At 42.4% G+C, this 72089-nt stretch overlaps 1 protein-coding gene and 1 long non-coding RNA gene across 4 annotated transcripts; one reads left to right on the top strand and one right to left on the bottom strand.

Annotated features, from left to right (window-relative positions):
* Nucleotides 1-13913: 13913 nt before the first annotated feature.
* E2F7 (E2F transcription factor 7) lies at nucleotides 13914-38891 on the bottom strand. Of its 3 annotated transcripts, none has more exons than XM_081878575.1 (13): nucleotides 38818-38891; nucleotides 38088-38180; nucleotides 33856-34134; nucleotides 31134-31302; nucleotides 27709-27996; nucleotides 26593-26751; nucleotides 25470-25607; nucleotides 24928-25122; nucleotides 23409-23475; nucleotides 21701-22181; nucleotides 20253-20499; nucleotides 19150-19577; nucleotides 13914-17965 (listed from the first exon to the last, which is right to left on the bottom strand). In XM_081878575.1, the coding sequence occupies exons 2-13, from the start codon at nucleotides 38178-38180 to the stop codon at nucleotides 17789-17791; spliced, it is 2721 nt and encodes a 906-aa protein (XP_081734701.1). In that variant the 5' UTR covers nucleotides 38818-38891; the 3' UTR covers nucleotides 13914-17788. The 3 variants fall into 3 exon arrangements, with proteins under 3 accessions (XP_081734701.1, XP_081734703.1, XP_081734702.1); XM_081878577.1 differs by having other exon boundaries at nucleotides 20253-20496; XM_081878576.1 differs by lacking the exon at nucleotides 38818-38891 and adding an exon at nucleotides 38400-38418.
* On the top strand, nucleotides 38102-43623 carry LOC309351204. Its single transcript, XR_014160751.1, has 3 exons — nucleotides 38102-38168; nucleotides 38804-40068; nucleotides 43582-43623. It is a non-coding gene; the product is annotated as an uncharacterized lncRNA (long non-coding RNA).
* Nucleotides 43624-72089: the final 28466 nt, after the last annotated feature.

Genomic DNA, 72089 nt, shown 5'->3' with positions numbered 1-72089 from the left:
AATGTAATCTGTTCCAGAAGCCCATTTGGCAACCGAGGTACGGCTTCTGATTGGCTGCAGGAGCCTCCTGCACTCAAGTGAAAGCTGCGTCGGACATTCGTTTTCCAAATTTTTTTTGAAAACCGGAGCATTTACTTCTGAATTTTCGTCATTCAGGAGCTGAAACGGAGCCATTCAGGAGCCGAGGTTTGACTGTAATGACAATAGCGCCCACTTGAGAGGAACTGAGTTCTGGTGAGTTTCTGCTGGAAAAAAAGCCCTTGACGAATGCTGGATTTGGATCACAGAGACCCAGCCTTCAACTCCCATGACCTTGCAGCACTCACTGCTACTCAGTCCAATGTGCCTCATAGAGTTGTGGTGAGGATAAAATGGAGGTGGGAAGGTGTTTGTCACCTTGAGCATCCAAAAATATGTGCTATAAGAAGTGCAAAATAACAAACTTTACTTTGTCTTCTCACCATGCCGAAGCCATTTTAAAGGATCAGGTTTGCAAGGCTGCTCCCCTCACTGTAATACACATTTCCTCTGAATGATAAAGAAAAGACATTTAACTTCTCTGCTAGCGCAGAAGCAAAGCTACACAGCAAGTGAGTGCCACGTTCAGCCCCCTGGTGGTGCTATAAGGACTCAGAGGACAATGCCACCAAGGGGGAAAAATGCGTTTGTAGGATCATGTTGATAACTTGCCTGTAGCTCTGGCGGCGAAAAGGTGGTTGTGCTCAACATCCATGAATTAAGGATGGATTATTATGTCAGAAGCCTGTCGGGGAAGCAGAGCTAAGCAGTGTAACTCTTTGTTGTAACTATCCATGCCAGTGGCTCCCAATGACACCAGAGGCTTGTTTTACCAGCCTTTCTCTCTCTATGTGTGTGGTTCATTATTTTTTTTAGCCCCTGTTTGTTTTGCCTGACAGCAGGGGGAAGAACACCAGAGTTAACAGCCACATAAATGCAGCCAGATCAGTCTTCACCACTGCCTGAGGCACTTTACATAACAAAGTAATGCTGATGAATATCCTCCTGGTGACAAAAGAGCTTGTTTTGATTTTATACGCTTTGTGATTAGAGTTCCAGGAACAGTCTGCATTTAGGAGGCTGCAACACCAGGGGAAAAAAAGCAAAAGCCTGATTCCAGTTGGTGACTTCTTTTGTCTTTTCTGTCGCTCAGCTCATCAGCAGACTTAGGTTTTCATAACTGGTTTGGTGTGGAAGGTTTTGGCCACACCCTGCAAGAGATGAATACAGGGTACCATCATTTACCAGGGGTCTCTCTGCCTTTTTACCCAGAGTGTGAGCAACTACTGAGGATCTCTCTGTCTGCTAAGCCCAGCAATATGAGACTGAAAATTATTTGGGTGATGCAAGTTGGTTCAAAAGTGGCTTTTCTGCAGTGGCTCACCCAGAGAGGTTCGGATGGCACCTTCATTATACACCTTTAGGTGCAAAGCAAAGACATGCGTCTTTAACAGGCACTGTGGGTTAAACTACAGAGCCTAGGACTTGCTGATCAGAAGGTTGGCGGTTCAAATCCCCGCAATGGGGTGAGCTCCCGTTGCTCGGTCCCTGCTCCTGCCCACCTAGCAGTTTGAAAGCATGTCAAAGTGCAAGTAGATAAATAGGTACTGCTCCGGCGGGAAGGTAAATGGCATTTCCGTGTGCTGCTCTGGTTCGCCAGAAGCGGCTTAGTCATGCTGGCCACATGACCTGGAAGCTGTATACCGGCTCCTTCAGCCAATAAAGCAAGATGAGTGCTGCAACCCCAGAGTCGGCCACGACTGGACCTAATGGTCAGGGGTCCCTTTACTTTTACCTTTGGCTAATTGAGATCCAATGCCCTTTTAAATGGGTTGTGGCGTTTTTTCAGCTGGAGTTCACCAGAACTCAGTTCTGGCTCCTCGCAGGGGGTGCCATTATCATTATAAGAAAACAAGGGATGCATTCATGGTGACACCTCTTTTTCTAGAAGAATAGCACTGGTTGTAGAAGGAGGGATTACAGCAGTACCTTGGTTCTCAAATGCCTTGGTACTCAAATGCCTTGGTTCCCAAACGCTGAAAACCCGGAAGTAAGTGTTCTGTTTTTTGAACGTTTTTTGGAAGCTGAATGTCTGATGCAGCTGTCGGCTATTGTTTCCGGGGTGCCTGCACCAATCAGAAGCTGTGCCTTGGTTTCCGAACATTTTGGAAGTCAAACGGACTTCTGGAATGGATTAAGTTTGGTGCTTTTGTTTTTGCCATTTGTGTGTTTGTTTTTGAGGCTTTTTCGGTTAATTTGTTTTTGTGACTGTGTGGAACCCAGTTCAGCTACTGATTGATTGTGTGATAAAAGCCCCGTCCAAACAATGACTATCATCAGTGCAGGTAAGAATTTTTTTTTTTTTTTAACTTTTATCATCTACAATACTGTCTTATTTATTTTATAGTACAGTACATTGATTATTGTTTTCATTTTATGGATCAGTGGTCTTGTTAGATAGTAAAATTCATGTTAAATTGCTGTTTTAGGGGTTGTTTTTTAAAAGTCTGGAATGGATTAATCCATTTTCATTACTTTCTATGGGAAAGCGTGCCTTGGTTTTGGAACACTTTGGTTTTAGAACGGAGTTCCGGAACAGATTAAGTTTGAGAACCAAGGTACCACTGTGTTGGTTTGTTTTTGTTCATATTTCTATTATGTATTTTGTGGTTTTTAAATTGAAATTTTATGTTGTGAACCGCCCTGATATCAATGGGTATAGGGTGGTATAGAAATCGCCGTCATCGTCATCATCACCATCATCATCATAACAGGTAAGAAGGCAGTGATAACATATCCAGCCTGCTGCCACCTTTGTTCTGACTTTGCTTTTGTGGTTACAGTAGCCTGATCCAAAGGCATGAAGAATTCTTTCCCTTCCCCCTTGCCCCCCAGGAAGAAAAAGCAATTGGAAATGTTTCAGCTGCTTTATGTCTTTAGGTCAGGGCTGCTGTGAAAGGCCACCTTTGTGGCAACTGCAGTGGTTACTGATTATCTGCTCGGCACGATTTGTGGTGCTAGTTTTGATTTATAAAGCCCTTTATGGCCTGGCTCCAGGATATTTTAGCTAGCACTTCTCTCCATATGAACTTTCACAAGCTATATAAAATATATATTGGAAAGTTCCCACCTGCCCCTTATCTGCAGAGAAATGCGGGTGTCAGCTTTTAGGTACAATTCAAGGTGTGGGTGATAACCTTAAAAATGTCCAGGCAAAGTTATGGTGGTCAGCCAGTCATGCTTTTTCTTAGCAAGGGAAATGTGCTGATTAGGTGTGAGTAGATATCTCCATATCCCTCCTATGGCCAGGAGGCTAGTTACAGTGCAATTCCTAGCCTCCAGGCCATAGGAGGGGGATAGGATAAGCTGAGAATGACTCTATATTGGCAGGGAAGGCTGAGACCCCAAAATTTGGGATCCCACTCCAAACCTGTGCCAAAGTTTTTGGAGTGAATTGGACAATGCTGGGTTTTTGGCTGATACCTATGATCCATAACTTGAGTATCAATTACTCAGTTTGGGGGCACTGCAAAATGCCGGGGGTTAGTTTTGCTGCAAAACGACTAAAACTTTGATACAGGTTTGGAGGGGATCCCATGATTTGGGGTTCGTAGTTAATGAAGGTCACGCAGGCTGCACCAAGCAGAAAACCCTCAGAATGCAGAAGGGCACCATTGGCTCTGGGCCGTTTGCATCTCTGCGCTTTATGCTACTTGCTCCACCAATCTGTTGCATGTTCCCATATTTTATCCTAATTCTGTTAGTAATTGCAGCCATTAATTAAAACAATCAATTACCTGGATCTTTTAAAAGAAAAATACAGGACACAAGGGAAAAGTCATCCTCTCCAAGCCTCAACATGATTTGCTAGAAATCATTTCTATAAGGAATGATTCATGCATCCTGCAGCATTTAATTTCCCTTGCTAGCAGCAAAATCCCATTTAGAACCAGGAACAACCATTAAAACAAAATAAGTTTAAAATGTGTGCCTTTATCTAGTGCTGAATCTGTGAGAATATTGGCAAGAATTGTTTTAAAAGTCAGCTGTTGGACTTTGGCCTTGACGTTTCAGCATGATTTAGTTTAATATGCTGCTAGTAGACTGTTTCAGCACAAGGAAGCAATAGGAAATATCGTTGAGAGCTATTGAAATCTTGTTGAGAGCTATTGTTTCATACTCCCTAAGCTCAACGAGCAAGACTATGATTGCATTTACTCCACATTTGTGCTAAAGGAAGTGAGCAGAAGACACTCACATGCTTGTGGTGCTCAAAGCTAGCTCTGCTCTCAACAAACTGAAGGCCCTTCGACACTGAAGAATTTCCGGAATAAGTAAGATTCCTAGTGGGCTAGGTGACCAGAGATAGGAGGTGATGAATACCTTGCAATTATGCTAAGAAGTGTTAGCGTGGTACAGTGGTTGGAGAGTTGAATTAGGACTGAGGCGACCCAAGCTCCAGTCCATGTTAAGGTCAGAAAAGTCACTGAGTGATCTTAAGCCAGTCATCATCTTTTAACCTAGCCTACCTCTCACGAGTTGTTGTGAAGGTAAAAGCGGTAGGAGAGAAACAGCCTGAAAGAAGGGTGGGGAAAAGATGTGATTAATGCCAGCTGAAAATTGTTTGATCCAACAGGCATTCTCTGTGGACACCCAGGGTTATGAGAAAGGTGGGTTAGAGCTGGCAATGTCTCATTTCTAAACCTTCAAATGGATTTTTTAATGTTCATGTTAAGAAATTGCAGAGTGCACCATTGTACATCTCTGGAACTACCATTTCCAATCAGCTTTCATTTTTAGAGGTATTATGGGTGGGCCATAATCCATACAATATGCAGGAAAGATTTTTTTAATAGGAATGCTGAGGTCATCTGACATTCTTTACTTAATATGTTTTATATTCAGAGCAAACAGTTGAAAGAAACCAGCTCCCACTCCTCTACGTTTGCAGAGCCGACATACCTCAAGGCAGTATGAAAACATTTGATGTACAAGATCCATTGAAATGAATGGGCTGAGTATAAACAGAGGAGTTCTCCTCCACAGATCTGGTCCTCTTCAAACCTGCCCACTGAGGATATGTTCTCAGTGGGTGATGTCCCCCAATGAGTAGAACCCCTTCATTGATTTGAATTGAATATAAGTTTGGTGCCAAAGTAGTCAGGGGGAACCACATCCGTGTGCTGGCAGAAGACCATCATAACCCAAATCTGAGCATAGCACATGATTTCGTTTGCCCATAGCTGACTTATTATGATAAATAATGTGCTCTGGCTCTGATACTCAACTATAGGTGTTGAAGACCTGTGGGGCTCCATTTATTGCTAGACTACAACTAGCTACAACTAGTTGGGTGAAACTCTTGACTATTCCCAAACACTCTATAAGTCAGAACTGCCAGGGAAGCAGAATTTTATTCTTCTGTGATCTTTTCATACAGTAAGCAGCACCAACTGATCATTGTTTAACTTGGTCTGTTGTAGCTGCCCTGTTTGTTTGATGGTCCATTTTATACATAGTGTTACATTTTATGAATCAGTGGGTTATTTTTCTGTTATGTTTTGTACCCTGCCCTGGTCTTCATATAGATGAAGAGTGGGTCATAAACATTTGCTACAAACCAACCAACCAACCAACCAACCAACCAACCAACCAACCATAGGGTGGTGCTGTGGGTTAAACCACAGAGCCTAGGCTTGCTGATCAGAAGGTAATTTCTGTGTGCTGGTCTGGTTCGCCAAAAGGGGCTTAGTTATGCCGGCCACATGACCCGGAAGCTGTACGCCGGCTTCCTCAGCCAATAAAGCGAGATGAGCGCCGCAACCCCAGAGTCGGTCACGATTGGACCTAATGGTCAGGGTTCCCTTTACCTTTACCTTAACCAACCAACCAACCAACCAACCAACCTCTGAGGCATTCAACTTTTCACTCAGAGGAAAAGCTTATGGCTGTAACTGCTTGATTATGGCGCATCACATTATTAAACAACTAAAATTGGATCAGTGGACCTGATAAATAATTGCAGCTTTAAGCAGAGAGGACAGAAACTTGGCCCACGCTTGTAGCACAAATACATTCCAAACCTTCTCTATATTCTCCTTGTAACCCAACCCCCAAAGTGCTCTGGGGAAACTATGATAAATCTTTACACATTTGGAAGCCTGAATGCATTATCTTATGGCTGCTCCAAATTCTAAACGCAAATCGGCTGCTCCATGCTGAGCCTATTTATTTCAGTTCTTTGGAGACTGATAGTCTCATAGAATATATGTCAGGAGAAAGTTTTTTATTTTTTATTTTAAGCATATTGAATTTTGAATTGTTCACAAAACATGAAAAATTGCAAGTTTCTTACAGAGTGGAACAATGAGAAGTAATCATTTGTGGCCTGTTCTTGCTGCTGGTATGTTCGCAATCAGAGAAACTGAAGCTTGTTGGAATATTTTAGCATGGCGGAGACAGAATTTATGCTGCAAGGGTTTAGAGATATGGTAACACTGTGACATTCACATTAGTTCACCTATTTGTTCAGAATCTGGAAAAATGCCTGAGCAGAATTTGCTCAATTTCTCCGTTTACACTGCTTGGAGATGTGCATTCCTATCTGTATTCCACTGCCTCTGAAAATGTGTGTCCCCCTCTCCTTGTATTTTATTGTACAAATGGGGACTGCATTGATGACTCAACTCCAAACGCACCTTGCAATGCAGATGAGCATCTGGACATGCATATGCATCCCACAACAAAGGAATCAGCATACAAAAGCTATTTTTGTAGCTTTAGCTAACTGGGAGAGGAACCAGAGATCAGTGCCCTGTGTAGCCAATGCTAAGTGAGATGGTCTGACTCAGTATAAGGCAGGTGTTTTATTCATTCCTCCTTTGCTGGATTAGAGCATTGGAATGCATCTTCCACATTAGTTATGACAGCCAAGTGATCCTTTAGTACAGCAGAATTTGAGACATCTGGATGTATGTATGTGATTCAAACCAGCACTGGGCTCAGAATATTTAGAAAAATGATCCTCAAGAAATCATAACCCTCCATAATTGCAAACACAAGAAAGCCCAACATTGCAGAGGGCAAGCTTACTGCGATTCTGGAGAGACATAATATGCATGTAATAAATTGTATGTAGGATCCCCACAGTGGAGGAAGGAAATACAGGGCCTTCTTTGTGGTAGCCTCTTCCCTGTTGTTGTTTTAGAGATAGCCGAGCAGTGTTTCATAAGGGCTTATTGATTGATTGATTGATTGACTGGTTGCCTTTGTTCTGTTGGTTGTGCTGATTCTACTGCAGTTTACTGTGGCTGGTTTATTGATTTGATTTGTCAGATTTATTGGATGCTGTTTTATTGTTGTATTTTGTAAACCCCAACATATATATTTGACTATCAGCATATAATACTTAAATTAATTAATATATTTACTGCAGCATAGAACTTTAGCAAGCAATCTCAAGTTCTTCTAGATATGTAAAGACTTAGAAATCCTTTCTTACAGTTTATTCTTCTTGGGTGCTTTAATCATGTTTAAAGGAAGGACATGTCGGTAAAGAAGGGACTCTAAAAGTCAGGCATATTTACAATCAAAGTTCTTATGTGAAATGTGCTTTCTAACATTTTCCAACATTTTGCAATTTATACAAAAGGAGACAGTTGACTATTAAGTTGGTGCTTAATTATAGCCATTCAAGTTTTGATTTCTGTGTGAGCAGCTGCACTGCTTTATTATAAATTTGATGACCCTGTCATAATGTGTGGGACTTTAGAGGTTTCCAGTGTCTTCATCAGTTCTCAGATTGATTTATGGGTTATTGCTGATGCAGCCCATGGCTTCACCTACAGCACCAAGGAATGTTGTTATATAGAATCAATGGGCCAATAAAATGGGGAATGAAAATAAGAGATGCAGAAGCATTCTGCTACATTCAGTTCGTTTGAATGAAATTAGCTGAAACGTTTCCAAGCACAGGCAAGCACGAATATGCTACTTTCTGTACAGATTGCACAAATGTTCTCCTGGAAATTGCATTAGGAGAAGCAATTTGGTGCTGCTAAAGTCCAGACTAGACTATTAAGTAGTTCCCCCATCCCCACGTCACAAAAATCTCTTGGTTTCAGATTTCTTTGTGGGAGCAGTTTCAAGCAAACTATGTTTTGGTGGGTTAGAGAAATGATAATCTCGCACTGGCTTTTACTACAGCGGAATTCAAACCATTGCAAGCACTCTAGGTCACATAGCCTGTGGAAAACTGGAGGGGGTATACCCCCAGCTGTAGGAATGCCAAACCCATAGGAACTACTCCCCAAAAAGTTGATGGGCATTGTGATTCAAATAGCATATATGCAGTGTCATGTGATTTGATTATGCAAGGCGGGGCTTACATTCCCCCCCCCCCCATATTGTATTCAAGTTGGCACCCCTAGCAAAAACAGTACAGAAGTTCTATTGATGTTACCTGGCACGTTGTCATTGCAACAAAAACTCAGCCCATAAAGTAGACAGGACATTTTGAGAGAATTTAAGAAAACAAACGGACAGCATGTTCCACACAACATTGGCTGCGTGATAATGCTAATGTTAATACAGTGGTACCTCAGGTTACAAACACCTCGGGTTACAAACGCTTCAGGTTACAAACTCCGCTAACCTGGAAGTAGTACCTCAGGTTACGAACTTTGCCCTGGGATGAGAATGGAAATTGTGAGCCAGGCCCCATTAGCGAAAGCGCACCTCAGGTGAAGAACAGTTTCGGGTTAAGAACAAACCTCTGGAACGAATTAAGTTCATAACCCAAGGTACCACTGTACCCATATCTGCTACTGTTGTTAACCTGTATCTTACTAGTCACCGTATCTGTTTGTTTTAAAAGAGAGCTCAAAAGCTTGTCCCAATTTTGTGACATTTTGGTTGGTATTTATTTATTTGCTGTTCAATGCCAAGATTGGCTTCTAAGTGGTTTTCAAAGTCCCATACAAAGTCCCATACATTGGCTCTTCCCCCAAATGTGGATTTTAGAGGCTTTTCCCCCTTATGGACAAGCATGCGCTACTTTTGCTTTTCATTTTATTATTAATAAAAATATTTTTATTATTATCAGGAAATAAAGCATGCACAAAGAAGCAATTGCAATTGGTCTGAGGCTTAGAGCTGCAGGATAGCCAAAGGAGCTATTGCTAAAAATTATAGAGGGTCACCCAGAAATACCCTAACTAGGATGTTTCTCTGCCCTTTTAAAAATATGCATGGTTAGTTTTCTAGTTTGTCACATAAGCACTACTGCCATCGTGTGGTGAACCAAGACAAATTATTTGAATCGGGAGTGGTACAGCAAAAAGAGAACAGAACTCTTGGAAACCTCATGTCTCATTTGATCAAAAGACTCATGCCCAATATCTAGAACATACACACACAATTAACACAGGCCTCAAAACAATGGCGATGTTGCAGTTTCACACTTCAGGGACCTTTTCTTGTCAGGTATTAGATCTGCCAACATACATGTAGGGTGACTGTAGGCCAAACTAAAGCAAATGTTTACAGCACATGACTTCTCCCAAGGAATCCTGGGGGTTGTAGTTTGTTAAGGGTGCTGAGACTTGTAACTCTGTGAGAATAAAACTACAGTACCCAAGATTCTTTGGAGGAAGTAACGTGCTTTAAATATATTGTGAGTATGCAGCCTATGGGTTAAGAAACATTGTTCAAAGAAAATGGGCTGCACTTCTTTGACAAGTCTTATGTGTTCTTTGCCTAGGTTTCTTTTAGGATCATTATGTAACTCAGCCTATGGTGCTGGCAAAGACTTGACTGTCCATAGATATATATTGTTATAGGACTTGTAGATGCTAGAATTTAATTAAGGCTTGTGTGTTAAAGCTGTGTATCAGACCCCCAAGTCTTAGAATGTAATCAAAGATAGTGTGTACTAGACACTTCTAATCCTTAAATTAGCATTCATTTACTAGAATTGATAATTTTTATATCATTTTAGTTCTATTATAATTACTTTTTCGCTGTTCTCTTTTGTTTTTAGGTTTCTGTGTATTATAATAGCTAATAACCCAACTTGGAATTTGCCCTCTTAAGTTTTCTGCAAGCATTCCATCCGTGGCTACATGACAGAATCTAGATAATCTTCTTTTTTTTAAAAAAAGATATTTATTAAGAGTTTTTAATTACAATACAAATAAATAAAACACAATAATATATATCATAACACATTTTCTTATCATCTTTGGACTTCCTCGCATCTCCCGTTCCTGCGTTCCTAGTTATAAAAAATTTAATCCAGCAATTTATCACCTTGTTTACATTCTTACTAACTAATTTTCCAATATTACATCACACATTTTAAATAAATTTGTTTGATATCTTGAAAAATTTGGTTTAGCCTAATCATTATCTAATTGAATTTAACTTATCTTCATAATTCACCTCATCTGTTTTAATGGTGCCGAATTCTTTATAATCTAGCATCCTGCTTAACATTCATACAATTTACAATATTTTTGCAAATAAATCTTAAATTTCTTCCAGTCTTCTTCTACCGTCTCCTTTCCCAGGTCTCGGATTCTGCCAGTCATCTCGGCCAGTTCCATATAGTCTATCAGTTTCGTCTGCCATTCTTCCAGTGTGGGTAAATCTTGGGTTTTCCATTGCTTAGCGACGAGTGTCCTTGCTGCTGTTGTTGCATACATAAAAAATGTTCGGTCCTTCTTTAACACCTTCTGGCCAACAATACCCAGAAGGAAGGCCTCTGGTTTCTTGGTGAAGGTATACTTAAATATCTTTTTCAGCTCATTATATATCATTTCCCAGAAAGCCTTCACTCTAGGGCAGGTCCACCAGAGGTGAAAGAATGTTCCTTCATTTTCTTTACATTTCCAACATTTGTTATCAGACAAATGGTATATTTTTGCAAGTTTAACTGGGGTCATGTACCATCTATATATCATTTTCATAACATTTTCTTTCAGAGCATTACATGCAGTGAAATTCAGCCCATTGGTCCACAACCTTTCCCAGTCCTCAAACATGATATTATACCCAATGTCCTGTGCCCACTTTATCATAGCTGATTTTACCGTTTCATCTTGTGTATTCCATTTTAACAGCAAGTTATACATTCTTGAAAGTACCTTGGTCTTAGGCTCTAACAATTCCGTTTCCAACTTTGATTTTTCCACCTGGAATCCTAACTTTTTGTCAAGTTTGAAAACTTCTTTAATCTGAGCGTAGTGTAACCAATCTTGCACTTTATCTTTCATTTTCTCCAAACTCTGCAGTTTCCAATTATCTCCATCCTTTTCTAGTATTTCCCAATACTTCGGCCATTTGGCCTCCATATTGAGTCTTTTTCGGGCCTTAGCTTCCAATGGTGAAAGCCACCTTGGAGTTTTGTTTTCCAATAAGTCTTTATATTTTGTCCAGACATTAAACACTGCTTTTCTGACAATATGGTTCTTGAAAGCCTTATGAATCTTAACCTTGTCATACCATAAATATGCATGCCAACCAAAAGCATTGTTAAAACCTTCCAAATCCAATACGTCAGTGTTTTCAAGAAGCAGCCAATCCTTTAACCAGCAGAAAGCTGCTGATTCATAATACAACCTTAAGTCTGGCAGGGCAAAGCCCCCTCTTTCTTTCGCGTCAGTTAGTATCTTAAACTTAATTCTGGGCTTTTTGCCCTGCCAGACAAATTTGGAAATATCTCTCTGCCACTTCTGGAAACATTCTGTTTTGTCCACAATCTGTAATGTTTGAAACAAAAACAGCATTTTTGGCAATACATTCATCTTTATAGCAGCAATACGGCCTAACAAGGAAAGTTTCAATCTTGTCCAACTTTCTAAGTCTCTCTTAATTTCTGACCAACATTTCTCATAATTGTCCTTGAATAAACTCAGATTTTTTGCTGTTATGTTTACCCCTAGGTATTTTACTTTTTTAACCACGTTTAACTCTGTTTCTTTCTGAAACCGTTCTGACTCTGTATCTGTCAAGTTTTTCCCCAATACCTTAGTTTTCTGCTTGTTCAATTTAAATCCCGCCACCCGACCAAACTCTTGAATCAATTGTAATACTCTTTTCGTACTAGATTCTGGCTCCTGCAGGGTCAAGACTAGGTCATCTGCAAAAGCTTTAAGTTTGTATTGTTTCGCTCCGACCTGAATTCCTTCCACCAACCGGTCCCCTCTAATCATATTCAAGAGCACCTCCAGAACCGAAATAAATAACAATGGGGAAATAGGACAGCCTTGTTGTGTTCCTTTTTCAATTTTAAACTCTTCTGTAATCACATTGTTAACTATCAGTTTAGCCTTTTGTTCTGAATAAATTGCGTCAATGCCATTTTCAAAACCCCGTCCCACTCCCATCCCTTCTAGATTTTCCTTCATAAATTTCCAGGAAATATTATCAAAGGCCTTCTCCGCGTCTATAAAAATCAACACTGCTTTTGTGTTAATATTTGTTTGCAAGAGCTCCAAAATGTCAATAATGTTCCTTGTGTTAGCAAACAAATGTCTACCTGGGAAAAAGCCTGCCTGGTCCTTATGAATTACTTCATTTAAAACTTTTTTAAATCTACTTGCTAAAATGTCTGCAAATATTTTGTAATCCACATTTAAGAGAGAGATGGGACGGTAGTTCTTAAGTTGTGTCTTTTCAGTTTCCAATTTTGGTATTAATGTGATAAACGCTTCTTTCCACGATTCTGGCGCCTTCTTCCCCTCCAGAATTTCATTGCTAACCTCCATCAGTGGTTGTATCAAATAATCTTTCAATGTCTTATAATACTTGGAGGTAAGCCCATCTGGCCCTGGAGATTTGCTCTAGATAATCTTCTAACCAGAGAATGAACAGCTACTAGGAGCCTAGAACCATTTGTATTTGCCGGGGGGGGGGACTATACGGGCACATAAATTGGACTAAAGATCCAGTACTGGAGATGGGCTGCACTTTTAAATCCATCATTCCATGCTGTTTTGTAAGCCTGAATTCAGTAGTGGACAGCATGGTTGGGCATCTCCACTTTCCTTACCTCCGGTTCGTTGCCACTGCTTAATGGGAGATAGAAAGGGAGGGGCTAGGCAATGGTAACCTTGTGCAAATATGCCAGCAGAACCTATTTGCACTGCACTTCCCATTAAGCTAAGCAGCAGCACCATGACTAACCCAATTCAAGGTGAGCAGGATTGTATGTTCCTCCCCACCCCATTGCTGTTTGATTCTCTGCAGAAAATATGGGGGAAGGTACAATTTAGGCCAATAAAGTAGCCTAGGGCTTGCCGATCAGAAGGTCAGCGGTTCAAATCCCCACAATGGGGTGAGCTCCTGTTGCTCGGTCCCTGCTCCTGCCAACCTAGCAGTTCAAAAGCATGTCAAAGTGCAAGTAGATAAATAGGTACCGCTTGGGTGGGGAGGTAAATGGTGTTTCCGTGCGCTGCTCTGGTTTCGCCAGAAGTGGCTTTGTCATGCTGGTCACATGACCTGGAAGCTGTCTGCAGACAAACGCCGGCTCCCTCAGCCAGTAAAGCGAGATGAGCGCCGCAACCCCAGAGTCGTCTGCGACCGGACTTAACAGTCAGGGGTCCCTTTACCTTTACAATTTAGGCCAATAAAATAGCCTGGGGTTAAATGTCCCTCCTCTACTGCAGCTGCAACCCAAAATGGATGCCCATGTAAGATGCTTTTAATAAAAAGTGGTTGTGGTGGGGAGAAATGTCAGGAGCCCGTATAATGGACATGTTGAACTGCATCTGATTTGGCCCCGTCAGAGGAAAGAGATGCATGGGATTGCTGTGATCAACTGTGTTCAGAGCTGAGGAATTATTAAATACATGGTGGCTGGTGGTTTTGCAAGAAACAAAAAGAAGCAGTCCCTTTTACTTTTGGCTTTATGTTTATTATTTTACAAAGATTAGGAGTTATCTAATTTAAGTATAAAAATATGCCCCCCTCCCCCGTTCAAATAGTGTGTGCTCTTAATAGTTTTGAATGCAGAGTGTAGCAAAGAACCTAAGACAGGGAGAGAGCAATTTCTAACCGGTGAAGACCCACAAGCAATTGAGACGTTAATACAAAGATAATAAACTAGCAGTGCAATGTTATAAACATGAAGCAGCTTTACATTATCAAAAACAATACAGCTTTTTAAATACAGAAATAGCACCTTTTACAAAAGGAACTGAGATATGTAAACGTGGTATATTATATTATTCAAGTATTAAGTTACACACACACACTCTCCCGCCTGCAAACGGGTTAGTGCCATAGTACCAGAGTTAAGGTTTTTCACAAGCCCTGAAATCCTGCACAAGTCAGTGCACGAGCACTTGCATCAGTGCAAATGAATGCTTGCCTCTGCTGAAGCAGTTTTGCCACAGGTTCTGTGAAACAGGAGTCCTAAGACAAAACACCACATTCTGGGTCGGTCACCAGACCTGCAGGCTCCTGTTTCACCACCAAAAGCTGCAGTTTCACACTTGCTTCTGTTTACAACCAGTCTTTTAATAGTAAAAAGGTCGGCCCCAGAAGCAAACCTTGGCCTGTTCACACCACCGCTTTGGCTGCCAAATCTGATTCCCCTCTCACTAGCTATATGCAACAGGTGCTGGTGCACAGAAAATTTGAATCTAGCCGATTCTCCAGTTCACACAACCCGAGTATCTTTAACTTCACTCTCCTCTCCACACCTTGCTTGAAAATACAGCTGACAGAGGTAGCGGCAAGCCTAGCGCAGCTACAGTCTTAAACTTCCAGCCTAGGGATAAAGTGGCAGCGGTTTGCAGATGTTCGTGCCTTACAGATAGCTTTTTTGCCCTGGTAGTTCTGTGATGCTGGATGTTCAAACAATCACTTCACACTTCCTATCCTGTCACCAACACAGCTAAAATATGCCCAAGAAAGCAAGTACAGTCGTACCTCGGAAGTCGAACGGAATCCATTCCGGAAGTCCGTTCGACTTCCAAAACATTCGGAAACCAAGGCACAGCTTCTGCAACCCAGAAGTTGCAGAACCAATGTTGGATGTTTGGGTTCCAAAGAACGTTCACAAACAGGAACACTCACTTCCGGGTTTGCGGCGCTTGGGAGCCAAAACCTTAAAGTCACAAGGCGTTCGACTTCCGAGGTACTACTGTATTGGTTACTGAATGTATAGTTCTATTGATCATGAAAAAACAAGACATACTGTCTTTTAATGTTTTAGAATCAAGAGTTTTTCCATCAGCCTTAATTGCTGAGAACCGCCCCTTTATTGCCACATGTAATGCATATGGAGGGATTACTAATTGAGAGCAGGCACACCAGCTATCTTTCTGTTAAGAGAAACAGTATCCTTTGAGCAAAAGAGGTACAGACTTGAGTACACCAGTAAATCAGGTACCTGCCGCAATTATGCTTGGCAACAGTTGTTACTAAACAGAAAATTACACTTCATGTGGGAAAACTTGAATGTGGGTGAATAAAACAATGCATTGGGTAAAAGTCACAAAAACGTGAAAATTCTGTAGTGTTAAAAGTTTTGTTTTAAGGTCCTCTTCCTTCATGTTCTTCAGTCTCCTATTGTGATTGAACTAAAGAGATTTAAGAAACATTAAGTTGCACTACACTCCTTGTAAGGCTGTTATTGGTCTATTCTAACATAAAAATACAATATTCCCAAATTATTTTGCAGCTCTAAAATTAATTACTTAATTTTCATAACACATTCATTATTCAAAACTAAATGAACCAAAATATATTGTCACACAAAACCATTGTTCTTTCTTAAACCTGGTGAAATGAAAGTTCAGAAAACTTTTCTGACCTCAAGAAACGTACATCATGGCTACAAAGTCATCCCTAGGTGAAAAAGAAGAAGAGCCAGCCACACTATCTATTTACTTGATTTAAAAATGAAAAATATCATGATGAATTTTCTTTTAAAATCAGAAATGAATGTCACGTTAGTCTATGAAACTGGTGAAATAAATGCAAAAGTATGCACTGCCCAGTTAATTTGTAAGAAATTAACCCATTTCCAGCAGCAGACTCTAAACTGACTTGTTTCCTTTCTATAGTGTAAGTAAATGAAGAGTGGCCCATAAATTAATGCAACCCTTTCACTGATCACTCCCTAATTTTTCTATTTCCATGCTGGGATACAGATCCTCTATTTCTTTCTGTCATAAATCCAATCTTTCCTCAGCAGCCACTCATGCCATAAATACCGTGCTCAAAGGATTATCTTGATGAAAACTAGACCTGTTATTGTGTAATTCATACAAGTCCACATTATAGGCAAATCTGCCCAACTAAGCTTCAGAGCCAGTGGCAGAATTACAGAACATGCTTTGCCATATATTGAACCTTGGCTCAATAAGAAAAACAGTGGTACCTCGGTTGTCGAATATAATCCGTTCCGGAAGACTGTTCCAACTTCTGAAATGTTAGACAACCGAGGCACAAAGGGTGGTCAGCAAAGTCAATGGAGAAAAAAAAATGCAGCGGAAGCCATTCGACTTCCGAGGTGCATAAAAAACAGAAGCCATTACTTCTGGGTTTTCGGTGTTCGGCTTCCGAAACATTCGGCTTCCGAGATGCTTGAAAACCGAGGTACCACTGTATATGGGATTGTCACTGCAATCCTTTACACTTATCTGGCAGTAAACCCCATTCTATTCAATGGGGCATATTTCCAAGTAGTTAAGTACACTACAGTGGTACCTTGGTTCTCAAAAGGCTTGAGTCCTGAACAAATTGGCTCCCAAACGCCGCAAACCTGAAAGTAAGTGTTCCGGTTTGCGAACATTTTTTGGAAGCTGAACGTCTGACGCAGCTTCTGCTTGACTGCAGGAAGCTCCTGCAGCCAATCGGTAGCTGCAGCTTGATTTTCGAACGGTTTCGGGAGTTGAACGGACTCCCGGAATGGATTAAGTTCGAGAACCAAGATACCACTGTATATTTAAACTAGGGATGAATTTCTACCACACACACTTCAGAGATTCCTTATTCTTGAAGCAACCTATTACACCCTCTATAGTATTGGGGACAGGCATTTGTATCAACTGATAATTAGCTGGTACGTTTTGTGCAGAAAACAAGGACACAGAGAAACTATGAAGTTCACTAGTACGAACCCCACTGAAATATTTTAAACTTCACAGTTGTTTTGGTCTTAAAGTATTTCATATGAATACATTCACTCCTACTGTAGGTTATCAGACGTCTCCGCTTTTAACAAGTGCAGGGGAAACTGTACATCAATAACATTCAAGTACTCCACAAAAGTCTGTTTTTCTGAAGTTGCAATACTTCAATGTTGTAGCAAAGAAGCACCGGCTCCTACACTTTTTTTTTACTTAGAGGTCCCCCTTGGTCTATCCTGCATACTTAAGCAGGATAGCGTGTTTGTAAAAGAGCATTTCCCCTATATAAGTGCTAGCCAGCTTCCCCCAGTTTTGGACTTCGGAACAGACCCTGGGAAACCTGCTCACATAACTGATCACTAATACGATTTTATAAACTTCCCAAAGAGAACCTGATGCTCCCTTGTATCAGCATGCACATAATTCAGATTTTAACAGGTATTAATATTTCCACAGCTGGGGTGATTCACGAGGAAGAACATCAACAGCGTAGTTGGCAAATGAACAGTGGGCAAGTGTGCCTGTTTTTAAAACCTCTTCTCTCCTTTTTATGTAATAACTGAATATTTCTGTAAAAAAAGTTTAAGGCTCTGCATCCTAAGCTGCCCACACCTCTGCTGTGAGCAGGATTAGTCAGAGCTGTTGCTGGAGATCTCTAATCTTCTTTGAACAGAGCTTGCCGTTCTGCTCTGGTTGCCTTCGCTTTTCCGCCATGCCGCAGGGTCTTCAAGGCTGCCAGGGGTCTTGAAAAACACTTCTTGGGGTGTGGAATGCATGTTCTTAGGAGTCAGCGGGGCTGCAGAAGACTATTTGTAGGGAGAGACAAAAGCAATTCAGTAGCTGTTCTCTTTCAAATCCAATTCATCTAGCTCAGAGGTGGGGGGAACCTGTGGCCCTTTAGATACTGTGAGGTTACAACTCTCATAATCTCTGACCCTTGGCTATTCCGGCTGAGGCTGTAAAGAGTTCAGCATCATTTTGAGGTTCCCTGCCTCTGCAATCACTAAAACGAGTTGCAGATTGAGGTTGAATGGAGCGAGCAATTTCTAAATGATAGCCATGGTCTTATAACCGGTCTCTTCCCCCATTAAAACTGTTGATTTGTTTTGGTGGGAAAACCATGGGTGTAAGGAAGTTTGTCCCTCAGCCTATTTGAATTTGACCACCACATAGAACAGAAACCATTCAAATCTGGTATGAATGAATGTATGCCACTATGAACGGTTCAGGGCAACCCCTGTATTAGCAGCACTTACCCAAATATCTAATTATCCCAGCCTTTAAGAGGCTCCAGTCAAAAAACAAAGCTGGACTCCACTCACAAGAGTTCCAGAGAATGATGGTGTTTAACATTAAAACAAGAGTGCTTAACTTTTAAGCATGCACTCAGTTGTATAGGATTGCATTAATTAGCCCTAGTTGCATGGTTCCTGATTGGGTGACACTCAATATAAGGAATTTCTTTACTGAAATCAACAAGAGAGTTACTGTGGTCTAGGGGTTAGTGTCAGATTAAGACTTGGGAGACCAGAGATCAAATCCCCACTCAGCCATGAAACTCAATGGGTGGCTCGGGCCAGTCACAGCCTAAACCACCTTGAGGGTTGTGGGGATGAAAGAAAGAAGGGGAAAACCTTGAGCAACTTGGAGAAAAAGATGGGATAGAAATACAATAAATACATAAAACCTGCGTAGGTCGTAAGTCCATATATGTGCTGGAGCTTATTATAAAGATGAGTGACTTTGCCGTGTGCAAGTGAGCGGAGGAGAATCCTAAATCCTAGCTTCATTTATAAATAAGCACCTGGCTGATTTCATAAATAGGAACTGCTGTTTACAAAATAATAAAATAAAACGTTTAGCAATTTTATGGTCTTCAGCTGCCACAAAAGCGCCAGAGTTTTGAAACATAAGGTGATTTGGTTTAAACAGATGCATTTTACGAGCTCCCAATCTGAGCTTCATTCACACCCTATCTTTGCATTCTCACCTGCTGGAATTTCAGGAGGGTGACTGGGTGCCCCATGCAAACCGGCGAGTCTGCTTTAACGGAGCCGCAGGCAGACCCGAGGACAGGGCTCAGGTGTACAGCTGGCTGAATCTGCTGGTGTGGCTCCAGGGTTGGTAGCTGTGATGAATTTGGAGTGACGACTGCTGCTGGGGTCCCAATGAAAACAGGCGTTGTAGGTGCCAGGCCAGGCATTCGGAAATTCATGCACGTGACATTTGAGAAGGAGCTGGCAGGAGCGGAAGAAAGTTGGCTTGTGACTGCCGGGGAATAGATGAGAGGGAACGGTGCCAAGGCCGTAGATGGAACCATCATACAGGGAACGTTAAGCGAAGGCAAACGGCTTGAAGACAGGTTGATGGGACCAGGAGCTTGGTTGGCAGGAAACAGGAAATTAAACCCATTCAATCCTAAACAACAGAGAGAAGAACAGAGGGTGACATTTGCAGTTAGATGAGACAGTAACTGGTGGGATTCACCTAGTTGGCCCCACCAGTAGGGGCCCTGTTTGACTTCTGTTTACACAATGGGGTTCTCCTCCCCCAAACTGACTCGTGTGTGTGTGTGTGTGTGTGATGAGAACCTCCAGACCAAAATACTGGGGAAACACGACCCTGAATTCCACCCACTGTATATCCTTTTTTCTTGAGAAAGGGCCAAGGTTGGTTCATGGGCTAGAGGTTCTCCAGCTCTGCTGTAGATTACATTTGCAAACTACTGGCCCAGTGGCCATAGTAGCTGGGGCTGATGAGAGTTGGGGGGCACAGCACCTGGGGCGCTACCTTGCTTGCTACTCTTTCTACAGGGCATGAGTGTTAAGCTTGAAAATTAAAAAATCTGGACAGCTTCTGCTAAGCTTTACGAAGTAGAGATGATCTAGTAGACAGATAGCACGACTTCTCCATGCCATCCCAGACTTGGGGCAAGCTGTGCTACAACAAAGGGGATAGGTAACAGTGAAAGGATTTAGATTTGGAAATTCCACCTCCCTACCTAGTAATCGGTTGGTGTTTTGCATGCACCTAGTTTAAAGTATGTTCTGGCTAGATGCTACATCAGTACCTAGTTCCCAAGAGTAGACTTACCAGCTGCAGGCTGCACATAGAGATACTGTGGCAAGAAGGACTGCTTGCCATTTTCTTGAGAGGCCTGTTCATTTTCCTTTGCATTTTCTTTCGAACACTTATTCCTAAAGGGCTTTTCTTGCTCCCAAGTTTCCAAAGGTTTAGCAGCTTCTATAGCAGCAGGCAACCCTGCTTCGAACTGAAGTTGGTCCATGGGACTACAGTTACGATCTGAGGCAGATTTTGCATCTGTTGGCTTAGCGTTCTTCTAAGAAAGACAAAAGCACAATTCATTTCATTAAAGAAATGCAAAACAAAACAGGTGCAGCTCTATTATGGGACTAGGACCCTAGTACAGATTATGTCTAGCTTGGAAAGGTTAAAAATAGTTGATCAAGGGATAAATTTATCATAAAATAGCTTTTTTTAATAGGGTCCTCCCCTACCCACCAAAACCAAAACGAAGCTTTGATTTCCAATGCAGAACTGGCAGGAGTTAATTCATGCAACTGGCAAAAAATGACAAAGTAGTAAGAACCAATTATTTGTTTCTGAATGAGATACAGCAAGGACTGCCACAATCTGGAACAGGAAGCTGAGTGGCAATGACTTAGTGATAGCATTTTCCCCTTGTTCGGTCTGACTGATAACTTGGGAGCGATTTTGCATCCAAATCCACTCATTAAGGAATCCTTCTGCTACAATGTCTGATTTGATTCACTGGAATGACTCATCTAGGCTTATTTGCATGGCATGTGGTACACTGCGGAGGTGTTGGTAGACCGGTGTTTCTGAGCAAATGGTGGGGGCCAAATGGCATTTTGACTTCTTCAAACTCTAGGAGACGTTTTGTTTATTTGCTTTCCTCTTCCAATACTGGAGGGATTGCACACAGAATCATAGAGTTGGAAGGGACCCTAAGGAAGAGATTGCTTCAATGAAGGAATACACAGCTGTCCCATATAGGGACTGAACCTGCAACCTCGGTGTTCTCAGCACCACACTCTTAACAAATTGCGCTAGCCAAGAAAACGTTCATTGCCATTTATCACATGTCTCTATGATGACTTCTGCAGCACAGAGGGGAAGCAAATACCTCACGCTTTACAGCAAACATGTCAGGGGCAATGAATGCTGCCTACAGTACAGTGGTACCTCAGGTTAAGTACTTAATTTGTTCAGGAGGTCTGTTCTTAACCTGAAACTGTTCTTAACCTGAAGACCACTTTAGCTAATGGGGCCTCCTGCTGCTGCCGCGCCGCTGGAGCACAATTTCTGTCCTTATCCTGAAGCAAAGTTCTTAACCCGAGTTACTATTTCTGGGTTAGCGGAGTCTGTAACCTGAAGCATATGTAACCCGAGGTACTACTGTATGCTAATTCGTCTAGGTAAGGGTCATTTCAAGTATAACCTTCCATTTCTCCTGCTGCAATCAAAACCTGGATATTGGTCCAATGCATTTCTCTTACCTTAGATACCACCAGTGAAATGGGGCCATCGCTCTGCTCCAGACTCTGCCTTTTTGCCATCGGTTCCTCTTCAGTGGGAGGAACACGCCATTGGGAACTCCGCTTCTGACCTTTAACTGGAGACTCGGCCCCTTCTGATGGGCAGGGTGAAGCTTGGCCCTTGAGGTCCCAATTTCCCTTTTCTGGAGGACTTCCCCTCGAGAGACTCTCATGAAGACTGCCACACAGCATGTACAGAGAGGGAGATGGCAAGTAAACAAAAGGTTGGTTGGAGAGCACAGTGGTTTTGCCAGCCTCTGACTTGGAAGCCGATAATGGCAGACCTTGGTCACTGATCCCATTTGGTAGAGACGGCTGTGATGTGTCTGAGCTTGCATTTGAGGAGAGGGAAGGGAAGGTGTTAAGACAATAGTCTGAGTCTCCAGAAAGAACAGAGAAAGGGGGAATGATGCCCAGGTTTCCTGCCGCTTCGAGACCTTTGCTATAAAGACAAAAGGAGGGATAAGTTAGTCTAGAACCACAGCACACGCTATTCTTGCTCTACTAGGAAAAACCAGATTTATTCTACTGGCTTAGGAAAGAACTAAATCACCAAAAGGTTTGCATGCATGCGTCTATTTATTCCAGTTTAGGATGGGAAAATCCAATGAACAAGATTAGGCCTGAGGAAGGCTTGTTGCAATTTTCTGACATGCACTGAAGGCCTTCACACCAGAAGGGCCAGATATAAGTGTTTCAGTGAAAAACAAATTAAAATAAACAATCTGCTCTGTCACAAAATGGCAGTGCCAAATAAAAAAACCAAAAAACCCTCCTACCACCATTGCCACCCTTTTTACTGGCTTCACCTAGATTGAGACACTAACCAGAACATTATGTGATAAGTCACCATGTTATTACATGAGCAATTTTCTGTGCAAAAGGTATTTAAAATTTATGCTAGTCTTGTAAAAGAATAGGAGAACTGACACTCTATAAAGAGCTGTGTGGCCAAGGTGCTAGCTGATCAGTGTTATTCATGACAACACTCACAATGATGAGTACTCATTTCAGGAATTTTATTTGCCTTATGAAATGAGCACTGGAGGCCAAACAAGATTCTCAGCAAGCTGTCTCTGCCGTGTTTAAGTTTAAGATGGTGCCATACACATTTTACTCAACTTTAAACTGACATAAAGGACCACATCCTTGGATTTAATCCATCACAATATTAGAACACCTGCGTTATCAGGATAAAATGGCCACTGGGTAACACAAGCTTTGTTTAAATCCAGCTTCCTCTTTAGATTTGTTATACAGTCTCTCCATGGAGGTGCCATTCATCCTATTTTAGTGCAACCAAAGCTTCAAATTAGAGAGCTTCAAAGTGTCTAGCTTTGTTAAAACATTAGTTATTTACTTCACTTAGTAGGATGCATATTTTCACAACTATCAAGGAAACATCACACCCTGAGTTCACTTTATTCTGTGTGCTGCACCTTGTGCAAAGCCAAAATTTGTTCAAGTCTAATGAGCAATCCAGCTGGAGCAGCTGCTGTACCCCATGAAACTCTTCGTGAAACACGCAAAGGCACAAACTGTTACTGAACCATGGCCTGTTCTCATAACATATGGATGTTGCACAACAGCTAAACTTGGAAGACTGAAACTCATTTTAATGCAGACCAAAGCTTTTGCAGAGTATCAAGCTTTAAAATCTACAACATACCTTGCGTCATCTTCCATCTTCTGGCAGCAACCAGATGCTAGATTTATCATTTTGGAGCAGCAGTCATCTGAAGAATGAAGGAAAAGCAGAACGCTGAATTAATTACCAATGGGTGACGGCTATGTTTGTACCATATGAGAAACAGCCATGCAAACACCCAATCATGTCTTCTCTTGAGAAACAACTAGAATTCACAGAGAGACTTAGGAAGACAGGCAGCACCATTGATGAGTACCGTTTTAGGGACCATATATATAGGATCTGGTAATTATGCATTTTCTAGGCTCCATCTCAGATGGGGCTGCAATGGAAGTATTGAGAGCATTCTTCGGCTACACTCCCAATTCTTCCTTTGACGCCACAACTTGAAGTTTCAATCACTTGACATCAGATCTCAGATGACTGTCACCCTCAAAGTGATTTGCAGTAGGCTGGGCACTGCATGTCCCTTCTCTAGCCTATATGAAAATACAGGTGTCCACAAATTTTGGCTGGTCATCGTTGACAGCTAAAACATCTGGTTGCCAGGATGCCTCCCCACTCGCCGCTGAGCTTGGGAATGCGTATGACTGTGAGAACAATCATCTTCCCACTCACCCCACAGCTCTTTAGCATGTTCACGTTGAGCTCCTCTTCCAAAGCTAGGCATGTTACAAAATCAAAGAATCATAGAATTGTGGAGTTGGAAGGGACCAGGAGGGTTATCTCATCCAACCCCCTGCAATGTGGGGCTCAGCCCCATGACCCTGAGGTTAAGAGTCTCATTCTCTACAAACTGAGCTATCCCAGGTCTAGCCCAGACCTTCTCTTGAGCCCAGAGTTCCCGCAATTGTGCTGCACTTCAGAGATCCTTGAAGAGGCCCTGAAGAACATCACAATATAGATACACATTTCTTTTGAGCTGGGAGGGGGGCCCTGTGTAGGATTGTTCTTGAAGCTGTACCCTCCAAGTGTCTCTGAGGTTCAGTGGAATTGCAGAAACTGTTTCCTCCTTCCTATCCCAGGAATTTATGGACCCCCCAGTGAAAATGGTGGCCTGGAATTCAGATTGATTTTTTAAACATATTCTATAGCTCAGACCCGATACATCCAACTTACACTCAAGCACAGTAAGTTTGCAGTTGGAGAGAGGCAACTCTATTGTTCCATAGGCCAAGGTAACACAGTGCTTTCTGAGCTGGGCGCCGTGCACCAGGCAGAGATGGGCCAATTGCCATTCTAGTAAAACCTTCAAATCACTTTATAAAGCCTGACAGTGCTGAAGTGTGAAAGTACTATAAACAGGATTGTTCCAGCCAGCTCCATCTTACCAGCAACCATAAAATAATATGTTCTCTTTCCATTTAAAGGGCTTTAATCTGCCTGTGCCAAATTCTAACAAAAGGAGCGTGCTCTAAGTTTAAGCTTGTGGAAAGGGAGCCGCTTTACCCGAAAAGAGATGCACAGATGCACGGCTGTTAGCTGGAAGCTTGTTAGCAGAGCTGGTGGGTTGGAGGAGCACAAGCCCTCCCCAAGTTACCTTGTTTCCCCCTGCGTGGGCTGCTGGGTTCTGAGCTGGCCTTCCTCTTGGCCACTTCGGAAGGCTGAGCCGCGCCAAAAGAAGCATGTCGGGAGAGCCGCTCTTTCCTACCGGCACAGGATTGATGGGGGACACGTGCCGCCCCTTTCGCTTTCGTCAAAGCAGCACAGGTCGGAATCTCCATCTTTATGCCACCTAAACAGATGCGTTCTTCATTAAAATCAGCTCGCCAAAGGATGACCCACAAGCCACGCTCAACATGAAGAAGCCCTGGAGCATCACTTGGGCAATAAACCAGTTCCATTGACAAAGCAAGACACTTTGCAGGTGAAGTGCAACAGCTATAATCGGAAGATGCCTACTGAGGCCCCTTGAATGGCGCCCTTGCAATGTTAAGGGTTGGGCTTTCTATTCTTCACATTACTTGAGTCTCCTTTACAAAAATACGAGAAACCATTTGAGCCAACCTGGGGTGGGTTGGTGCTGTTAAGGCTGTAAGAAATGCATAAGAAGAGATAATGACATAATATAAAGAATATTACCATTGTCTCCAGTGAACTCCACCGGCCCAATCCATTTGAAGGCTGGCTTACGACCTCTTTCCTCTGTTACATGCACTTTCTCGATGAGCCCAAGGCTTGTCAGGACATTGGCAATATCGTACAATCTCCGTACCTTTGCTAAAAGAAAACAAGTTTAATTATTGAACAAATGCATTATGTTACATTAAGATGTAACTAATCAGGCTGAAGAACTGCTACCAGAGAATCCAGAAGTCAAATCATGAAGAAGAGTTTGGATTTGATATCCCGCTTTATCACTACCCGAAGGAGTCTCAAAGCGGCTAACATTCTCCTTTCCCTTCCTCCCCCACAACAAACACTTTGTAAGGTGAGTGAGGCTGAGAGACTTCGGAGAAGTGTGACTAGCCCAAGGTCACCCAGCAGCTGCATGTGGAGGAGCGGAGATGCAAACCCGGTTCACCAGATTACGAGTCCACTGCTCTTAACCACTACACCACACTGGCTCCACATGAGGACTGGGTACAAAAAATATAATATATTTTAGGTCTTTGGGGTGGGTGGGTGTGGTCTGAACTATTACTTTTGACCGGTGGATGAATGTCCTAGCAAAATTACTATGCATAAAGATTTATATCTGGAACATGAATACGCCATATTCAATAAGAAAAAAACCATAAATCTAATTGTTTTATATTATAGTCCTTGAGTTCAAACCTTGGTCCTACATAAATCAATGAATTGATTTTAATCCAGCAGGATTGCAGCCTCTTTAAAATACATTCATAACCCAATCTAGGATAATAAATTTCGTTTCAGAGCTTTGTGTGCTGTTTTCATTTGAGGCAGGACCACAGGGGATCATTTTATCGTTTAGTTTTAAAAATCTGTTTTCAGTGCACAGTGGCCAAGTAATCATTTAATATTCGTGTACACGCATGCACACACTTTGCATCCTGCACAGGCTAAGGTTTGAGCTAGGCTCCTGTATCACCTGCATGACATGATGCAGGGCCATAGTGTTCCATATGAATCCCACCCCCCTAAAAAAATCTGAAAAACCAAGTATGTTCCCTTGTGATGTCAGTATGACTGTTATTCTCTGCAGTGACTAAATGATAATTCATCCCAGAAACAATCTTACTTTTAAACTTGCTGTGATCTGCTGTATCCTGGCTTTCTTCTATCAATATTTTCGCTGCTATGTCGAGAGTAACTATCTTGGTCTTGGAGACGAGGAACAGCATGACAAATTTTTGGCTCATAATCCTCAACGACTTGTCCTTTCTGCTGTTTGCAGACGCTGTATTACAAACACAACCCAAGTCTCAGCATGCTACATCTATCACAGCCAAGAAAGCGTTTTGAAGGCTTCTCAAGCAGAAAAAAAGAAAAACATTTCCTTGTTGGGAAGCAGGTTTTTTTAATGAGCAGAAAATAATTGCCTATAGCAGATGGGCAGTTGCACTTTAACTCTCTTAAGGAAAGAAGGAAGGTCATAGCAAAGTATCTTGAAGGAGTGTGTGGAAAGCAGGACATTCTGTGGATTTTATTCTGTGTATAATATAGGAGCAAAGAAGAGTGAAATCAGAAGTTAGAAGGAAGCACCAGAAGAAAAAGGATATGTAGGTTGATTTATTTCATCTATTTATAAAAGCATTTACATAGCACCATTTATAAATGGCTTTGGCCTCATATACCTGAAGGAGCGTCTCCATCCCCATCGTTCTGCCCGGACACTGAGGTCCAGCGCCAAGGGCCTTCTGGCAGTTTCCTCACTGTGAGAAGCGAAGTTACAGGGAACCAGGCAGAGGGCCTTCTTGGTAGTGGCGCCTGCCCTGTGGAATGCCTTCCCACCAGATGTCAAGGAAATAAACAACTATCTGACTTTTAGAAGACATCTGAAGGCAGCCCTATTTAGGGAAGTTTTTAATGTTTGCTGTTTTATTGTGTTTTTAATATTCTGTTGGGAGATGCCCAGAGTGGCTGATGAGACCCAGCCAGATGGGCGGGGTATGAATATTATTATTATTAACTGCAATATCAGGGCAGCGTTTGGGGCAACAAGAGATGGCAATGACGCAAGAGCTGACCCTGGTATAGTTCCACCATTTGGACAAAAAGAAGTCTTGTCCCCCCAAAAGATACAATCATGTTTCAATGCAGTAATTTACTTCAAAAATAAAAATCAAACACCTGTCACATGTTGATGATGGCAAGGACCTCTCTCTTATTCTGCCAGTAGCCTTTGCTAACTTACCAGACGGACAATCTGTCTCCGAGAAGTCAAGCAACTGCCGGTCTTGGAAATCTAGAAAAGTCTCTTTTTTGTGTTCTCCAAATTTACAGTCAAGGTCTAGCTCTTTATGCTGGAAAGAAGCCATAAGTTCTTCATATTTCTGCAGCTCTCCTATTTCCTGGAGGTTTTTGAGTGTTTGACTCAAGCTGTGACGACCGTGCCAACAGTACTGATTCTTAGCTACTCGGCTAACGAGATCAAGAGACTCCAAGACATTCACTATGTCATAAATTCGTCTACGCTCAACCCCTAGATGTGGAACAAAAAGAAAGACAAAAGAGAATAAAAGCAAAACATTGCAAAATACACCAAACAAAACAAAACTCCCTTTCCTGGGCACATTACAAGACAAGTCATGGTGGTACAGTATTCTACTTCCAAAACAAGGAACACAATTATGGAATTGTGTTCTACTGTTTAGCAACCAGACAAGATACAGACACAACAGCTGTCAAAAGAGCAAAACTTTTCAGTGGCTCATTAGAGATGTGCTGTAAAGTTACATAACAGAAGAAAACTGGTCTCTTCAGGGCTACTTTCCATATTATACAAGTCATAGAGACTTTCACATAATTCTAGCTGAAGCATTTGCATCACAGCGATGTCTCATGGTCTGCCTGGCCGTGTGTGTGTGTGTGTGTGTGTGTGTGTGTGTGTTAGGTAACACCAGAGGGTTAATATGGTGTCTCTGGCTTAAAAACAGTTCCCAAGCATATTGTCTCGCCTCAGTCTCAACAACTTGTTTTTGAGGGAGGCACCCCGGAGACCGCTTCTGAGCAGGCCTGCATAGGACAGTGTGTTCAATGTAACCTGTCCAGGTCCTTTGGCTCAGAGGTATCCTATAGGAGGGCTTTTGTGGCTTATTCACAATATGGATCGTAGCCTACATAGCTACTTCTGTTAAAATGATTTATCTTCATTTGGGTGCCTCAAGGTGGAAGCATTCAGCTTGAGAAGTGCTACATGAATAGTCAATCCCTACATCATCCTTTCATGTCTAGACACTCTCGTTATCATTTGAAAAAGCCAATCCCGGAATGAAAAGCTTTATGTGAGAAGTAGCTCATGATTGTCTATAACTAGACATTTAATGTAATTTAAAATATCAATTAGGCAGTTACTAGTTACGCAGAACAAGAAAGAACAGGTTGCTGACTACCATCCCAGTGTTAAACTAAACAGCCTTTGCCACTGCTTAAGGGACAAGCAAAAGTACCAGAGTTCCTAATAACACTGCCTTCTGAGGAATTAGTGTGACAGTGATAGGAAATCTTCATGTAGTTAGAATCTCTGTCTCTCCCCCACCCCCAATAAAAGAGTAAATAATGTATAGTTACTTAGTCAAAAACAGCATGTGGCTTTGTGGCGCTTGTTACAGCATTAAAATCTACGCAACGATCCTTAAATTTGCATGGCAACATCCATAAATTATCCCCGTTAACAGAAGAAATGCTACTAAACTGTAAACTGCAGTCAAGTCCTCAGGGAGAAAGAAAGTTATTCTGGCGGTTGCCAATGTGGTACCCTCCAGATGTTATGGGCTATAACATACACCATCCCCAGAAAACGCATCCTATTGTCAGGGATAATTGGACTTGTAGTCCGTAAGATCTGATGGGTACTACATTGGCTGCTCTTTAGGGTTATTCAGAGTGGACGGCAGTGCAGCAGTATGCTGATGGGGCAAGAGAAGGTAGCCTAAAGGTAAAGGTAAAGGGACCCCTGACCATTAGGTCCAGTTGTGGCCGACTCTGGGGTTGCGTCGCTCATCTCGCTTTATTGGCTGAGGGAGCCGGCATACAGCTTCCGGGTCATGTGGCCAGCATGACTAAGCTGCTTCTGGCGAACCAGAGCAGCGCATGGAAACGTTGTTTACCTTTCCGCCGGAGCGGTACCTATTTATCTACTTGCACTTTGACATGCTTTCAAACTGCTAGGTTGGCAGGAGCTGGGACTGAACAACGGGAGCTCAACCCGTCTCAGGGATTCGAACCGCCGACCTTCTGATCGGCAAGTCCTAGGCTCTGTGGTTTAACCCACAGTGCCTACTTTGTATTAAAACACAGTTGCCACCCACCTCCTTCAAGTATTTATTACTACTATTCTAGGATGGACAGGCAGAAGATTTGAAACTGTTGGGCTCTGGGTGTAGTTGAGTTGTTGCTGTGATGTAGAGCTCCCTTGAATTACAATGCTGACGTCTGCTTCAACAAGGCTTGGAATTCACCTGGGAAGGGCACGGTACCGCGAACTTGTGGTAGAGTCATCCACCCATTATTCATGCTCCATGTGAAGATTTACAACTGGGACCAAGCAGTGTACCTGCATCATCACTCACAGGCTAAGCCACAGATGACACTATTAATTGGAGTTTAGGGAACTATGAAAATGGTGCTCAAGTGGAAGTGGAGAGGTGCCCCCCCCCCTTTCAGCAGCAGATCTGGGGCGGCGAGCCTATAGTGAAAATGACTTAGCGCCCTGCTCAATATTTCTTGACGCTGTCACATCTCATCACATCTTCCATTAAACTTCCTTTAGCAAAAGGCTACACAAATCTGCCCTAACAACACCATGTCAAAAATCTATTTTAAGAAAATATGCTATGCAAATAGAAAGATGAAAAATAACTTTATACATATTTATGTGAAACTTCCTTCTGTGCCAGATCAGACTATTGAGCCCAATACTGCTTTACTCTTACTGGAACATAAAAAAGCTGCTTTGCCTTATACAAGATATCCCAGTGTTGCCTCTTGTGACTACCAGTGGCTATCCAAGCTCTCAGACAGAGGTCTTCCCTATTATCTGCAACCTGCTCCTTTTAACTCGAAATTACAGGAGTTGAACTTAGCAACTTCTGCCCCCAAAGCAGTTTTCTATTTCAGTCCTGAAACAATTTGCTTAGAAGCAAGACCTAGCAGTTACAATTCTTGGAAGAAATGTGCTCTTCCAAATACTTGTGTGCAGGCCATTTATTAATTAATGTAATTTATAGGTCACAGAATTTTCAGGGCAGCTCACAACAAGAAATGCATAGAATGTCACAGCCCAAATCTAGTTAAATAAAACATATTTGGGTCCATCTGATTTTCCACCTCAGGTTTACATCTAGTAAGAAACTGCTGTATATATTAAATATCCTGTTATAGATAATTGATAAGTAGCATCGGGGGGAATATTTTCAATTTCAGTCATTGAGTTTTCATGCCAAAAAACCCCCTGGACCTTCTCCCATGGAAACACCACTGAAATGCATGGGAAATTTCACAAGAGGATAGTTAATTTAAATGGGGTTTCTAAGGAGAACTGCTTGCCTTAAAGGGGCTACTATCTAGTTCAACCAGAGCATTCATTCCTGCAGTCAGTATTGCTCCTTGCATACGTACCAAGACTAGAAGCCACTTCGTCCAAAGAAATTGTTGTTTTTTCTGCTGATAAAGGATAACTGGGGTAGCGGGCTAAGAACTTTTGGCACAGAAGCCCTAAGCTTTTCTGCTTTCTGCTGGGTCTCTGCTTTTCATATTCATCCACTGTTCCATCATCTACGGTGCCACACTAGAAAAAAATAAAATGTGTTGTAGTTGCCTGTTTTTTTAAATAACACTTTGTTATATGGCACAGCACCAGCAATACATGTTGTATTTTTAATACGTAAGACCTGGCCTTTCAGCAGGAAAACGAAATAGATGCATAAGGTATTAAGCAAGTCTAGAAAGCGGAGTTGTAGATGAAGGATAGCCAAGTAACCTCCAGATGTTGCTTGACTACAACTCCCATCTTCCCTGACCATTGGGCCAAGACAGCAGCATGGCGGACAGGTCTTGGACACTGGTAGCTCCTCTGACAAGCAGGACAGTACTGGAAATGTGGTGCTTTGCAAGGCGGCAAGGATAAAACTGGTCCGGTGTTGAATGTAATGAGCAACACTGCACATTAGTTTTGATCGGGAGCCTTTCCACCTATCTCTAGAGCATTTCAACTTCATGAAGCACCCCATACCAATTAAAAACCATTGGCCTAGGGGCATAGGAAGCTGCCTTTTACTAAGCCAAGTAGCTGGTCCATCTAGCTTTTGCCCACACTGACTGGCAGCAGCTTTCCAGGGTTTCAGAAGGGACATTCCCATCCCTACCTGTAGATGCTTCTGCATGCCAAGCAAATGCTCTTCCACTGAGCTGTAGCCCTTCTGCTGCCTGCAGGCTTACAGCCCCAAAGGCACAACACAAGGAAAACTGGATGCAGAAGAAAGAGGGCAATTTTGAGAGAAAGCTCTTTAGCAACCCCGAAGGCCAGGTTTCATACCACAAAAGAAAACTTCTGAAGCCTCTTACACTATAGTGAGTTTAATTGGCCTCTGCACCTAAGAGAAATCTTAAAAGATGCTGGAATGGCTCCAGTAAATAACTTTGAGGGCTACTGCAGTGCAACAAGTGGTTATTAAAAGGAACATTTGTTAAAACAGCCTCAAATGCTGAAAGAAACTGCTGCTTACATTCCCCCACCACCTGAAGTTGTATTTTAAGCAATAATGTATGAAAGCGGTTCTCACTAGATTGGTTCTGGGAGTGACCATTCTCAGGAAGATTTCGGCTGCTATGTTTTATGGTGCATGGTGGGGGCAGATTTTGGCCTTTGTATTTTAAAGAATTTGCAGAAAGCGTTTCTAAACAGGAACTGCTGATTTTATCCAAGGGGAGCAAGATTAATATGGCCAATGAGTACAAGTAATCATGCTTTGAACAGGGAGCAGCCAGCATTATTTGGAGAAGTTCACCAGAGGCACAATACAGCAGCTGGATCGGAGTGTACTTTAAACCACAAATGGGTAGCGTAAGGCTCACTGGACCTCCTTTGCTATTTATTAGAACCCAGCAGCAGCCAGCAGGGTGGGGCCACATTGCTACCCTGACTTCCCAATGCTGCAATTCGCAGGGGCTCACTGAGGGAGATCCAAGGAGCTCAGGGTGGCGTGTGTGCAGCAGCAAGTGTATTGGCTCTGCTACCACCCAGAGCTCCCTGCGCCTCGCCCCTCTCATTCTCCGTAAGCAGCAGAAACACACGGCGTGGGCAGGCTGGGGCAGCAGCCAGTGCCCCACCCACACTGCTCCTCTGGCTCCTGCTGCTGGAACCCGAGGATGTACCAAGCAGCCTGGTGTAAAAGACACACAGTGAGCCAAGGAATCCCTTTTCAGTACAAAAACCAAGCTCAAAGTCTAACGCATGCTAATGAGCTTTCTTCATTTCGGCAGCCTAATTTCAGAGGGGAAAGTTGTATGGGCTGTCATGATGATTGTTTTATTATTATGCTGTATGCTGTTATTTATTATTATGCTCCATGAAGTATGTTTAATGTTGCACAACACCCTGGGAGCGTTTGATGAAGGGCGGTATATAAATAAAATATTTTTTTTAAAAAAAACATTGTTACTGCTTTTGTAAAACAAGTGGGAGCCAGAAATCACTGCTCTGCTGCAAACTATCTAGAGATTCACCAGTGGATCCCAATCTACTACCTACGACCCCCCTTGAACCAGGGAGGGTTCAACTCGTTGACATGAGGATTTCTGAAAAACAGGAGAAGAGTAGAATTTTTTTCATATATTTTATGTATACAGAATTACATCTTTGTAATTCATGATTCCAGTGACACAACAGCTGATAGTCATTTATTGTGCAATATATTTGTAACGGCAGTGAAATTTTGGGGAGGGGGGGAAGGTTTAGAAAATCAAGTATCTTGCTCGTGTCACTTGGAAAGCACAAAGAGTCTGCCTGCTCCCCCATGCATTCTTGTTTCTAAGGAAAGTTCACTTTCTCTAAATCTTCCATGCTGGTGGCCCCGTGAAGCAGCTGTGCAGAGGAAGTAATATATGACAGTACAGCTCAAAATGGCAGGTGAAGAGACAGCAAAGGAAGTGGCACTTTAGTTATGTGAGCAGAAATAGGAGAATGGCTGCGAAAAGTCAAATCAGAACAATTTGGGAGAGCTGTCCACCAATCAGATAAACGAAGAAGGTGCCGAGACAGCTACAAATGAAATATTATTTAGTTTAAACAGATAATAAATGACTAATTCAAAACAAATGTGCTGTGGAAAGTCTCTCTTACCTGCAAGGAATCGGGAAAAGCATCATTAAATTCATTGTTCTCAATTGGCCTGAAGAGCTCCTTCTTCTTTTCTCTGTCCCGCATGTCAGGGCTAGCAGCACTAATAAGCATCTTTAGGTTAGCTGTGGGGGTCCATGGATCTGCCAGGGGCCTATCCGTCAGCTTAACAGGTGTAATTGGACTTCTCTCGGGGGTACAGGTTTTTTGCTTTGACAAATCAATGGGTTCATTTTTCATCGGAGTCTTTGGGGTCATTCTGGGTCGATCAAATATGTTTTCCTATTAGAAAGAAAAGATAGCTTTGGAGATAACTGGAAGGCAGAGAAGCAGCCAATCAATGCTGTGGTCCAATCGTACCAAGAAACAGTGGCCTGCTTAGTTACAAATGACTCCCATAGAGATCTACAGGGAAAGGTACACAGGCTAAAATTTAGGATGGAGTTGAGAGGGAACCTCATCCCGGACCCTTGTGTCTCAAAGGAAGGAGACAAGTTTATATCCAGTGCAGTGCTTTACCTTAGCCATATAGGCAGGGAAATAAAGCAATGCACTTTAGAAGAACTCTACTACTATACAGTCGTACCTCAGTTCTCGAATGCCCCGGAGCTCGTACGTTTCGGCTCCGGAACAATCAAAAACCGGACATGAGTGTTCCAGTTTTTGAACGTTCTTTTGGAAGCCGAACATCCAATGAGGCTTCCATGGCTTCTGATTGGCTGCATGAGCTTCCTGCAGCCAATCAGAAGCTGCATTTTGGAAGTCCAATGTTTCGGAGGTGGAAAGGAGTTCCAAAACGGATTCCATTCGACTTCCGAGGTACGACTATATTTTACTTCCTACATGCCCACTCAACTGCTTCAGTCTGGGGAACTGGCACCATTACAGCTGCCACATAATATTATTCCACAACTGAAAGAAAGTGATATTTTAATACCTGCATCTTAGAACTCCCTGCCTACTGACAGCAGACAAGAACCTCTGCTGGCTCTTTTCGGGACCTGCTCAAAACAGGTTTTGTTTAGGCAGCTCCATCCCAGCATGTAGAAGTTGGGGTGCTTCAGTCTCTTGTACTGTTAATTTTTCTATCATTTTAAAATGTTTTTAATTGTAAATTTTAATATTTCATGTAAGCCACTTAGAGGCTCTATTACACCCAAGCAGTATGTAAATTTTGTTAAATAAAAATAAATGAAATAAATATCTGTGACCCCCCTCACATCCCAGCCCCCACCAACGGACACTACCCTGAGGTGCTAGGATGTTTTAAGAGCAAGTTATCACACAGCCACACAGGCCCTCCCTCTAAACACGCTTCACCCAATACAATGACAGGCATTTTGTTCAAACATATTGTGCCTGAGCTAAATACCTGTCAGTCCAGTAGCAAAGACCAAAATACAGTTTTATGGTCAGGGAACAATGCTCAAGGTTAGCATTGTTCCTAAGATTAGCAATTTAATTTTTGCCATAGGATTAAACGCCCTTCATGTAAATGGGTGAAAAGTGAACTGAAACCAGACAGTTGATTGGAACAACCCCGGGGGGGGGGGCGCACAACTTTTTGTCCCAGACTCTGATGACCACAAAATGTGGGGAGTGCCCAGTTGTGTCAAATTTAAGCCTATTTACCCTGTTCATAGAACGCAGTGGAAGCCATTCACCAGCATAGGCCCTTGACATTTTCATAAACCTATCCAGGATCATAGCTGTCAACTTTTCCCTTTTCTTGTGAGGAATCCTAATCGGAATAAGGGAATTTACCTTAAAAAAAGGGAAACGTTGACAGCTATGTCCAGGATACTATTTCTTGGTCACAGAAGAACATGACAGAACCTATGGAAATTACTTCTGTACATTCTGAAATCTTATATTGGTTACCAATACTTAAAATACAGGGAAAAACCAGTTTTTAAATTGTGCAATGCTTTCACTCTTTTCTGGAAGGGATAACAAAAATACATACACACAATTCTCTTTAAAAAATCTCAATTAAAATCAAATTAACTGGGTTAAAAACAGTTGCTAAGTTGATGAATGCACTTGGAGAAAATTTCACATTGAAACTATACATTTCTATCCGTGGGAATTGCCATGGTATGATTGTACAAATCTCTGAAGAAAACTGTCTATTGAACAAGTATCTCATCCCTGTTCTGTGTGATACATCATACTGACTCATGTATTCTTTAACCAGTGATTAAGTTCATTTGGCAGGGATTTAACAGACTCACTAATCTGGTCTATTGCATATTTTGCTTGACTTAAATGCCAGAGACGCAGGCCTGGTTCACACACTGTGGTAAAGGTTCCGTGCAAGTGGGCTCCTGGGAAAGCCCACAAGTCACTTTGCCTGCAAAGTATGACTTAGCATCCCACACAAATGCAGGTTCAAGTTTCAGCTCCCTCTTCACTAACCATGTGCTGTATGGTGTCATTCAAACCCAGGCTTGTAGTTAAGGACTCTTCTCACTAAACACAAGTTGTAGTGAGGAAAAGCATAGCCATGGACCCAGGTATCAATGACATGCTAAGCCAACCTTGGTTGAGCTCAGGAGTAAAAATAGACTAGGGCTGCAAGGTCCCAATAAACCAGAGTTTGGCTTACTGTGACATGCAAATGAAGCCGCAGAATTCCCTCTCAGCTGTGGCCCAAACTTTAGTTTGCTTATTCCATCCTATAGAACTCACTTTGTGAGGGCCAAATAGAGTTTTCTTTCGTACTGCGTTTCTCCTGCAAGACACCTTAGTTTTTTGCTACTTCAGATTTAATACATCTTACCAATATGGTCATGCCAATGCACACTGCTGTACCAGTACCATGTTTCTTACTTAAACCTCCTGCTTTTGGAAACTTTACAAGGCTGAAAAACAATTGTACTGCCCTCACTGGGACATCTATCTAGCTTTTCTGGTGGGAATATAACCACAGCAGTCAACAGTCATATAGACTTGCATTGCCTGTTTGGTTAGCTAGTGTTAGAGATCTACTATAGATAACCGACAATGTCAAAAGAGCCAAAAGTGATTGCAGAACTTAAACTGATTAATACCTACAATGGCAGCAAATGGAGACAAGCATTTTTTTAAAAAAATTTTTAATGCTTTAAAACTATTGAATCAGAGAGCAAGATTATTTGTATACTTAATTGAGCTTTCTTCTGGCTTCTTCACTTTTACACACACATTGCTTGTAAATTTCCAGGCCTATTGTTCCACTAGCAGCTAGTCACTGCTTCTGCAGATTAAAAAGTGCTATTTTGAGGTGAAGGTTGTGCTTCCCCCCTTAGATAAAGTCTATAATGTGAGGTTCCAGTCAACATAGAATGTAGCATCTCAGGAGAAACCAATCCATTACATTGAGTTGTACGCCTCATTGATACAGGAGATCTCTTGCTGTATTCTGTTTTTGCTTTAATGCAACTGCCAGGTGTGTGTGTCCCAGTTTGAATGGAACAGCCCTTTCCTGGAAGGAAAGCTCATCTCTGAAGCTGCTGCGGAGCATATAACTCCACTCCTCTCATTTGGTTAACAGCAGCTTCAGAATAGTTGGAAGATAAAGGGTTAAGTACCCCTCCCCCAATGCCACTGCTCTGTTCAAATCCAGACCACTGCATTAAAGTAAAAACACTTGACACTGGAGACATTTTTCTTGCTGTGCTTTCTGTTTAATCAGGAGGACCTCTTCAGGTTTACTGTTTCATATCTGAAACCAGGTATCGATCCATTTTGCTCAGTGAGAGCACTAGTAGGATACAGTACTGCATCAGCTTCAACCCTTTCACAGGTATAAGAGTCTGCCACAAACATCCAGTCAGGAATGACAGGATTGTCCATAATCCCGTGCCCATATGGCAAATGTCTTGAACGAAATCTCATTAATAGAAAAAATGACTCCTCATTTCCTTTAAAGGGCAGGGTGGAGAAACTGGCTTTCTGCGAAATTAGAACCAAGGGGAAGATCTTTTGCAAGTTTCCGAGAGAAGTGCCCAACTGAAAGAGTGATTAAATATGTATATTGTTACAATTTTATTTTTAAATTTAATGGAGCTAACTATAATCATATTTAAAATCCTTTTGTTTTTTTGAGTTGGACATTACAGGTGGGTTTTACTATTTTGGAATATTGTAAGTTCCACCATGATTTTAATAAATGAGAACACAGTTTAGAACAAAGCCTGACTGCCGTGAGCAGATTTGAAAATACTGAACTGGGTGTTTAGGCACCTGCTTACCTTTTGAGCACTTTCCCCATCTTCATCTATAAAATCCCTTTTTCCATGTCTCGAGCTGATCAGGTCCTTTAGCGTTAAGCAGTTAACCTCCATCTGTAAAATTGAAAGTTGCACAAGAGGGTCGGTCAGCACCTTACATCATCTCCCACCTAAAAAAAAAAAATCAGCTTTCGGGTCCTCTTCAAACCCCAAAATAATTTGGGCAAAGCTTATGAAGTTCACAGTGTTTTCTAAACACTAAATTAAAAAAACAAACAAACCCAAAATAATAGAAGGATCAGATTGGGGGGCCAAGGTGAAGAAACGTATTACAGTATTAAAATATCTTCGGATTCAGTAGAATAGGTCGAAATTGGCCTGGGAGAGGAGGTGGGTGTCCCCGAAAAGTGGGGATCTTCTGAGGGCGAATCTGTCATTTGGGAGCTCAGGGTGTTCGCCCCGGGATCAGTTACTTTTGGCGCAAAGAACCTGGAAGTGAAATCCCAGCTTTGAAACTGAAGCGGGACAGAAACTGCCCACCTCGCAGCCCAAGGCGGTTGAGCGAGACTCGCGCCCTGAGAGCGGGAGAGACCCCGGCCCCCCTCCCCAAAAGGTGGTCTCCCGCCCCCGCCATGAAGCCTCTGGCTCGGCCGCCCCCTCGGTGCAGCCGTAGGGAAGAAGACGGCGGCACAAGCGCGGGAGACCCACCTCCCATTTTTCCCGCCCCGCAAGAAAAGTTCAAGAAACTTACATTTTTTCTCGAGAGTTTCCTTCCTGTCCTCTCAAAGGGAGCCCTTCGCGTCAGCGCCTCCAGGCCCGCCAAAGCCGCAGCCGGGCTTGAGGCTCATGGGGGGGGGTCTCCGAAGGGGAAGAAAAAGAGCCCCCCGCCCCAATGCAGCGTTGACCTCCCGAGGCGCCCTTCCTCCCTCGCTTGCGCCTGCGACGTGCCTGCACTGGCCGCTTCCCCGCAGCCCCGAGATTCCACTAGGCGCTAAAGCTTCTATTCTGGCGCCCTGCAACATATTTTTACAATCCGGCCAATCAGGCTCTCTCCGACGGGGCGTCCCCCTGGCGTTCCCGCCAATCAGATCGAAGCCCTGGCTCGGCGAGTTTGGCGCGGCATTCGGCGCGCTCTTGTCCCAAGGTCCCGCGCCTACGCGGTGGGGAGCCTTGCGGCTGTTTCCCCGCCGCCTCTGCCGCCCTCCTCCCACCTTGCGCCACCTGGGCCGCCCCGCCGCCGCCGCCGCCGCTGTCGCTAGGCAGGAGGAGCGGGCAGCTCCGCATAATGAGAGGCGGCGCAAGGGAACAGATGGGGAAAGCTGGGGGGGGGGGGGGGGAACCTGATCCTAGGCGACGCTGCGAAGGGTGGCGGAACAGCTCGGCTTCCTCCCTCCCTTGCAAGTCTGCCGTTGGCAGCTCGGGCCCCGCCTGGAATCGCCTAGCGATGACAGGAAGTACGGAGCTTTCCCAGCGGGAAATACAGAATAAAACGAAGCGCCCTTTTGTTTTCCTGGCAGACAAGCGTTTCTGGAAAATAGGCACATTCAGACGTGCAGTTTGATAAATAATTTAAATGCGCCCAGTTTGCCTGGCTGGCAGAATTTTCATGTGATTCCCACCTTTTAATGCATCAGGTCAGATTAAAGCCAGGCGCCCTGTGGCTAGAAATGCGGTACAAAAGGAAGCCTGGATGAACCCTTCATTCAGAGTTGCTTCTTCACACGTTAGGGATTTCCTACACGTAAAAAAGTGCTCATCTGTAAGCTGGGGAGGCTTGTGAGGAGGTTGCGCTGCTGTGAGTACTTTCTCTACCTGAAAGCTATGACTAGCTGCACACCTGTAGCAAGAAACCTGTTGGATCGTCCCATATTGATATGTGTGCTTATGTAGCAGCTTTGGACCAGAAAACAATTTTATTAGTCTCCAGATGTCCCTACCAAGTACAGCAGAATGCCCATATTTAAAAAGAGAGAAATCAAAGTTATATGACGTATTCAAAAAGGTAATGTTACATCTCTTTGGGGATTATTTTTTTAATGTAGCCCCCTGTCCATGCCCAAATCTATGTGTTCCCTAAGCCTTAAACCTTAAACATCTAAGTGGTAGTGACTTAGTTATAGAGCCTGACTGCCTGTTAAAGATTGAGCTGCATAACGAAGTACACTTCTGACACCCAAACGAGTAACTGGAGAACAGCATGACCCATAAGACAAGCTGGCTGTGCCAGATCTAGAAGCAGTTTCACACACTTTGGAAACTAAGGTGCTTTTCAGTGTTGGATAGACAGCAATCTTTTTCATGACTTTGACCCAGATAATGGCAAAGTATCAAGTTTGGACAAAGCAGGTTCCAAGGTTGACTTGATGCAACTGTGAACATGGAGCTGTCTTGAGAAGATGTCACCTGGGCCCAACTCAGCCTCACTAACATCAGGGACACACAGTGACAACAGGCAGACTCATTTGTCTAAATCTTGGTCTGCCCTAACCATGTATGAAATGACTTTTGAGTAATCTGACGTTGAGAGCAAAAGAGGCACCCACCACCAATACTTAGATTCCTGTCTCCAAGCATTTCCAGTGGAATTTACTTCTAGTATGGGAGCTTGGTGTAGGAGAAAGATATACAGGATATGGACTCTGAGGAGGTACAGGGAGATGTTAGAATCCTCACCCATGCGCTTGTTTTGTTCTAAATGTAGCTTTATACAGAGCCAGTCCAATACATTTTGCTACCTGAGAATAACAACATGGCACCTACTCATCCCCAAAGCTAACTGCACTGGTAGCTGAATCTTCACTCCTGATGACATGACTAGGCCTAGGTGATATATTGCCCAGGACCGGTATGAGGAGCAAATTGTGATGTCAGTTTCACTCAGTGGTATATTGCTGGTGAAACCACCACCGCACCTGAGTCCCTCTGCTAGCAGCGTCCCCTGGAGGGAGTCAAGAGTTCCTTCCTCCAGTGGGCGATGCTAGCATAGGGACTCAGGAGCGGTGGTGATTTCACCAGCAATGTATCGCTGGGTGAAACCTCCATCCCCAGGGCCGGATTTGGATGAAGAGAAGTGCTAGGCTACTCCACTTGTGAGGCCCCTCCCCCTCCCCCACCCACACAACTAGAAGAAAGCGGAAGAGCTTTATAAACAAAATTCAGTGAAGCCAAGGATGATGACGGGTATTTAAAATTCTGCAATTCACAATTTCTCTTTTAAATAACGTAAGATACTATTGTTAAATACCATGGTGATTTAACACCTGCTCTCTTTTGGCCTGTATTTTGGAGCTTTATAATTTAGGAAGACCTTGGAAGAACTGGTTGACAAGTCTTATCAGTCGCTGACGTATGAGTGAATTTTATTTGCTGCTATTCTGGGCTTCTGGTGCACCAGGGTTTACACCAGCGTAATAGAGTTGGCCAGGATGCCAGAAGGGATACAATTTATGAGCTTTCTCCATTATCTGCACAGCAGGGGGTTTTCAATTTTGGGAGAGGAGACTGTGGCAATGGGGAGTGGGCAGGCTGGCGAGGCCCCCTAGATTTAGAGGCCCAAGTTGCCCTGCCCTCGCGTGAAGTCTTGGGTTTGCAATTTTGGGAGAGGGAAGAATGCCCGCTGCGGCGTGGGTGGGCTGGCGAGGCCCCCTAGATTTAGAGGCCCTAGGCTTCGGCCTACTTAGCCTATACATAAATCCGGCACTGGCCATCCCACTCTGCCATCATACTATAGAGAGGGAGAAACAAGCTGTATCAGCAAGGCGTCAATACAGCTTGTTCCTCCCTCTGCTCAACTGAGGAGTGTGCAGCTGCCCTTGCCTCAGTCAAGCAGTTAAAGGAGCCCCCAGCCCGGCGCTGGCTCCTGCAAGCTGGCAGTGGGGTGGAGGGTCTGTGAAACTGCTCAGCTGAGGGGAGCGCAGTTGCCTGTCTTGGCTGGGGGGCGGGGGGTGTGGACAAGCTGCATTGTCCCAGCCTGCAAGCCTGGGTGAAACCGCCTCTGCTCTCAAGGGTGAGAACAGGGGCAGTTTCACCCGGTGTCTCGTGAGCAGAGGCCAGTGCACCTTGTTTTTTCAGCATCATGGTATTTTGCCAAACTGTGATGTTTGCCTGGTAATGCACTGCGATGTTGAAAGCTGATATTGCCCAGTGCTAGACAAGACAGCATCTTCCACTACACCCAAGGACACCAGGCTGGCTTAGAGGGTGCAGGGCAGGCCACCTGGCACATAACACTTTCCCAGTGCCTCACCACTTGTTCCTGGCTCTTGGCACAGATAGGGCCCTCTGTAAAGGTACAGGTAAAGGGACCCCTGACCATTAGGTCCAGTCATGGTTGCGGCGTTCATCTCACTTTATTGGCCGAGGGAGCCGGCGTACAGCTTCTGGGTCATGTGGCCAGCATGACTAAGCTGCTTCTGGCGAACCAGAGCAGCGCACGGAAATGCCGTTTACCTTCCCGCCGGAGTGGTACCTATTTATCTACTTGCACTTTGACGTGCTTTCAAACTGCTAGTTGGCAGGAGCAGGGACCGAGCAACGGGAGCTCACTCCATCTCGGGGATTTGAACTACCGACCTTCTGATCGGCAAGTCCTAGGCTCTGTGGTTTAACCCACAGCTCCACCCGCATCCCTAGGGCCCTCTGTGGCACTCGCCAAATCAGACACAAGTTTGCATAAAATTTTCATACACTTAATGTAACATGAAGATATCTACCCTTTTTTGCACATGACCCAAACATAAAATGGGTCACGCACAAGTAATAAGATGTCCGACAGACAGACTATCAAACTGGCAATTCTTTCCCCATAATTGTAGATCCATACTACAAAAGGCTTACTTTGTTTAACATCTACCTGCCACATATCTATTCAAGACATGAGAGCCCTGCTCTCCTCTAATGCCAGCTCTCAGTCTTGGGAGAACCCAAGTTTCACAAATTGTAAGTGAGTCATGTTAACTGTAAATCTTTCATCAGCTGATCTTAGGGCGGCAATACTACGTTCAGGGCAAGATCAGACCTGCCATGGGAGCAAAGGTGGTTTAAGATTTACACCAATTCAGTTCAGATGCTCATGCTCGGATAAATTAAAGATTTAAATAGTTAAAAAGCAAGCACCTTATTCATTTGCGGTGGTTATGTATTAATGCCTCATAATAGCAGCAGCATTTTCTTTCTTTTTCATTTCCTTAGCAAAAGGGGTTTGAAATCCCCATTCAGCCATAAAGCTCATTTGGTGCCCTTTGGCCATTCACTGTCTCTCAGCACAAACCTATATCACAGGGTCGTTGTGAGGATAAAATAGCCCTTTAAGTGTTTGTACCAGCAGTGCCACCAACCCACCCGCCTCAAGAATCCCAATATCCCTTCACCGGGGAGATGGCCACCCCTCCTTGTATATTGTTGCTACAATCAACCAGCCTCTCTCACTGCCCTACTACTGTATTTACATTGATGGGGGGACGACCATTACTGCACACTATCAGATTGGATAACAACACTCTCTGTCTTTTTCCAGCTCCCAACTTCATACCAATTAAACAAAGAATATCTCATGGACTGTTCTCCTGCCTACAAGATGATGCAGCCTCCAGTCAGGTGAGGTGGGGGATGCCTACCACCCCCCCCATAAAACAACAGCAACAACAACAATTTATTATTTATAGCCCTCCCATAAGAGATCACCAGCCAGTTGTCTCTATGGCAAGACATCTGTACTTTACCAGCTCTTTAGGCACATACAGTGGTACCTCGGGTTAAGTACTTAATTCGCTCTGGAGGTCCGTACGTAACCTGAAACTGTTCTTAACCTGAAGCACCACTTTAGCTAATGGGGCCTCCTGCTGCCGCCGCGCCGCCGGAGCCCGATTTCTGTTCTTATCCTGAAGCAAAGTTCTTAACCTGAAGCACTATTTCTAGGTTAGTGGATTGTGTCTAACCTGAAGCGTATGTAACCTGAAGCGTATGTAACCTGAAGCATATGTAACCCGAGGTACCACTGTAAATGGTTGCCTAACAGACTTGGCCAGGCCCATTATTTTAACAAAGAGGTTGGTTTGACCAGTTCAGCAGCCACTTCTACTACAAACTCCTTTCTTACAGATACAAGATTACAGACCTAGTTGGAAACCAGAGGCATCATCCAAAACATCCCGTCCCATAACAGTACTTTTTCTTTTCTTGAGAGTCATTAGTATATTCCTATGTAGATTTGATCAGTTAATCTATTAAGACTCACAGGATTGGTCGACTGAATTTCCTTTAATTGGATATGAGATTTACAAGTAATAGTAGTACCCATGATTCCGTGTAATTGCTTAATATTGGCCGTTATTTTCACAACACACATTAAAAAACGCCATAAAGTCATTCAGGGAAGTAAATGCCAGTGCAGCCGAACTGCTGAACTGAAGTTCTAATGTGAGACCCTTTGGGTGAGGAAAACATCCAAGCGATACTGAACATATAAGCTGTGTTGCTAAGGATATTAGTGTTCTGTGTTTTCCTTTTTGTCGCCTAGATGGAAGTCTGCTGATTCAGCATTCCTTTTTTGTTCGGCTGGTTACATCTACTGCCTTCTCAGGCTGCTTGTGACTTTTACTTAAGTCAGTTTCAGGCTGACAAGTCTTAACTAATTGATAAAATATTGATTTCTTTCTTCTTCTTTTAGTTTCAGTTTCAAAGTGATCAAACACATACTTCAAATTTAGCTTAAATGAACAGCTCTGATCACTGGGAGATGGAGAAATTAATAACCACAACAGGAAACTGTTAGGTTTTTTTTTTAGCGTATTCATTCCTTTCAAGAAAGTTAAACATTTCTCCTTTCAAAGTTGCTTACTAAGGTTTCCAGTATGTTGTAACTTGCTAGAAAGACAGTCATTCTTTTTTAAAAACAAAACCAAAAACATTATTTGAGTTTTTAAAATTATTTTAATGGATTTATAAAATATTTAATTTAATCTTTTTAAATTATTTGATTAGAAATCTGTAACTATACCAGACGTTTTCAGTCACAATAACACCATGTACATTTTTTTGGGGGGGAACCCTCACAATTGAACAAACAATGATGCATGACTGGTTATAAATAGATTGGACTGTCCCCAACATTTCTGGGAGTTCACCATGCAGAAGTATATCCTTAAATTCCCAATGATGGTGCAGATTATGAAGCATTCTGTCATCCAAGCACCATTTACATCTGCTGCCTTCAGGCTAGCCAACAGAGCAAGCTCGGATCATCTCAAGCTCTTTTTTCTGCATTACTCACCCTGTCCTAATCTGCAATATCACCATTGCCAAAACGCCCACAGAAACCTCCTGCTAGTCTATGGTGATCCTCACTTTCTGCCACACTGACACAATAGATACACTGGATATTTGCCCAAGCTCTGTGAACTTTCACCATGGCTAATAACATATTGCTGTTAAACGATGGATTTAATTGATCTGTAATTAAACAACCACAATGTGACACTGATTTGACATAATTTTGATGCTAAAGTAAAATATTGCATGAGCTGTGGTGTGTGTATGTGTGTTCTTAGCAGAGTGTGACTATATATTGATTGCAATTGCAAATCTCTGGTTGGTGAAAGACAGGGAGGCAGAGGTCCAAGCACTTGTCAGCATCCACTAGTGATCATAAATATGATGTATCTTGCTGATTTAAATGCTATTCCATCTCTTTGCTGGACAGCTGGAAAGAGCCCGATACTGTTTTGAATAACCTGGTGCATTGGCTGCTTTTGCTCTTGGTTTAAAATGCCTCTGAATATAAATTGCTTTTTATCCCCTGAAAATATTTATAGAAGTACTTATTCAAATTAAATTTGGCATTTTTACGTATTTAATGTTTAAACATGAGCTAACAATGATATATATATATATATATATATATATATATATATATATATATATAATGTGCAGTGAACATTTGTGTAGAGATCAGCTATCTTCGCATAAAAACTCATTCGCTTGTCATAGAACACTGTATCAAGAGCTCAGGCATCCATTAAGCACCCACGCTGAAATTTTGCTAACATCTTGGCAAAAGTTGCAATACAGTCCACAGTTGCTGATACTCTAGCCTTTGCAGGATCGCAGCCGAAATGTTTTTATCCTCTCTCAAGACTTTATAATGGATAGGAGTAGACAACTTTGCCCATATCTACAGATTCATGGTTAATTAAAGAAATTTATTGACTGAATATAATTATAATATCTGCAATGTCTGCAATCCTATACCAACCTACCTGAAAGTAGTCCCTGTTGAACTCAATGAGGCTTACTTTTAGGTTTACTAAGGACGCAGGTGGCGCTGTCGTCTAAACCACTGAGCCTCTTGGGCTTGCCGATCAGAAGATTGGTGGTTCGAATCCATGCAACGGAGTGAGCTCCCGTTGCTCTGTACCAGCTCCTGCCAACCTAGCAGTTTGAAAGCATGCCAGTACAAGTAGATAAATAGGTACCGTTGCAGTGGGAAGGTAAATGGCATTTCCATGTGCTCTGCTTTCCGTCACAGTGTCCCGTTGCACCAGAAGCGGTTTAGTCATGCTAGCCACATGAACAGGAAAGCTGTCTGTGGTCAAACACTGGCTCCCTTGACCTGAAAGTGAGATGAGTACCCCAACCCCATAGTTGCCTTTGACTGGTCTTAACCGTCCAGGGGTCCTTTACCTTTACCTTTTTTTACTTCTGAGTAGAACGACACTCTCAATGAGGCAATTAAATTGGTGTAGGGCCATTTGTGACACTTAATCTACATGGTTTAACCATATAGGTGGAAAGGGCTGTGTAAAAAGATCATATTGTGAAAATATTTAAATTGTCTATTTTATTGTGATTACCTTTGCCTGGGAGCCATTCTTTCAATAAATACCACGATATAACTTTTTATTCCCCCCCCCCAATTCCTTCCAATAGCCAATCTCTGCAGTGGACCAACAGAATGTAGGGCATGGTGGCTTTTAAATAAATTGCAGGGAATGAATATTTGCTTGGAAATTAATGCAGTAACTACTGTTCCAAACTGTGTGCCTTTTCCCTGAGCATTTTCTGAAAATTAGTAACTCTTTTCTCATTCATGCCTCTAGCTTGAATGCTAATATGTACGATCAGCCAACATCTGACACTCTCCATACCAACAATTCTGGAGTTCATTTACAGAGAAAGTCATAACTCGGTCGTGTGTTTAAATGTGCAGTTCTGTTTTAGAGTGTATTTCTGAAGCATTCGAAAATATGATGAAAGGTAATTTGGAGGAAGGCAGGAAAGGTGATTTGGACAAACATAAATCCTAAGGATTGGAGCACAAGAAATGGATCTGAACAGTGTAGTTTCTATAAGTGAATATGGGAAGGATATGTCTAGTACATTCTCAAGACAAAATTTTCTTCTTGGCATATCTGCAATGGATTTTGCTCCATGATTCATCTGTCACTTACTGGGTTAAATCTCTGGTAAAGCCTCCTACAACCTACAAACGAACCTCTGAGTAACGTATTCTTCTTATTGAAGAACTTGTGTTCTTCTTCTGCACTTTTCTAAGAAATATGGTGGCCATAATTTTCCAGGTAGAAATAATTTATTGATATATGTCCAGATTCTACAGTGAGGTACCCTTAATTTCATTCAACAGATTAAGGTTGGGAGGAATTTCATTTAATAATGGGCAAAACACAGTATTCTAAAACAACATCACTGCATGCTAGGGATATCCTTAACTAACACGGAAATAGACAGTTGTCAGGCTCCATCTGCTGGTAACGACATGTAAAGTAGGCTCACCTCACCCACTGTCAGCCCTTGGGCCAAATGTGAATTTAAAGTTGTCAAACAAGTTGTGAAAGGCAGGGTGCAGAGGGCTGTCGCAACATAACTTCACTTGCAGGTTATGTTGGAGGGTGGAGCTGTCCCCACCTACCTTTTCAAAGTGGTTGCTAGAAACATGTGAGTGAAGTCACTCCCTCAGGCAGAGTGGCCACACACATGATCTGGGGATAAACGAAGAAGTCCCTGCTCCAAATGCCACCCTTTATGGATTTCTGGGTGTCATCTAAAAGGAGCAGGGTCTTATCTGTAGTGGCTCCCAATTTATACAAGGCTCTCAATAGGTCCATTGATCCCCTTCTCTTGTTTTCTTTCAGAAGCAAGTAAAACACTCCCATTCTGCCAAGCTTTTGGAAATTGAATTGTCTTTTGCTGTTTGTTTCTAATGTTGTTGTTTAAAAAGTTTTTATGATGTAACTCACCTTGGAAACTATGTTGAAAGGCGCTATATATACGGTGTATAGAAATAAGTGTGGGTCCACCAGCAAAAGTAGTTGCTGAGCAGGTTTGTAAAGCAAGGTCTGGCATCTGTAGCAAATGTAATAAATAAATGAAATAATTCACTTATTTCAGGACAGTGATGCCTTCTAGATGTTCCATGTTGGGAATCCCAGTACTAGGTCTTAGTATCTGGCCCTATGGATGCAATCTAACCATATTCAATAGCTTCACGTGGATCACTCCCTGTGATTTATTAATGTATTATTATTCACCCCCCCAAAGCTTTGGGGCAGGATAAAAACCCACATAAGCACAGACTGCTCATTGTAAAGAGCTTGGGCAATTTGTTTATAAGCCAAATATCAGTGGTACAAAGACTTCATCATTAACCAGAAGAGACTGCTAGCCTGATTTAAATGTTGTGCTTCATAGGTTTTCTGGCAAGGGAAGCTTTTTAACTATTGACCCTGTACACAAATCTAAGCCTATTATAAAGTGATAGCTGTCATAAGGACGGCTAGCGAGATTCATTTTAAATGGCTGAGTGTTCATCTTTAATGAAACCTTGAAACATCTGTTTGTGGTCAGCTGTGAAGCATTTCTGTAGCTCACGGTCATTCTGTCTTGTATGTTTTTTTGTAGTTAGGTTAAAAAAAAATAAAATTAAGAGCCCATGTCTGGAATCTTGATCTAGGATTTAGCCTCTGGGGTGCTAATGCTACCATTGGCATTGCAGACATAAACTGCGTAATTATGCTGCAGTGATGTTGTCTCAAGCCTGAGTGGATGAGCTGCAGCCTGTGCAATCCGATGCTCCCCATACCTCTGGGAATTCACTCATAGCTTGAAATTAATCTCTTACAGCTGCTTTGGTAAAGCAGGTGAAAAGTGAAAATAATTATCAAAGCTCTGTGACCTCTTATAATTGTGTGAAATCCACAGAATATGGGCTGACAGAGGTCGCTAACGTAGCTTGCAGTTTGCTGAAATGACATGCTGCTTAAAATAGATAGCACTGGGGTTTTTTCTTCTTCTTCCCCTTTTTCTTTTCTTGAAAGGGTAGGTAATCAATTCTGCAGGCTAGGGAACAGTCCCTTCTTTTCAAGCCATCCCGTGAATGAATGGCTCGTGCCGCAAATTCAAAGGCCTAAAAACGCACAATCAGTGATCCACAGGGGCGCATGCCCTAGATCTGCATGAACACTGAGGTTTTCTGCTTGTTTTGTCTCCGATCCTGTCAAACCCATAAATTGCTTTTTAAAATTATGCCAGGTTTTAAAGAAAGCAGTTACAGTTCTTCATGGTTAAAGAACAAATGGGTGTGGGTGTGTGGGTGCCTGTGTATTGAGTGCATGTGTATGAGGCTATGCATGCCAACAGATCACCTATGCAAATTATGCTCATGTTCCCTCCCTCCTCCACTTACAGTTTTGTTATTGCAGGCATTTCTGATTCATGTGCCCCAACCTCTGTCCAGTATCAGCAATTATATTTCACCATTTCATGTAATTCATTGTCTTCATCTTGACCAAGCATAGAAACATGTTTTTATAGACATTATAATAGGCATTGTTTATATATTTTTTTCCTGGATGAAGCTGATTATTTGGATCCCTTTCACTCTAGCTTCCATCTTGGTTTGATACCGAAACTGCCTTGAGCTGTGCACATGCTATGCCATTAAAGCACATTCAAAGCACATTCTTTCCCTCAAATAATTCTGGGTACTGTAGTTTGTTAGTGGTTGCTGGGAACTGCAACTCTGATAGGGGTAAACTACAACACCCAGAATCCTTTGTGAGGAAGAATGTGCTTGGATACTCTGGATGACTTGCACCGGGAGATTGGTGGGGCAGTTCATCCCTTTGGATTCTCAGTAGCATTCCCTACCATGCATGATGTCTTCTGGGTTCTCTCTCGTGAGTGGAGTTGGGGAACACTACAACTAGCATTGGTCAATTGTGTGTTCAGACCTTTAAACCTCCCCTTAAATAAATTCAGACAAGACTCAGATTTTGGTTTGGTTTTTGGCAGAATTTAGGCCACAACTTTATTGATTACAGCAAGTGAGTGCTTGCATAGGCTCTGGTTCGACTAGCTCCCTGCCATGCAGGTAGTGCTGACCCAGGGTACCAGCATAGGTCAGCCAAGGGTGAACACCTGGATAAGCGGAAAGCCGGGAACAGGCTATCTCCGCCACCCAAATGCCTCCCTAGACTCAGGCACAGGCACAACCCCTCACAGGGGTTGACTAAACCATTGAGTCCCTGGATTCCTTTAACGGAATACCCTTCACATAGGGATGGGGAGAGCGTTTTCCCATCCCTATCACCTGAGCAAGAGCCTATTCATAACCTTACATGTTGTGACAATTTGCTACGCAGCAGGCGAAACCCAAATGGCACCAGCCAATCAGCCAAGTGGGGAAAATTCCTGCCGTGCCCCTGTCCCAATGACAGACGACGCACGATGGCATAGCAAGGTCAAGCGCACAGCCCTAAATATAGGGAGAGGTGGGCTGATGTTCCGAATGCACGTGCTGAAAGAGGAAGCTGCATAGGTATAAACTTGATCTGTTTAGCATGCATCCCATCGGCCTGATTAAACCCAGCATCAAGGGACCTACCAATTGGGTGTTGTGGCTATCCAATCAGATGCATCCACAAGACAGGGTTTGGTTGCCAGGTCTCACCGCAACACGTGCCCTCTTTAAGGGAGGACCTGATTTCTAAGAGCCAGGAGCCAAAAAGTTGTTAAGAATTACTGCTGGCCAGCCTCACAGCCATTGCCTTATGGGATACGGCAAGAGTCCATCTTGCCCCGTGTGCTTTTTAACACCTGCATTAAATTACTGAGTGGGACCAGAGTGTTACCACCAGCATGCTAATGATACACAGCTCCAGTGCTATTTTTCTAGAAAAAGAGGTGCTGGAACTCACCGTGAATGCCTCAGTTGTTCTCTTAAAATGGCAACGGCACCCATCTGAGAGGTGATGGAACTGAGTCCCTCCTGAAAAAAAGCCCTGTTCAGCTCTGTCTCTCACTTTTATCAGATCCTAAGGAGATAGTGGAAATCATAAACTGAAATGTTGGGGCAATAAAGAAAGGGATGAAGGAGAACAAACTGACACTTCATCCAGATAAGGTGGAAGTATTTTCCATAGTATTTGTTAAGTTGTGGACGAACATATCAGACAACACAGCGATTCTTCCAAAGTAGCTCTTTATTTGTAAGCTGGACAGAACTGAACAGCAAACAGCTCAGCCGGCCTGCTTTTGTAGGCAGCCGGCTGTCAACATTGTATCAACAACAACCCAGGGTTTCCCGTCTAAAACAACTGACGTGGACCTGTGTGAAAACTACATATACAATACTCCTGGTGGCCAGGGTGAGAACTTCAATACATAACACCCCTCCCCACCGAGATAAGGCGTTAGTTACAATCGTAATGGTTTCCTTATATACAGCACTACACGTAATGGTTCAGTTAGGCACAAAGCATATCGGTTACATTTCACATACTTCCATTAGATCAACAGTGTTACATGTCCAACAACATAGTCCTTTAAATACGGTCTACTGGCCTTGTGGATTTCCTGGGCGGAGAGTTCAACAGCTTCTGAGGCCATGGCCTCTTCAGTGGCTTTCTGCAGCATGAGTTCTGGCTTGGCGAGGAGACACCGTTGCAGATGGATGTCCCGGACCCCACAGATGATTTGATCCATCAGGGCATCATCTAAGTCTCAGAACTCGCAGTGCATTGCAGCCTGTCGGAGGGTGGTGGTGTAGTTGTTGATTGACTCCCCCTCTGCCTGGTTCCGGTGGTAGAACACATGGTGGGCAGCAATCTTGGACGGCTTTGGGGCGTAGTGGTTGCGGAGCTTCTCTTGAATCGTATCCCAAGGTGCTGCCTGGACTGCTAGAGGCGCAACCAATGCTCGGGCCGTCGCGAACACTTCGGGGCCACAAAGGCTGAGGAGAGGCCCCGCTTCTGCTCTACAGACCCTCTTGTCAGCTCATTTGCTTGGAGGTGGCAGCCAAACCGAGCGAGGTAGGAGTGCCATGATTCAGAGGCTGGGGCAAACGGCAGTAGAGGCACAAGTGAAGCCATGGTTCCGATGCCGACGTGGAGGCGATGGATGGAACACCGTGCTCTAGCCAGAACGGTCAGCTCTGAATTGGTTCTGCTCCGTGATTTCGCTCAGTGTTTCAGCTCAGTGATTCAGCTCAGTTCAGAGGGTGTCTGCGCCGAGAGCCTTCTGGTGGTTACCTCGCTGCGAGAAGCCAAGTTACAGGGAAGCAGGCAGAGGGCCTTCTCGGTAGTGGCACCCGCCCTGTGGAACGCCCTCCCACCAGATGTCAAAGAGAACAACAACTACCAAACTTTTAGAAGACATCTAAAGGCAGCCCTGTTTAGGGAAGCTTTTAATGTTTGATAGGTTATTGTATTTTAGTGTTTTGTTGGAAGCCGCCCAGAGTGGCTAGGGAAACCCAGCCAGATGGGCGGGGTATAAATAATAAATTCTTCTTCTTCTTCTTCTTCTTCTTCTTCTTCTTCTTCTTCTTCTTCTTCTTCTTCTTCAAAACTTTTTCTGCTCCTGCCGCCCACCCACTTTGAAGGAGGTGTGTTTTTCCCTGCCAGCAATCCCACTGGCTGTTTGTTTATTGCCACTGAAGGGCTAGCTCCCTGCAGAAATATTCTCCTCCTCCATTATGTCTGAACAGTTTTCATGCTGTCCCCGGAGAATCAGGGATAATACAAGCATAGTGTAGTACAGGAAGCTGATGTCTGTGCTGCTAAAAAAAAAGGTAAATAAATCAGCCCTTGTACAAGCTCTTGGTCTCAAGCAACAATCAGCTCATAGTGGGTAGAAAATCTTTGCTTTCTGTGTCTATGGTACATGTTTGCAATGCAGCTTTTGCACTGATACCAGTCAATTTGTGATAAAAAACTACCCCACCACTCAACACTTCATTTCAGAAAATTAGCCCAGATCTTCTGACTCCATGATTCCAATGTCTTTTACTTGCCTGAAGTGTGAACCATGATAGCTGCAATCAACAAGGGGATAACAAGCTGGCAAGCAGGAGATGGTTGAATTTCTTACCTGATTGAAAAAATCTGCAGTGCTTTGGAAATTCACAAAGCATTGAATGTGTACAGTAACTTTGAGAAATATTCAAAGATTATCTTACTAACTCAGTTTTTTTAACAAAAAGAAATATTGCTCTACAGCATCTGGTAGAGTCATTGTTGGAAAGAGGATAATGAGCTAAATGTTTCATTTACTATGGTAATTCCTTCCTTTCTCTCAAAGTGAAGTTTATTCATTCATTTAGTGTATCCATCTAGAATTCTCAAGATAGTACATTTTTTTTGTAGCTTATATGTATGCAGTACACTAATTTGACTTGATCCTAGAATTTGATTAGAGTCTAAAAAACCTTGCAGTTGGATATAGAATCTAGGAACTTCTTCAAAAGCGTGACATTATAAAAAGCTACACTTATATTCTACCTTAGTCTCCTTTGTGCCTTTCAGGTCATTTTTACTGAGAGAAGATCTGTTTCTGGTGGTACTGAAAAAACAGTGGATGACCCTATAAAGGCAACAGTAGATGCATAGGAAATGGAAAGATGTCTAGGCTATAAAATCCAGTAGCTCTTGGGTACCAATCTATTTCAACAGGAACGCATTCATGCTTTCACATGAAGGGGGAAAGTGGCAGGTATCAATCAAGATGAGATCATCAAGATGCTAAGCAAGCAATATGGAAGAACAACAGGACAATAGCAGTGATGGTTCAGCTGTAGGCAAAAGCAGCATAATGTAGGGGTCATGGGTGCAGGTGTGCTTCTGAATGCATATCCAGTTTAAAATAATGTACTGTGGATAGGCCATTTCCACATTTGGATCCATGTTCAGATCCACATGCATATTTAGCATCTGTACACATCAAAGGTAAATGTATAGTTCTTGATTTAGCAAGGGATACACATGTATGGATCTCCTTATCAGGACTGGAGTGATAATCCCAGTTTCCTAAGGTAATAAGCATGATCCAGTTCACTCAAACACACATATGTGCATCTTGCATTGAACTGGGCTACTATAGCATGAGGTTCAATATCTCTAAGCTATAGTTAAGAAATCAAAGACTGCTCCCTTGCTCTGAACCCACTTCCATCTGCAGTGAATTCTCCCCTCCTTCATCCTTAACAAGGAGCAATGTCCTGTGGTATATTCAGTAAGTATTGAGATATAACTGATCTTTGGGAAACAGTACAAATTCCGTAGGTATGTGGGAATTTCTCAAATCGGTTTATTGTAAACTGGGCGGGGGAAGGGGCTTTTGTGCAAACTTAAGTGAGAGTAACGAAAGCTGCACAGTGACTCGGCCTGTTGGATTGCACCTTATGCTATCAAATTTCACCATCCACTTTGTGCTGAGCAAAATAAAAGGAAGGCATGAGAAACCATTTCAGCCTCTTGAAGTGGTCTCAACAGGATTTGTACAAGGGAGGTCTTTAACGTAACCCTGAAAATTAAATATGAGAGTCCATTGTGAGGAGAAGAAACATATTTTTTATTTTTGAGGATCAAATTTTGATCCAAACGTAATTGCACCCAACAATTCCAACCCCACCCCCAACACACACACACACACACACACACACACACACACACACACACTTAAAGGCAGAACTTTGACTGAAGAGCCATTAACTTCTTCCTGTTTGCCTGAATGCCTTTGTGTCTTGAAGGAGGAAAAAGAAGTTCTCTTTTCCATGTAGTGAAATAATGTATTTATATTCCAGTTATTAGTTTTGATTTGTTTACTCCTTCAGTCTAGTTGCAGACACACAACAGCAGTTTAAAAGGCAGAGCAGAATCTGTATCCAACTTGCTTTAAGATCAGTGGAGGAAACTTTCAAAAAAGAGAGAGGGAGGGAGAGGCTAATACCCATATTGGCTGCAATCGCTCACAAAGCTTAATTTGGCTTCATAGAATTTTAATAGTAGGCTTAGGAAAATTTCCCAGTTCTTCATTTCTCTTGAACAACACCATTCTCTATCATTAAAACCCCACCTGAGGCCTTTAAAAAGAAACGTATTAAAACTACAGGGGCAGTTATGGAAAGATCTAACCTGTAATTTACTCCCTATATTTAACACTGAGGGGTTTAGGGTCACCTTGAGCAGGAAAGTATATCTCTAAACTATCCCACTTAATAGATGCCCTATTGAGACTCACTATCCTCCCACTTAATCTCGTTTTGTAATGCATTCCTAACCATAAGAATCACTCTCAGGTGCCTCATAAATAGCCTTTTGGGAAGTATTGATGAGTTTGCTGAACACAACCGAGGATTTGAAATAATCTTCACACTAATGAAGCAGAGGAAGTGGGGAGGACAAGACCCAATGGACCAGCTGTAGAAGAAAATGCTTATTTATATTTAAACTTGTGTGGAATCTTCATTAGGCAGGGATGTCCTATTTCTTCATCATCATCATCATCATCATCATCATTTTATTATTTATATCCCACCCATCTGACTCGGTTGCCCCAGCCACTTTGGGTGGCTTCCAGCATATATAAAAGCATAATAAATCATCGAACACTTAATAAAAATCTTCCCTAGACAAGGCTGCCTTCTGATGTCTTCTAAAGGTTGTATAGTTACTTATCTCCTCAGCTTGTGGGTCACAAAACTCCATACCCTCCAACATTTCTCCATTTAAAATAGGGACATCCTAAGGAAAAGTGGAACATTCCAGGATCAAATCAGAAACCAGGACTGCTTCTGTAAATCCAGGGCTGTCCCTGGAAAATATGGACACTTGGAAGGTCTGGCTCAGTGCAAGATGGCAGCAGGCCTCTCCTTGTTGGTAGTTGCCAGGTTAACAGCTCACACTCTGGTCTTCTGAGTCAAGTGTTGGGGATGAGCAGCTAGAACTCACTCAGCCCATGACAGAAGCAACAGGCCTCTTCAGCTTCAGATCGTGGATGATTAGAAGCCATTGACAAACATTTATTCTATGAATTTGTCTAATCCAGTTTAATCCACACTGTGGCAGTGAATTTCATAACAGAATGTAATCCTTTCCCTCTCCTGTTGCTGCTGAGTAATTTGAACCATAGCCCATACATCTGGGAAGAAATGAAATAATTTCCAGACCAAAGGGCTTTACTTATAAGTGGGCTTGAGATCTGGCTCCTCATCTCTAAGAAATTGAGCACCATTTCTATAGTAAACCTATATGGTGTAGACACGCTGCACTGTAAAGCGGAATTCTCTACATCACTTATTTCTCACATTTTTTCCCCTAAGTACGGTACATCTTTCTGACCCAATGAAATTATTCAGTGCCTGAACATCTCATCTCATTGTTTTCTTATGTGGCTGTAAAATCAGCAAGGAAATGGTTTGATGTAGCCAATTTAATTTTACATCTTATCTTAGGTAGGGCATAGGGAGAGGGCAGCCTTTCTTTTTGTACTTTGCGATGTTCTTTTTTATCCTTACAGCTTTGATGAAACTGTGAAAGAGGATGGCTGTAAATTGAAGGATGATGTAAATACCATCCTTCAGACCAAAGCGCTGGACTAGGGAATAATGCCATTCATTTCATCTCAGCTGTTTCAGTTGTATTTCACTCACTGATTTGTCGTACATCTATAAATTTATATTCACAGGGCATAACAAATGGTTCACAGAATTGGGGATGAGCTGCAGAGCCTCTACTCTCCAGTCACCAGCCTGAAGCTCACTTGGACTCTCGTAACAGATAGGTAGCCGTGTTGGTCTGCCATGGTCAAAACAAAATAAAAAAATTCCTTCCAGTAGCACCTTAAAGACCAACTGAGTTAGTTCTAGGTATGAGCTTTCGTGTGTATCTGAAGAAGTGTGCATGCACACGAAAGCTCATACCTAGAACTAACTCAGTTGGTCTTTAAGGTGCTACTGGAAGGAATTTTTTTATTTTGTTTTGGACTCTCGTAGTTAGCAAAACTAATTGAAATTGGAGGAACGTTTAACCAACGTAACATTGAAGGGGTCAGTGTAATTGCCATGCTTGATGTCTGCTTCAGCAAGATCCAAGAATTTAAAGGAGGGTGACTTTTCAAAGATGGTGCCTCCAAATGAATTAAAAATACAGTATTATTGGGATTTTTTGTTCTTTAGCGATAATAACTTTACTCCCACTGTCACCCTCTATACTCCCAATTTTATATTTCAGTTTGATTTTGACATTAACATTTTTAGTATATGTTACTATTGTAATAGGTTATTTTTCATATGAGTGATAATTTCAAACCCATTATTGTGTTTTATCTCCACAACAACCCTGTGAAGCAAGGTCAGGGTTATTTCACTTCCACTCAAGAGAGTGCAAGGCTGCGAAATAAACAAATCAGCCAACACAGCCATATCCATTCATTACTGAGGTGGGATTTGAACCCATTTCCAAATCTAGTTTTCTATCCAACAAGATCAGAGGTAGTGCTCAAGAACTCTCAGATCTTGCAGAGGTCAATACGCCTGTCTGAATACAAGACTTTTCCTTCTCCTTTCATATATTTATATCAAGGTGATGTATGAAATTTAAGAAAAGCAATTAAAAGCAGTTTAAAACAACACAAAAATAATGATGGAGCTTTTACAATAAAACAAAATGGACATCCACATCAATTACCTATTTATCCAGCTGGGAAAGCTTGTTTGAACAAAAATGTTTTCTGTTGTTTCCAGAAAGCACAGAGAGCAAGTTCCTGTTATATCTCAACAGGAGTCTTGTTTCACAGAACAGGGGCAACCACACGGAAGGCCCTGTCCCAAGTTACTGTGGCACTTCCATCTGTACAGTACCAGGTATATGCACTTCATTGCTAATATTATCAATAATAATGAGATCCTGTGATGTCTACGAAGGACGGTTGCTACCCCAGCAATTACACTGATGCAAACTAATCAACATCCTGTTCCTAGACAATAGTTTGTGACCTGCATTTTCTATGGAGGTCTTTATTTAGTGTGCTTCCTAGTCACTGTCCCTTTCCCTTTGTAAGATTGTGACTGATGAACATTCACTGTATGTGCCTGTGGCATGCTCCCACATTTAGATTGTGTGGGCAGTGTGTGGCATGTCATCGTGTGTCTACCTGTGCTCCTGTGAGAGGAGTTTGATTTCGTTTCCTTTGAAAAGAGGCCTTAGGAAGATTGTGGTATTTTGTATTTATGCACAAATACAAGGCTGCGCATAGATGAAGGCATAGTTTAAGCCAGTGGCCCTCCAAATGATATTGGACTACAACTCCCATCATCCCTCGTTAGGGCTGACTAGAGTTGGTTTTCAACAACAGCTGGACAGCTACACTCCATATTCAAACAGACACTCAAAGACCACTTCTTCCAGGGACATCTGAAGAAGTGTATCTGAAGAAGTGTGCATGCACACGAAAGCTCATACCTAGAACTAACTTAGTTGGTCTTTAAGGTGCTACTGGAAGGAATTTTTTGTTTTTTCTTCCAGGGAGACAGCTAGTAGCCCAAAATGTTGTTAGCTTTTCATAGCCCAGCACTTGGTTCTCGGACTCTTTACAGATCCACACCATACATTCAAAGCACATCCAATTCACATTTAAAGTACATGACTTCCCCCAAAGAATCCTGGATACTGCAGCTTCCCCCTCACAGAGCTACAATTCCCTGTCCCCTTAACATGTCACAATACCCAGGATTTTTTTTTTTTTGGGGGGGGGAAGTAATCTGCTTTAAATGTATGGTTTTGTAACAGATCTATTTTCAGGCTGCCTCAAAATTTTGCTATTGTTTTCTTCTTGAAGCTCAGAAATCTTGATGACAGCCAAGGGATGGAGGAAGGTGAGCTTCCTTCTCCAAAATGGCTCTCCCACTTCAGAAGAGTCTCTGGTTATTTCTTCAGAAAGATGGTGTAACAGTTAGTTCCCATGGCAACATATCACCCTATTTCACTAACAAAAGAACATGCCAGGCTAGGCCTGGATCACTGGTTTTACCACTTTAGCAATCTTCCTTTTGTTCAGATTCCAGTATCAGAACAACAGAATCATAGTGTGAAAAGGCACTTTTGAAATGATCTGTTCCAACCCCCAATTTCATAACAATGCTCATCTTTTATGGTCTACATCTTACAGTTTTTGCCATGCAGCTGGCTTCTATTTCCTGTTGAGAATTTGGGTGTTGTCATGGGGCCACCATTCCTCTCTGGTCTATTCCCATTATGCCTGTTCCCCCAAATCCTGCAATCTTTGCAGGCATCAGCATATAAATTCCTGCATATTGATAACATTATATTGAGGCCATCAATGAACCTATATTATTAAATCAACAGTAACTGTATTGAATACAGTGGATTTACTCTGTTATACTACAGTGGTAACTTGGTTTGCAAACTTAATCCGTTCCAGAAGTCCCTTCTTAAACCAAAGCGTTCTTAAACCAAGGCGTGCTTTCCCATAGCAGCGGGGGACTCAATTAACAAATGGAAAACACTCAATAGGAAGTGAAACATGTTCTTATTCCAAGGCAAAGTTCACAAGCCAAAACACCTACTTCTGGGTTTGCAGCATTCTTGATCCAAGTTGTTCATAAACTAAGCTGTTCTTAAACCAAGGTACCACTGTACTTTGAGATTTTGCTTAGTATTATTCATACCGGGTTCACAGTGATGAATAATAGTTATTTATACATCATCTTTAGAGTGTTCAAAGCATTGCACATACAAATATAATGTATATGTGAATAATAGTCCTCACAATAAAACCCTATGATGTAAGAGTCATAGAAGGCAGCAACACAACCCCCCTGACTCTACCCAGATACAATTAGGTCCAGTGCTTTCTAGTGGCTAAACTATATACAGTCATACCTTGGCTCCTGAACGCCTTGGGAGTCCAACGTTCTGGTTCCCGAATGATAAAAAAACCGGAAGTGAGTGTTCCAATTTTCTAACTTTTTTTGGAAGCTGAACGTCCGGCGCGGCTTCCACTATTGTTTCCGACGTGCCTGAGCAATCAGAAACCAATTGGAAGCCATACCTTGGTTTCCAAACGTTTTGGAAGTCAAACGAACTTCTGGAACGGATTCCGTTCGACTTCCGAGGTATGACTGTAATGATGCTATCCACAGAGTCATTATTAGGATGCCTATACTGCAGATGCACCATTGTGTTTAGGCTAGGATATAGTGTCTTGTCTATAGGCACCTTATCAGGTGAAATTCAATCCAGGGTCTCCCTGCTTCATAGTTCAGTCTCTTAATCCCATTTTGCACACTTTTCTGACCCTGTTGTCTGAACATGTACACAAACACTAAACATAAACACCATGTTGTCTGAACAGGGAGCAAGATCCTGTTAGTGGTCCATCCCTGATCTCTGCAGATTTCATGGTGCCTGTATATGTTATGTCAAGCAGCAGAACTGTGAGTTAAGTCCAAGAAAGGTGTGTTTTTATAAGCAGAACCTGCACAACTGCTACAGCATTCAGTAAGGAATTCAAGAAGCAGGCCAAATATCTCACCATATCTTCCCTTGTCTCCAGGATTCTTAGGCAGCAGAATAATTCAGACAAATGCTCTTAAGTATTAAAAGCACATGTAAGGGACCAGTAGGGCTGTTTGGATTAGTCCCACCCCCTGTTATCACGCCCTTTGATGATACCCTGCCCCTTGACAGTTGGGTATGTCAGAGGTGGAGGGACAGGGCCAATGTATTGTCCTAGATCTAGGGTAGCAGAGTCATTAAGGTCGCCCCACTTTGGGTGAAAGATTGGTGCATTCCTTCCAACTCTACAGCTCTGATTCTATGATTCTAGGAACAATGGGGAGCCAAGTACTGAGCCCTTAGGGGTCACTGGCAATGCAGAAGAACTGTCCCCACCACCCTCTGAAGAGTGTACTACTTTACTTTGCCAAACCTTTATTAGGCATTACAAATAAAAGCAATCATAAAAATTCATATATAAAATTTTGAAATACAGTGGTACCTCGGGTTAAGTAATTTGTTCCGGAGGTCCGCTCTTAACCTGAAACTGTTCTTAACCTGAAGCACCACTTTAGCTAATGGGGCCTCCTGCTGCCACCGCGCCACCAGAGCACGATTTCTGTTGTCATCCTGAAGCAAAGTTCTTAACCTGAGGTACTATTTCTGGGTTAGCGGAGTCTGTAACCTGAAGTGTATGTAACCTGAAGCACCACTGTATATTCAAAAACAACCATGTAAAATATGTAATAATGAGGATTTTCATTGGAGTTTCTTCCTGTTAAATAGTGTTAAATAGTGCCAAAAATTCAGCCACCTTTGCAGTTACTTCCGGTTTAATGTCAGGCAGATAGAATCTGATATTTTCATTGTGACGTGATGTTAGACTACCCAAAAAAAAGGGGATAACATGTGTTTGTACAATGGACAGTAGAAAAGAATATGTTCTACAGTGTCCGGCACATTCAAAGAATATCCACAATGTCTATTGCTTCTGGAGATGTTTAAATATCTGCCCTTGACAAAAGATGAGGGGGAAAACGTTCAGTCGGGTTAACATAAAGGCCCTGCATTGGACTGGAATTATTGATTTTGAAATACAAGTGACCCTGTTATCTGTTGTATTTAAACCATCAAACTTGGGGGAGCACATTTTATTTACAGCTGATTCAATGTTTTGTTTTTCAATGTCCCTTAATCTGGTTTGAATGTTGCGATAAATATATTGCTCACTTGAATTATACAAGAGTTCCATGTCGATACCAATAGATCTAATTTTGCTATGTAAGAGTTGGAACCATCTGGATTTATAAGAGTCTTTAAGTAAGCCAGAAAGCAGACTCAAAAAGGTTAGCAATGAAAATGGCAATGCAACCAGTATTTTATAGTGCTAGCCCACATCCCATATTCCATTGTGTGTATACCTAGTTCTGCACACATCATCTCATACTTGATTGAACTTGGGAGCCTGAGGAGTGGACATAGGAGATTGCCAGGATGACAGGGGGTGTGATGTTGTGGGAAAATGTGTCCTTTTTGAAATCTAATGGGGTTCTGGGAACAAGAAGGAGGAAGTAGGCAGAAGCATCTTGGCACCAGCTGGAGGAGGCTGCACTGCAGAACCAGGAGCCATGACTGACTGCTGCTCTGGACCCACACTTGCTGAAGCTATGAGAGGGGCAATGAGATATATTCTTGGGTTGGACTTGTAAAAGTGTAAAACAGTATTGGGAAATGATTCACAATGAATTGAAAAAAATGTTCAAAAGTACCTTCCCCCCAAAAACCACAATCCTTTTAGTTGGGGATAATTCAGACGGAAATTCCCAGGTCTCTAAAAAGGTTATTTATGTATGCCACAACTTCAGCCCGTGTTTTGTTAGCCCCAAAATGGAAAATGAGCGAGGTCCCAACTAAAGAAGAATGCCAACTTAAGCTGATAGAATATGTGCAGCTTGCGGACATAACATATAGAAGAAGAGAACAAGAAGAACATATGTTTAAAGAAGACTGGAAAATGTTTATTGAATATGTGTGTGGGGGAATTGTGTACACTTGAAAACACTGGCAGCATTAAGATAAATTCAACAGTGTTAGTAAATTTTGATGGATGTAATAATGGAATACTGAATGGTTTAGTTCAGGGGTCAGCACACTTTTTCAGCAGGGGGCTGGTCTACTGTCCCTCAGACCTTGTGGGGGGCCAGACTATATTTTTTTGGGGGGGGGGGAATGAACGAATTCCTATGCCCCACAAATAACCCAGAGATGCATTTTAAGTAAAAGCACACATTCTACTCATGTAAAAACACCAGGTAGGCCCCACAAATAACCCAGAGATGCATTTTAAATAAAAGGAAACATTCTACTAATGTAAAAACATGCTGATTCCCAGACCGTCCGTGGGCCAATTTAGAAGGCGATTGGGCCAGATCTGGCCCCTGGGGCCTTAGTTTGCCTACCCATGGTTTAGTTTATGAAACTATGCAGAGATTTATGGTATGCAAAATGAACCATGGAAAGAGAAGAAAGGAAGTCATTGATATTGTAAGGATGTTTAAATGAGTATTTAACAGAAGATCTATATCTATCTATCATCTATGACACTCTTGGGGTATAATGTTATGCACCTTCTCTACTGAAGACTCCATGTGTAAATATGTGTACAATAAACCATATTTCTTAAAAAAACTAGTTTCTGCTGTGCCTCAATTTTTCCGAACAGAAACACAACCCTGGGTGAGAGCCTGGAGGCCCCTTGGAGTCTTGCTCCTGCTTGGCGGAGATTGCGGGTGCTGCACAGCCTTCGTAACAGGTATGCAGCCCTACGATCCCCGTGTGTGCTTTGTCTGAACCACCCTTAGATCTCCTCCCAGCAAGTGGTGCTTTGTTGTTTACAGGCACTACAGTATGTAAGAGCGCAGCAGGGTTCACAAAACCTACACACTTGCCAGTTGTATACATATAAGCTGCCTCTACACTGCTTTTTTGCATGCATCAGAACACAGAGGCTTAGCACATACTGAGCCAATGAATGTGTAGAGCTGGGTGTAGGAACAGTGGCAGAATCTCGCTTCTCTGTATTCATTCAGCCTCCACAGTTGGAAAGAGTCACACCAGTTGCTATGGCATCTCTAAGGAGATGCTCAAGTGGGGTAGCGGGTTGTGTGTGTGTGTGTGTGTGGAACAGGAGTTGGGGAGAGAAATTACTTTTCACCAGTAGAATAGGAAAGAAAATGTACCACTTACCACTATTGCACTTTGAAACGCTCCAGTAGGAAAAGGATATATCGCATACCAAATCTGCATCAATTCTCTCTTCACATCTTTTCAAATCAGGTGCAGTACTGGCTAATCAAAATGTATGTCAGTGAAAACAGCATAGTGATGTTAAGCTGGAAAAAGGAGGAAAGATCAGTGTAGAAGTGGAGTTATCCAAAATCCATATCTATGCATTGATGTGTGTGTGTGTAAGAGAGAGAATTAAATTAACTGCGCAGTGTAGAGGACGCGTGATAAGAAGCGAAAAACCAGTGAATATGAATGAATCTGCTGCTGTAAGGAGAATAATAAATCACCAAAGTTATGCTAATTTGTAGGTTCACCATTTAATTCTATTTTTTTCCTTTGTTAATCTATTTTTTAAAAAACAAATTAACTTGTTAGGTTGCTAAATATGGATGAGGTGAAAATGTTGGGTATGCATTCATGATACTCTGCCTAAAACCATTCATTACATTTGCATTCCCGGCACTACTCTGTGACAAGCGTCATTAAACAGCTAGACAAGTCAGTTTATAGTGACTTCTGAAAGTTTTTCGTTCTTAGCATTTCTAGAGAAGTCAGTAGCCTAAACAGGAGATGATACAGAGCCACCTTTACTGCACTTTCTTGAAGTGCCTGAGTGGCACATGGTTGCAAAATATGGACCAGTCCAGCTAAAGGTGTCACAGGATGTTGGATATCACTTCGTAGCAAATGTTCTTTTCATTGATGTAGTAGTAGAAGAGCAGTGAATATTTAATAACAATGGCAGTATCTTGCAGCACTCCAAATTTAAGGGAAAGCACTGCATGAAGTATTTTAAATTATTTGTGCTTGTGGTCTTCAATTGCTGTCTACAGGACTGTCAACGATTAAATAATATTGATTTAGTATATGATTTTAGTTTATTAAAACATCAATAAATGTAAATTAATTCATACGTTAATATAAATTCATTGTGCCGACTCTGTGCACCTTCATATCTAAATAAAACACTTCTGAAGAACAAAGCATTCTTCCTTTTTAATAGGCACATGTCATGCGAAACATTGAAGAAGAAGCATTTTCTTCAAACTAGCACAAAGCAAAAATTGGTCAAACCCAACACATTTTCCTCCTTTGGTACATTTGCCCATTTATTTGTGTGAATTAAGCATAGATTTAATTCTCTTACATTGGTAGTAATAATTGCTTCCCCAAATTGTTTTAGATATGTGCATTGTACCTTCAGGCACGCTTCTTATCCAGCACAGGGCATCTTTAAGAATAAACAAATTGCAGGGGTTTGCAAACATTTTGACAGTAATAACAAGACACCACATCGTTATAGCAACACTGAAATAGTAAACAAGAATTAGCATAGAACACAATAGTAAACATAATGAGATTCAATCATTGTCGAGTCATTTGTCTCCTCCCTATGGAGTCCAGTCCAGGACTGGCAGATACAAGCATCAGCTCTCCTGAGTTTTCCCAATTGGTTCAAGGCCTTCAGTAGCTGCGGAAATTAGATGCACCCACATAGCAATATGGTACAGTGGTACTGTACCTCAGGTTACATATGCTTCAGGTTACATACACTTCAGGTTACAGACTCCGCTAACCCAGAAATAGTGCTTCAGGTTAAGAACTTTGCTTCAGGATGAGAACAGAAATCGTGCTCCGGCGGCGCGGTGGCAGCAGGAGGCCCCATTAGCTAAAGTGGTGCTTCAAGTTAAGAACAGTTTCAGGTTAAGTACGGACCTCAGGAACGAATTAAGTACCTAACCTGAGTTACCACTGTATTGTATTCAGGTCTGCTCAAACCCAATATTAAAAAGTGTTTGCGTACAAGATGGACAAGTTAGGATGGAAGAATCCAGGGAACATAACCAAGTTGCAGCCATGGCACGAGAGCCATTCTCCCATGGTGATGCTATAACATTTGAAGGTCCAGGAGAATTTGACCAAGGCCAAGCATATGGATCCTTCCCATGCAATCATTGCTCAGGGGCAAGCAGGTGGAAAGGACCCATAAGATTGTCCCTGTGGATTGCAGCCCCATGTGAAGCAGCTCCTACTTCACAACTGTAATATAGTCAACAGCTTACTTCCCGAATGTTTTGGCTCCCAAACGTCACAAACCTGGAAGTGACTGTTCCAGTTCCAGCTTGTGAACTATTGGACTGTTCCAGTTCCAGTTTGTGAACTATTTTTGGAAGCCGAATGTCCGATGGGGCTTCCGCTGCTTCTGATTGGCTGCAGGAAGCCGCGCTTTGGCTTTCAAATGTTTTGGAAGTCGAATGGACTTCTGGAACGGATTCTGTTCAACTTCCAAGGTATGACTATAGAAAAGGCCTCCCATTCTTCTTATTCTGTGTCAGTGGTGTACTCCCCAGCTGGATCAATTTCTTGCATCAGGACACAGACTGAGGCTACCTGACAAACATTATTAGCTCCCAGTCATATCAAAAAAGAAGGAGTAGATTATTAAGGGAACCAGACTTTAGGGAGCAAATGAATTCAAGAGAGCATGAACCAATGAAGCTGTAGCAGACATTTCTTGGCTGTAATAGGTCATGTTCAAATAGTTCTCTGAGCCTTGCTGATTATAAGGGGACACATTCACTCCATTTGACATACTGGGAAAAGCCACGACCACGTCACCATTTCTACCTGCAAGAGGAAACTGTTTACCTTTACATAATCAGAGGAAACTTCCATGGACAGAAATCAAGAGGATTTCCTGTTATGATGTCATGCCTATGCCATGTGTCCATTTCAATGGCAGGAATAGATGTCCACAGGTATATATTTATTGCATCATAGTACTGTAGAAGCACATTTAACTGTTCAGTCCTATATATATCTAATTAGAAGTACAGGTAATCCACAGCTTACGTATATTTAATGTGTGCACATTCACCTTTCTGCACTTCGCAAAAATGAAATAAAAAGGGGGCAGAAAGGGGGTGGGTGCCCAAGAAAAAAGGCTTTGGCAATCCCACCCACCATTGAACCCATTGGACTTTTCTTAATTTTGGCTTTACGGACTATCCCTGGAATGTATCCTCCCCCTTAATTTAAGAATCACCTGTAAATCCCACTGAATTCAATGGTTTAGTCCCCGATAAATGTATATAGGTTTCAGCTCAAATCATTTCAGCACCTGATATTTCATTGTGCATTTTATTTCACCAGTTTTATAACGGTGTTCTAAGTGCTGCAACCCTCTCTTTTGAACACACAAGATGGAGCTGGCTAGTGTGGAATTAAGCATTGCATAGAATTCTTGCATAGAAATGCATTCGGGGTTTGTGATTGTTTTTTTTTATGTAGCGCAAATGCATCTGTTGGGGCTATAATATAAACAGAACGTTTCAGTGAAATAATATGTCAACATGGTGCCCTTCATATGTTGGACTACAACTCCCATCATCCCTGACCACTTGCCATGGCAGCTTTAGGACTCCATGTGGGCTACCCTAGTCTATTTTTGCTGGAGATCACAGACTCCCCAGGCTCATCTCCCCACTGATTAAAATTTATCTATATGCTTTTTCAATGGGATGAAATGGAAGAGGTGATTTTCTATAAGGAAGTGGTGCAAGGAGAAAGGGTTAAGAAGCCTCTCCCTCCCTCCCTGCACTTCAAATTTCAGTCACACTAGAACAATAAACAATGGTTAGTTCTGGCTTAGTAACTAAAACTAAATTTAAATGAATGTATTTTCCTAGAGAAGATAATTTAATGCAAGAAACCAGCACCAACTCACTTCACAAAATTAAAGCAAGGCAGCTGTCTACTGCATACTGTATACAGTTTGTGGATGTGACAGTATAAGACTGAACATTGTTTAAGAAAAAGTAACATTTCAAGCAGCCCTTAGATGATGGGGTGCTTGCGGTACTAAACTGGCTAAAGTGATTGCTATTACTTACTGGCTCACAATGATCAAACAGTTGTAGAATCCATATGAGGAGTCTGACTGAGAGAACTAAGTCCAAAAGACTTAATTGCTTTCTTCTTCCACTCTGTCTTGGCCCAGGATCTGGACTCTGACATTTCTATCTCAGACCTTTCCAAGCAACAGTCATTTCTCAGACAAAAAAAGAGAGACTTCCTTCCAGATTGCATTTTGCTTTGATCAGAGCAGGCACCAATGGGGGATTCCTCCCACCACTAGGAAATACTAGCTTCCCTGTTTAGGGACGTTTTTAAGGACTGATGTTTTTATTATGTTTTAAGATATGTTGTAAGCCGCCCAGAGTAGCTGGGGAAACCCAACCAGATGCACGAGGTATAATTGTTGTTGTTGTTGTTGTCATATGTAATTTGACCCACAGAATACTCAGTGCCTTACCACCCACTTCTGGGCAGCGGCTCCTCTGTGAGCTTCAGTCATAAGCAAGAGACATTTATGTTAACTTGCATATCACTTTATGGCATCTGGCTGTCTAGCTAACAGCATAACTTTCCAAGCACGACTGGTTGATGGTTCCTTCCTGCACAAGCAGCACTGTGTGATAAGTAAATATTGCTTAGGAGGATATTCCTTTTCACCAACAAATGTCAGAACTAAATCGCCATTTCAAGCTGATGTTTACAGCAGCAGACGTACAATAACAACTTAATTTGTCCAGAACTATAAATGGACTTTGGTATATGGAAAAAGGGAGAAGAAAATGAAAAAAACCACCACTATCTTTCAGGTGCTGTGAGATTTGTTGTAACTCAGCGGAAGAAAACAACACATTGTAGAAAAATTTGCTCTATAACTGAGGTAGCTAACCTGTGGCCTCCTAGATGTTGTTTGACTGCAACTCTCATCAGTCCAGGCGAGCATGGCCGATGGTCAGGAATGAGGGGCATTTTAGGCCTGCAACATCTGTAGGGCCACATGTTCCCCATCCCAGCTCCATAGGAAGTAGATGTGTTGTCAGACTTTAAATCCAGCACTTTGCCAAAGTGATATGCAGTGGAACTTTGGGTTACAGACGCTTCAGGTTACAGTCGCTTCTGGTTACAGACTCTGCTAACACAGAAATAGTACCTTGGGTTGAGAACTTTGCTTCAGGATGAGAACAGAAATCGCGTGGTGGATGTGGCGCGGCGGCAGCGGGAGGCTCCATTAGCTAAAGCGGTACCTCAGGTTAAGAACAGCTTCAGGTTAATAATGGACCTCCAGAACGAATTAAGTCCTTAACCCGAGGTACCACTGTATATTTGTTTTAATCTAAAGGGAATTAGTTGATACATTTTTTTTTGGTGGATTGGGACCCTGATATCTCTGGCAGGTGAAATCCACGACTTTGGCTTTCTCAGATTTTCAGCATAGTAGTTCAACAGCATTTCTTTTTATGTCGTCAGATTTGCAAAACTAGCTGTAAACAGAATTAATAAAAAAAAAGATGTTGGAATAGTAAGGATGATGCTAGCTATTTCTGTTTTGTCGTGTTTTGTTTGGGTCTTGTATACTGTTCCTTTCTCCCTTGTTTTGCTTGCTTGTTCTGTCATTGTGACACTTCGTGAAACTAAGAAGAAATGATCTGATCTTCAGGCAACGCTGCCCAACCAGGAGGCAATGTTATCAAGTGCTGAATCCCATTCTGTTTGCAGCACTTCTTAAAGTCTTTTTGGGTTGTGTATTGATGGGGGAGAGAAAAACAGCATAAAAGGTTGGAGGGCTTGTCTGCAGAGCTGAAGAACAACAACTGACCCACATCTGGAAATTGGTGTTGGCATTTCAGGTTACACCATTTGGAGAAGGGCAGATGTTCCTGATAAAGCTTGAGCAAGTTACAAAAAAAATTGTGTGGAGATGGATATGAGAGATAATCTCCTGGTTGCCATGCGTTACTCAAGTTGATCTGTCCCTTTGCTACCTTTGTCCATTATGGTTGGCCTAAAAAAGCGTAGGAGAATTGCAAGCTGCTTGGGAGTAATTGCTGTGGCGGCGGAAGAAGTATGAATGCACCTGAAGAGAGGAAGTTACCAAGGCAATTAAGGAACTTACTAGTGTAAATGCATCCTCAGAAATGAAAAATGAATGTCTGTTCACTGCAGAAGCAATTGGGGAGTTGAATAGGTTACTCAAGAAAGCTGTGGATTTTTATAACTGGAGCTCTCTCTCTCTCTCTCTCTCTCTCTCTGTGTGTGTGTGTGTGTGTGTGTGTGTCTGTCTCTGTCTCTCTGAACCTAAATAAGTATTTGGCAAGCAGGAGTTCCAGAAATCACACCTATAAATGGCAGGTGCCTCCAGACTGCCAGTACTTTGCAGGTGGGGTTCAATTAAAGGTCATCTAAAGCACAGCTAATTCACTTTTTAACAAATTGACTTTTTGCAGTTTGGAAAGTGATGGGGAAATCCATTGAAAAGTGTGTAATGGAAAGATGCCTAAACTCAGAATGAGTGCTGATTGTCGTATAACTGCCCTGTGCAGAAATCAGAACAAATGCTCCATAAAAATAGGACATAGTTTTACCATACATTTTGTGCAAGCAAATCAGGATGAATACCGAATAGAAAGGTCATCTGGAGCAGCCCACCATAGAAGCATTGGCACTAAGGTACTATTAAAGAAAACAAGCAAAATAGACTCGTAGAAGGGATCCCGAGGATCATCTAGTCCAACCCCCTGCAGTGCAGGAATATGCAGCTGTCCCATATAGGGATTGAACCTACAACCTTGACATTATCAGCACCATGCTCTAACCAACTGAGCTATCCTAAAAATAGCTTGGCGGCAAAATTCTAGAGACAATGTGGCACATTCAGGGGCCTCCATGCAAGCAATATGGCAGATAAATAGAATCTGGGCCTGGCTTATTTTGTTTCATGCAGAAGAGCCTTTGGCTGTTTGAACATCACTCTTACTGCAGATAAATTAACCAAAAAAATTCCTCTGGTCTCAGATGAAAAGAGCCGGGAGGAATGGTATTATGTAGAACTGAGGCCAGCAAGGGAGAGATTCAGTCCTGGATCCCAGATGTTTACATATATTCCATGCAAGAAGATAGTTATATTCAAATGTAGCTTAATGTCAACCAGAATTGTATTAGGCAAAAAGAGGTGCATATCTAAGTAACATTCCTGTCCCCTCTCTGCTGTTGTTTAAAATATATGTTAAATCCATGGGAGATATTTTTTCCTCTGTCACGGGAGGCATTCCTTTGGCGTTAATCTGTCAGGTGGCATGCCAGCAGTGGCCAGAGGTGGGTGGGACTCAAGCTAAAAATGAGAGGCATATCCCTCTTTCTTTCTCTCTGTCATCCTTGCCCCAAATTTTCCTCCTTGCCACCCACATAGAATTATGCTGAGGGCTGCTTTGAGCTCTTGGGCCGCAGGTTTCACAGGCTGCAGTGTCTATCAGAAGTGTTTGCAATAGCACCCTCCCACCCCGTGCAGATAGCTAAGAAACGCACTCAGGGGAAACAATATCTTGGAAACAAAGCTTATTATGTATTTTTAACTTTGTGAAACTCATGACAGGTTTTGCACATTCCATGAATAGAAGAGGGGGAAAAAGGTCTCTTGCTTAGTATTAAAACAAGGGGTGTTTTTTTGGCACTACACTGCTGAACAGCTTGCACCACCAATCAATTTGACAAAAGGCTCTTCCCTCTAAATGCAGATAAGTGCATCATGTTTGCAAGGCCCATCTATTCCCTGGCTTAATAAACGAGTCAGTCTCTGTTAATGCACAATATTCTTAAGTTTCAATCTGATTTTTTTTTCCAAGAGAGAAGTCTAACCATTTAAATAGGTTAGCATTTGGGGCTGAGAACACAGCTTGTTTTCCTTTGATAATACCCCTAATAGGATACTAGCCTGCTAGAATAGCAATTCAAAAGTTTCAGCTTAAGAAACTTTCAGTAAGCTCTTGGAGTATTCCCATTATTTCCCCAGATAGATTTCCGGTGGAATTTCTCCCACCTGCCATCTACATGACTGGTTTTTTGTTTTTTGTTTTATACT

Source organism: Podarcis erhardii, assembly GCF_964252035.2.
Source record: "Podarcis erhardii genome assembly, chromosome: 10".
Lineage (NCBI taxonomy): Eukaryota > Metazoa > Chordata > Lepidosauria > Squamata > Lacertidae > Podarcis > Podarcis erhardii.
Note: the sequence above shows the minus strand (reverse complement) of the source record. Positions and strands in the feature narration are given on the sequence as shown.

Excerpts from the sequence above, each read along its gene's own strand:
- E2F7 (XM_081878575.1), bottom strand. The coding sequence starts at position 38,180 with ATGGAGGTTAACTGCTTAACGCTAAAGGACCTGATCAGCTCGAGACAT. Across the intron at positions 26,752-27,708 it reads GGAGACAGATTGTCCGTCTG|CGTCTGCAAACAGCAGAAAG; the intron begins GTAAGTTAGCAA and ends TTTGTAATACAG. Across the intron at positions 22,182-23,408 it reads AAGATGGAAGATGACGCAAG|CAAAGGTCTCGAAGCGGCAG; the intron begins GTATGTTGTAGA and ends TTGTCTTTATAG.